We start from the raw sequence: 72,089 nt of genomic DNA, 5'->3' as shown, positions 1-72,089 counted from the left end.
GGTAATTTGTAACATTGCTAACTGTTTTTTCTGGTTGGGCTAACCAGATCTTGAATGGTCAGGAAACCTGGGTCAGCCTTGGGTTGCTCAGTCACACAACGCAGGTAATTTATCACAGAACCACAGAATGTTAGGGATTGGAAGGGGCCTCAAAAGATCATCTCGTCCAAAGCCCCTGCAGGAGCAGGTTTACCTAGATCATGCTTTAATTTTCCATATCGATAAAAATAGATATTGATCCTGATCTCCCTCGTAAATTGCTTTAAGGCGTCATGAGAAAAACTTTTACGTAAAATTCAGGAAAAAACAAGAGCTCTACCAGTTAGTTCTAGGTCAAATTCAAACTTACACAAAACCCCCAAAAATTGGTGGGAAAAGAGCTACTATCTTGTGAGAGAATTGCCAGGAGTCCTCAGCTTCACTATCTTCCAGATGTCAGCATGGGGACACCTGAGATAATGGCATAACTTCTGCAGACATTTGATTTAGGAAACCATAAACTAAATGTTATTTGAATTTCTTTACAAGTGGAAGAAGTTGGACTTAAAATTGAGCTTCTTACTAGATCTATAATTTCTAATTTCACAGACTATTTCTCAAGACTATTGAGACCACTTAAAGAAGCACAGTCACAGAAAAAAACTCATTTTTTTTCACATCTAGATGGGGAGCCCTCGATCATCTGGGTGCCATTAGGCAGAAGACAGACTGTAATGATAAACAGTCCATGTTAAAATTTTATGTTGTGAAGAAGGAGTATCACACACTATTTCTTTGGCAAGTCACAACAAGACAGCAGGTTTCAAATGAAGAATTATGGTATCTGGTTGAAAAGAAATTAGCTGAACTTTTCAAAGCTTATATCTTTCAAGATGGAACCATAACTATAAAACAAAAAAGGCAAAGCTAGACTTAGTAAAATGAATTACTTTTAACTTCTGTAAAACTCAACAAGTTTTATTTTATAGCTGACAGCAACTACAGATTTCCAGGCACACGTCATAGAGAGCGCTGTTGGAGAGGTCACAAACCATATGAAAAGTCATAGCTGATTCCTATACATTTTGGTTACACTATTTAGGGACATGGAGATGTAATGGATATATTAGTATGTCAGGAGGTTATTTTTCCATCAAGCTTATCTGTCCAGTGAAATTCCAACTGGGAGAATTTATTCTCTTGCCCCAAATTCCAACTGTCTGCCCAGCTTTCAACTAGGTACCATTATCCACAACTGGGAGCTGTTCCAGCATGCAGAGAAGCCAAACCACAGCCTGTCTGGGCTAAGGTTTGTAGGATGGAGTGCCGATGAGATGTGGGCAAGCAGGGCCATAGTCACTGTGATGGTCACTGCACTGGCCAATGGTCCTGGCCAGAGGACTGTTCTCCACTTGGGGTCTGCAGGGCTCCTTTCTCACAGCCTCCTTCTTATCGCAGAGAGGGCACAGACAAAGATCTTCACTTGTACTTCTGTACTTACACTCCCTTTTGCATAGCGTACATTGATGCCAGGCCGTTATCCAGCTGATGACTTTTTTTGACAGCTTAAACAAAAACATAAGCTGTAGCAATTTATCTGGGAGAGGAAATCACAAGTTTGATAGTGTGAAAAGAAGCATTTATGAGGGCTGAAGAGAAGATGGAGAGGGAGTTGAGGGTGGTTCTTGTATAGCTGATACTTGCGACCTACTGAAAATACACTGGTTTTGAGAATGTACTAAGTCAAGTCTAAACTGGAGTGGCTACAAAGTAAATCTTCCCTTTCATAACTCTTCAAGCATTCATCACTCTTATGAAGTCCCAGCAAAATCATCTATGACAAGAGGAAATACGACAGATTTCTTCTGCAGTTTACCAAATTTCAGGTCATGCTGTGAAATGATGCCTTTGCATTTTAAACCTATGTCAGACTTGGGCAGATTTCTCATGGCTGAGTTACGGTTCTTGAGACACGACAGTGTTGCAGAACTGTTCTTCTCTATGACAGAATATGAGAGAGTTTGAAGTTCTTATTTTGAATGTTCTAACCCTAATTTTTGTATTACTTTTCATCTCACTATTAAACAGATTGTAACAGTTAAGCATTCCTTTCACCTATTTCTTCATTCCCTTAGTAAGTTTTATTCAGCCTTGATCTAAAATCAGAATAATAATAATACATGGATAATAATAGGGTTCACATAGCAATGAAGTTCAACTAATTACATCCATTTTTCAGTCCCTGTATTTTCAGCAGCCACTTAAGTTATGTTTCAATGCTATCTATTAGAGAAAGTGTTTCCCATTATTGAAGGACATTATTATATTCAATTTCAGCAAAATTCAACTGTGAATTTCTGAAGTAAAGGACACCAGAAATATGTTCCTTTCAAAAAAAAACCCCAAGCAAGTCATCAAACTTGAACATTGGAAAACAAGCAAGTCAACCAATCCATAATCATGAATTAAATGATACTAGAAGAATGAGAAAGAAAATGTAATATCTAGCCCACTTATCAAAACTTTCCTTAGAGGCAATGGAGAGAGATATGCACCTCCTGTGGGCAATTCATGCCATCCCTAAGATAAGAGTCTAAGCTAAATGGCGTGACCTGCTTTCAGATGTCATTTTATTGAATTTAGAGAGCAGAAGTGTGTATCTTAGACCTAATGCCTGACTTTTAGATGGTGACAGTTGGGTGTCCAACCTTATCAACCATCATTGCAGTTCATTACATTTGTGGGAAACACTTCAAAACAGGGTCAGCCACTGACTACTTATGGCAGTGATGCTGAAGACATGCAGATATTGGCAAAGAGTTTCCCATGCCCACTATATGCAACTGTTTGATCCCATCATGGATGTCAATCTATCTGTATCGATTAGCTCTTCTACTTTTTGGTGTCTTATTTTCAGTTCCTACAGAGAGCTTATTAGAGCAAAATGTCTCTTGTCCTGCTGCACTGGGAAATCAGTCTTACCAAGCTGACTGAAAATCATAGAATCATAGAATCATAGAATGGTTTGGGTCGGAAGGGACCTTAACGATCACCTAGTTCCAACCCCCCTGCCATGGGAAGGGACACCTTTCCTCTAGACCAGGTTTCTCAAAGCCTCATCCAATCTGGCCTTAAACACTGTCAGGGAGGTGACATCCACGACTTCTCTGGGCAACCTGACAATATAAGAAAATGACAATATAAAGACCTAAGGAGGTATTGAATGTTTTCTAATAAAATTTTTGGAATCATGCAGTCAATGATTGTTTGGAACAAGAAGAGAAGGATGCCTTTGTGATAGCAGAAGCAGCTTTGTTGTCTAGCACTGAAATGCAGCTTGGAGCAGTGAAATTGCTCAGCACAGGTTCAGATGCTAAAATTTCCACTGCTTCCTTTATCAGCATTCAGAGTTGCATACTTGTTTACCACCAAGTAGTTATGATGGTATAGTACATAGCATTAAACAGGAATCTCATTAGCTGGAGGAGCATATATAACCACATTATTCTCAGAAATGAGCTACCTTCTGAATATTGTTTTCTATACCCTTAAGCAAGCTAATGATGAGCAGGTCAGCACCAGGATAAACAAGCCTCATGCAAATTCTGGTACCCTGCTTTTATTTCTGTGCATGCTTTCATGCTTCTCTTTGGGCTTACGACGACATCAACGCAGCAAAGGGAAAAGGTGCTGTCTGACAGTTGTACCCTGCAGCTGCTTGTTCCTGTCCCTTTGACGGCACTTATTGTGCCTGCAGTGCAGTCTGTGGCCGTGCGAGCACTTGTCAGTCATTTCTGTGCAAAGTCTGGTGGCCTGAGCTGTCCTCTAAGGTGTTTGACTTTGCTAAAGGAGTGATCATATATCTTTTCTACTGCCTACTGTCCTGCTGGAATAAAACATATGGCAGAGAGGAGCGACAACATCTTAAATCATCATTATCTGTTGCTCCGTGAAGGTATGTCTAAGCCCTCGGGTTAACTCAGACAGATATTCAGAATTCATTGACAAGAATCCCAACCATTTTAAAGATGTCTTAAATATGAGGACTTAGAAATAATAAATGCATCAATTTCTGATTGTTCCCTAGCTATTTAAGCACTTATGGATTTTCCAGGTTTTCTTTGCTACTAGGAAAGCTAGATGATAAAATGAAGATTGTGGTTATTTGCGTTATTTCAGAAGCAGGAGTTACCAGAAAACACTCAAAATACTAAGACGTAATATTATGCTGCAACAAAGAGAGAGGGTCTGTATATTTACCTATATGTTTAGGTTAATAAATAGTGATTGATGTCACGTCAGTTTCTTATATTGTGACCTGAAATGCATTTCCTTACAAGATAGTATTTTAAAATTAGATTCCTGAAATATATAATTTTCTCACATCTTTTACATGCCAATCAGGAAAACTAAGCAGGGATGTATGTATTTTTCCTGAACTTCATTAAGTTCCAGGGTGATCTGCAAATATTTAGCTGATGCTTGCCTGGTCCTTTATTGAAGATGCTTCTGAAATGTTTTGGTGAAATTTCTCTTTTCTTCAAGGAGATCTAAAATCTTGAGATTGTGGAAGAACATTTCTAGGTAAGCCCTTCTTCCTCTAAATGTGATTCAAGCAGTTTGTATCGTGTTGTGTATTTGTTCAAAGTGCGAGAGTGTAATTGCCCTAGGGTTCAGCTTTCACCTTCTTTCTCTCTTCTGGAAGCAGAGTGTCCAACCAGAGTGCTCTCCACCAAGTTAGCTATCTTCACTGCCATCATCAAAACGTTTTCTAACAACACAAGAAGTTTCTGATATGCCTCATCTGTCAGAAACAAGATGAGTGACAACCATAACAGTAGTCTCTAGAGGAACAGCTCCAAAAGCCATCACTGTATCTGTTTTTAACGCTAGCATACATACTCATTAAGGGATGATCCATGATATTTAAGTTACTATTTTTCCTATGTTCATAATCAAAGCCCCTTTCTTATAAACACAGATTCCTTTCTTACTCCGTTAACTCAAAACACTTCTGTATTGGCAGTACTAGCACATGAGAGAAGATTGTCTTTGGGTTATACAAGGGCATCTTGATAGTGTAAGTCTTGGGAGTGGTGTAAAAAACCAAACTTTAGGCACGGAGCTTTTAAATTCAGGGCTAACCCAAATTATTTCAACATGATTATTTTTCTGAGTGACATAAGGACTAGTGAAACTGAGAACAAATGAGGGGTTTTTTGCTTCATTCTGAAGCACCTTGAATTCATACAGTCCTTCAGGTTTATCAGTATTCAAGCAGAGGAACAAATGGCATTTAATAAGCTAATGCAGATGTTATTTTAATACTAATATTAATATAATAAAACAAAATGTAAAGAGTTAATCTGCACCATTCATCCATTTGATGAAAACAGTAAGCTAAAATGCCCTTCCTGATGGTAACTGAAAGCCAATATTGTTAACACAAGGCTGATGTCTGATGTTCACATGCAGCAATTAAGTTCAGTTAATTACAACTACTTTGAAAGGATTTTTCAGTTTTAGTCTATATTTTTTGATCTCTTCAGGTCATGCATCATCATTTTCTGTTATGGCACTCTAATTTTTCCACTATTTTCTTTTCACCCTTGGCTCATTTGTATGACAAGCTGGAAATGTGCATTCCCCAGTGAATGACAGAACTTGTGTTAACCAGTGAATGGAAATTGACTGCAGGTCACCCTTGCAGAATGGTACAGATAAATACTCCTGCTTTTTTTGAGGAGTAAAGCACCTTCTAGTGTGGAAACAAATGGCAGGAGCAGCCCTTATTCGATTAAAGTAAAGCCACAGGCTGTAGGGCTTCTAAATGCAAATGTTTATTTTGGATCCTAGAAGATCAGTGTGATTGAGGAAGGAGCAATTTAATCAGATCACCCACTTTTTTTTCTTTTGAGCAATCTATGTTTTCTCTTTCTGAAGAGCAAACCCGAGGCTGTACAAAAGTGGTACAGTTCTCATCTCAGAAAGTGGATCAAAGAGAGCTCTCCTTGCAGATTCACAGTTATCCACAGCTGCAGGGGGGAAACAAAACCTAGAGAATCGGTAATGTCAAAAATAAAGTGCATCAATATAGCATTTGCTGAACAATGATAAGGTGCTGGGAAGACCCACCTACAGAGTAAATGAGCCATGGGGAGAGAAAAGGAAATAATGTAAGATAAAAAAGGGAGAATAAAGCAAAAAGAAGAGCTCAAAATTATATGGAAGTGTGGTAAAGTTCATGTGGAGTTTGATGAGAGTATATTGGTTTTCCCAGAGACACAAGTGGAAGACAGTAGTCTTAAAGATGAAAGGACAATTGCTTTAAAACAAATAAAATCAAAAAGACTGAGATGATCAAGAGAAACAAAGACTACAGAGGCAAAAAAACAAGACAGTGTCAAGAAAGAATAGACTTTCTACTGAAATTCTAGTGTTCATATGCAAGAGCCTGTGTTTTCAAAGCTGGAAAGAAAGCTTCTTCTGAATACTACCAAAAAGCGGCATCCTTATGCCTGATGGCTCAAGAGTTCTCAATTTCAAATTTTTATTTTAGGAGCAAAACTGAATGGAAAACATTGAGAAAATGCCCTTTTATTTTATTGCTTTTCAGAATTGTCAGGTCTTGTGAGATATCTGTTCCTCTGTAAAAGGAAATCAAAATGACCTAAAAAGCATGCAGAATACTTTATCAATATGATATCAATTATAATAACAATAATTATTCTTAATAATACTGATACAGGAGTGCTTGATTCTGCAATCTCTGTAGGACATCATTTGTAGAAACTGAAGGATAATAAAGATGATCTGTAGCAGATGTAACATTGCTGTACATTAATTAATAAATCACTTGCTGCAGTGCAGTGTAAGGATCACATTGCTATATGCATGATGAGATGTGTCAGACCTTTGATATTTTGCCATTGTGCCCTGTTCTTATACAGAACTGATTCTTCTGTGGAATTTAATGTTGCATGACAGCTAATAAAACACAATTATATGGTTTCCTCTATGGGTATCAAATGTGTTACTGTAATTAAAATGTGACCTCTGTGGAAGAGTTTATGCAGAGTGGATTTTAATGTCAGGTCGAATGGTAATACTCAAGTCAGAAAGAATTTTAAATAAAATATAAAAATGTATTTTATTTATTCCATGACTATTCTCTCCACCAAAATCTGTGGAGTTTGGTAATCCTCAGTGATCTTTCTTCATTCACTTAATTAACCAGATAGATAGTTAGAATAGGTTGTTATCAAACCTTCCCACCAATTCCCAGGGCCAATACAGAATTGTGTCATTAAATTAGTTTGGGCACGTATCTTTTGATATTTTACAATGTTAACAGAAATATCTTTCCTTTCCAAAAAGAGAACCTTGCACAAAATTACATCACCTCTTTACAGGCAGACCACATCAAGCATTACATTCCTTCAGGTAGTAACAGCAAGATATGAACTCACTTTATTTCTTTAACTGTACCAGATGAAAGCACCCTAGAGTAAACAGGGAAAATCTTTCCTTTTGACGGAGAAAGGAATGGAATTATTTTGTTTTAATGAAGAAATGTCATTTAATTGCTGTATCTGTGCTTTTTCCCGCTATAATGTTAGATATGCTGTCTTGAATGTAATGAATTCAAACTGAAATAAAGTGTTTTGATTTGAAATGCTGTTAAATGAACTTGCCACCTAACCAAGCTTTAAAAACCAAATAAAATAACTCATAAGTTTAATAATACCTGACATGGAAGGAGTCGGCATTGCTAATTAAAATTCTACTGCCAAAAGCCTTTGGTTGGTTAATTTTAAGTGATTTTAAGTAGATAAAACGCAATGTAAAAAAATGTGATGTCCAGATGAAGCTAATGTGATTAAAAACTTCAGGTTTAGTACTTTTACTGAAAGGAAGGAGGCACTTAAGTACTGCTGAAGCATTTCAAGCAGGTTGGTTCCAGTTTACAAACCCAAGCTGGAATGCCAAGGGAGAGGTAGTTAAATATGTGTATGTGATTTGTGTACATTTCTAAATGTTCATGAATCCATTTGAATTGTAAGTTTCTTACTAAGATCCAATAAGTAAACAAAATCCCTCAGCTGATGCATACATTCATTACTTGCAGTGCTATAATAGAGTTAAAAGTGTGGAAAGAAGCCTGTTATGAAGGATTTATGACTTTTTTCTGTCTTCCCTGAATTCAATCCAGTCTGTAGTGTCAGTTTTCCTTAAAGACGGACAGGACTGTAATGGAGCATTAATGAATGAAGGCACCAGCAGACATGGGCAATGTAAATGAAGAGATGAGAAGGAAAATTCAAATTTGCAAGGCAGATCAATACAGCACTGCGTGAATCTTGTACACTGTTGTTCCTTCTCCTGGAAATTAAGGTCACCGTCTAACAAGCTGCAATAGTAATTGTTCTGGAGAACTGCAGAGTGAAGCCGCTTGGTTCCAGCCATATTTTCTAACTCTGAATGAAGTGCTTTCTTCTCCCAGGAGCAGTGAACATCAGAACAGATTAAAAGTTTATTTTGATGTGTCTCTGCTTCTACAAGCAACCTGGAAAACTATGTATGCTTTTTTTTTCTTTGAGAACTTGAGCTGAGATAGCAGCACCAGGGAGCCAGTGTACCAGATCCCAGATCGATATGCTAAAACTGCTGCCCTAATGCAACCTGGGGCCCCACTTCTCCTTTGTGTTTCAAAACTTACCCGTAATATTTTATACTCTTTCCAAAATGATTAACTCCTTCGGATGGTCACACCTCCCTCTCTTAGCTTCCTCTGTCTTTCTATGGAAATCTGGAGGCTTTTCAGTTAGGCAATTCTATTTTTTCACAGAAAATGTTAAGGAAAAGGGTATTTTTAATTCTCCCCAAAATTGCCATTGGTGATATTGTGAAGTAGATGAGTTTTGGGTGAAACTATTTAGTTGTCAGTTGTTTATCATTCCAGGGTTGTTTAAGTGTTGTGTTACATTTTTGCAACAGAAGGTGTTGTGTGCAGGTGGAGGGAGGAGGCAGATATGTTGTGCTGAAGTCCTGTGGAGATTATGTGCAGAAGGTAAAAAGCAAGATGTAATTACCAGTGCTGGAGGGAAAACAACTTTCCTCTTTTATAAAATGAAGTAATCAGTGCTTTGAAGTCTTTTTACCTTACATTTTCATAGAATCACAGAATGGTTGATTTTGGAAGGGACCTCTGGAGGGCGTCTGGTCAAATGCCTTGCTCAAGCAGGGCCACCTAGAGCTCGTTGCCTAGGATCATCTCCAGATGGCTTTTGAATATCTCCAAGGACAGAGACACCGCAATCACTCTGGGCAACCTGTGCCAGTGCTCGGTCACCCTCACAGTAAAAAAGTGTTTCTGATGTTCAGAGGGAACCTCCTGTGTTTCAGTTTGTGCTCATTGCTTCTGATGTCACTGGGCACTACTGAAAAAAGACTGGCTCTGCCTTCTTTACATCCTTCCTTCAGGTATTTGTAAACATTGATAAGATCCCCCTGAGCCTTCTCTTCTCCAGGTTGAACGGTCCATGGTCTCTCAGCCTTTCCTCATAGAAGAGAAGCTTCAGTCCTTTAATCATCTTTGTGGCCTTTTGTTGGACTCTCTCTCCAGTAGCTCCATGTCTCTCATGTACTGATGAGCCAGAACTGGACCCAGCACTCCAGGTTCGGCCTTGCAAGTGCTGAGTAAAGGGGAAGGATCATCTCCCTCAACTCGCTGGCACCACTCCTCCTAATGAAGCCCAGGACACCATTAACTGCCTTTGCAGGAAGGGCACATTGCTGTCTTATGTTCAGTTTGGTCCACCAGGACTCCCAGGTCCTTTTCTGCAAAGCTGCTTTCCAGCTGGGTGGAAATCCAAATACTTCCTTAGCAAAAATACTTGGCTGGCTTATGTTCTTCCAGGGGAAAATGCCAACAGCCCCACTAATGCCTGCTCTCAATGAGAGTGCCCTCCTGGAAACAAAGCCATGCAGTTGTCTGCCACAGCACGGCAGAGCACCATGGAGAGCCCTTTCAGGTCACTGTCCAATACCTTTCCACCAAAACAACATCAATAACAAAAACTTTCCCTGCTGATTAATTGTTGCAGCCTTTTTCTACTGAGTGAGGGTTTCTCCTCACCTTTTCTTTGATCAGTAGCAGCCCCGAGATCAGGCTGAACACAGGTTTGCTTTTGCTTCTGGCTCGTGACTGCTTGTAAGTAATCTTACTTAGTACAGCCTCTGTGCTCTTTCACTTACCCACATACTTTCATTTTTACTATACCTCATGGTTATACTCTGTATAACTCATCAAAATGAATGCTATTGTGCTTTAGATTCTTTCGAAGATGACAGAAATATCAACCCCCTTTAAAGGTTACTGGTACCACAGACATCTATTTGTAAAATGTTAAGTATATTTAAGTCTTCATCATCATGACAACCTGTTTGTGTTAGTCAGAAAAGGAAAGGAAATAAAAGCTTTTGTTGCAGTTGTTACTCAACTGACACCCAGCACTCAGAGCCTCCTCCTGACGGTATCTCCTCTTACCAGTCCTTCGGAGTATGGGATTTCTTCATTGTGCTTTCAATGTCTAAACCAGTGTGTGTTGGCACCTAAGAAACAGTACCGAGGCCCACATATTTAAATATGTTTAACTGCTTGACCTAGGTTTCCAGGATCTGTTTCTAAATTCTTGCACAGCACCTTTAATCCCTGTACTACAAAGCTCTCTTCAAACAGAGTCAAGCACTGCTGCTCACCGTGGTGCTCCATTCTTGGGCAGTTCTGCCTCCCTGATCACTGACTATTGAACTACAGTAATCACAGGGTTTACACACATCAAAGTAAAATCCTTACATGAGAATGAGAAAGCCATTCAGTGAGAACAAGAAAAAAAAAGGAAACCTGAAGGATTTAAGAAAGAACGCATAACACCATGCAGGTCCAAAGGAAAAATACTGGAAAATATGCCTCATCTTCTAAGAAGAGCTACAGTTTTTGCCACCTTATTTTAATTGTATTTTGGAAGAACTCTTTGAAAAATAGCTTGTAGCTGCTTGTGTAAGTTATTCAAGCATGCAGAGAATTTGTAGGTCCTTTTGTTCAAGCATTAGGCTCATGTGCAAAATGCTCCCCCCAAACACATCTCTCTTGGAGGCAAAACTCACGTGTCTTGCCTCACCCCCAAACAAATGCTTTTGCATGAGTCATAGACTGTGGAACTATTAACCTTAATTGAAATGCACATCTAAACTGACACTTAACCCTAATTTTTTTAAGCAGCACATGAGGTTGTGGGCGATACTGTCTTATTTGGATAACACCTTGCAGCCTGAAGGCTTTAAAAGTGTTTTATTTACATAATGTCTCATATATTTTGTAAGAATTATGCTCTCCCCATCACTGCTATGATCTTCTTTGGCATAGAAAATATCCAGCAGCTGTTTATCAGCCTACAGAAATGCTGTGTAATAAGAAATAAAAAGAGATTGTGCATCTCACTGAAACCATGGAGTGAATCAAGAAGGAACATCATCAGGGAAAAAAAAAGAAAAAAAACAGTCACTGGGCTTCACCCTTCATTTATACAGTCCTGAGGGTCACCAGTAGACACGAAATCAGACAGGGAAAAAAAGCAGTCACTAAGTTTCCACCTGTGGTTTGTACAGTCCTGCTGGCCACCAGCAGGCACAGTGCACAGGAACCACCCTGGGCAATCTCTGTGGGGAACAGTATTTTACATAACCTGAAAAAAACAAATGTGTAAGCCAAGATTTTGAGAAGTGACACATTCTTTGGCTGCTGAGTAGAAGGTATTTTTAAAGGTGGTAGAGCCTGTGAGTTTTTCTTCAAAAGCAGATACCTATGATGGAACACTAATTTCACCACTTGCGGCAGCCAGTGACAACCACACGAGAGTGCAGAGAATAAACTGCAGGAGATAAATTGCACAAAGCTTTAGAAGTTACACACCTGCTGAAGCAGTTTTCATTTTTTATTATTTAAAATGGTCTGATTGGTATTCTTGTTTGGGTTTGATTAGGATAACCACACAGGAGGAACATCAAAACTTTATTAGTTGGGGCTACCAGGTAGGCAAAGCTTATTATAGTTTAAATGTGTTTGATTACCTCAAATGTATGGTGGGACACATATTTATAAAGCAATAGAGAAAATACTGCTGGTATCTTACACATGGGAGAATATTTAGGTGTAGAGAAATGCAATACAATTTGACTTGTGAAAATTATAGCTCTTGCTAATTATAAGAGACAGAATTTACAAAATATAGTATTAAACATGGTAGGAATTACAGGAACTTTACTAAAAAATAATAGATTTTTCAAGATGCATTGTAAGTAAACACCTTGAAAGCCAATTCAGCCAATTCATGTGAACTTGCTTTGAAATACAGAAGAGTGAAAGTTAACTGAGCAGCAGTTGGGATGACAGGCTTTGTGAATTTATTTCTTCAGGAAGAATGGAGCATTTGGAAACAAGTACATTGCCATTTATCATTACAAACTGTAATTGAAATTGGGGCAACTCAACACTTTGCTCTGAAACTGTGAAAGCTGTGTCATCAGCTATTGGGATAACACAACAGAGGGCCTTAATGTTCACTGGCAAGAAAGCTTTGGAGTATTTAACACCTTCCCTCATCAAAACTCTAGGTTATTAAATATAGCAGTAGAATATGTATATAGGGGGAGAAAGAGCCTCAACCATAGATTTTACAACTTTTTAAGTAGTGCATCCCTTGCAAAGGTCTTCCAGGTGCTCTTGTTGTTGCTAATACACATCAGTAATTTTATTTAGGGATTGTGTATCATTCCAGCATCAGTCAAGCATGTTCAACTGACTGCAAGAGAATGATAGAATATTTAAATTCTAGGCTGCCAAATGAATTTAACAGTTACATATAAAGACTAGTGATTAAGGAAACACAGAGCTACAATTTGTAAATTATTCAGGTTCTCCAGACTGAGGCACAAAAACACTGAGGCACTGAGACATTCAGCACAAAAACCTCAGGTCTGAAGGAGAAGAGTGGCTGCTCTCATCTATATTTCATCTATATTTCTTCCCTCATTGACAGGACTTGCAGGAGGGCAGGATGGCTTGCTGTGAGTCTATAGTCTGCAGATCACAGGCTATTTAGCTGACTTCCCTTCCGTTATTTTTTTCTATTAAATACTTCTTCTTTGCCTATCAGACTTTTGTAAATTACAGCATTCAAGTACAACTATGAAGACTGATACAGAAAGAGAGCCATGCATTAATTTCAGCACATGGTCTTGAAGGTTAAGGATGAGATATGTGAAGAAGAGGTGTTTAGTCATGTCACTAAGATCCTCTCTACAGACAAGGGAAAGAGTTCATACTTTGTGAGGGTGATGCCTTCCATCTAAAGACAAGGGTGTAAAGTTAGTATGTTGAATTGCCCTTCAAGGTGCCTGACTCTCCTCCATCAGCTGTAGAGAAGATCAGATGACAAGCTTCCATTATGTGTCTGAGCTTTTGATGGCTAAAATAATATAATTCCCTAGCTGAAATGAGACAATTCCCACATGTGGAGTCCACAACTGCTCTTTATGTGTTCTATCCTGCTGACAAGGAGAGCCTGGTCAACTGGCTGTGATGAGGGAGTGTCCTCTTCTCAACCAATATCGAAAAAAGGTGTGACCTATGTGGTTTCTTCATCTCAAGAAACAGGAAGCTCCAGGGGGTAGGCTGTACCATCCTGAAACACTTCAGAAAGACGGGGTGGATTGTCCTCTGAAGACTTTTTTTTTTTTTTTTTGAATGGTTTGGGTTGGAAGGGACCTTAAAGATCATCTAGTTCCAACCCCCCTGCCACAGGCAGGGACACCTTTCCTCTAGACCAGGTTGCTCAAAGCCTCATCCAACCTGGCCTTAAACACTGCCAGGGAGGGGGCAGCCACAACTTCTCTGGGCAACCTCTTCCAGTGTTCTGCCACCCTCACAGTAAAGAATTTCTTCCTAATACCTAATCTAAATCTACCCTCTTTCAGTTTAAAACCATTCCCCCTCGTCCTGTCACTACTTGTCCTGTAAAAAGTCCCTCTCCCGCTTTCCTGTAGGCCCCCTTCAGATACTGGAAGGCTGCTATGAGGTCTCCCCGGAGCCTTCTCTTCTCCAGGCTGAAGAGCCCCAACTCTCTCAGCCTGTCTTCATAGGAGAGGTGCTCCAGCCCTCTGATCATCTTCGTGGCCCTCCTCTGGACTCATTCCAACAACTCCATGTCCTTCTTATGTTGGGGGCTCCAGAGCTGGACGCAGTACTCCAGGTGGGGTCTCACAAGAGTGGGGTAGAGGGGCAATATCATCTGCCTCGACCTGCTGGCCACGCTTCTTTTGATGCAGCCCAGGATGCGGTTGGCCTTCTGGGCTGCAAGCACGCACTGCCGGCTCATGTTGAGCTTCTCGTCATGGTTAAAGTTAAGTGAGCTGAATCTCACCTATATGATAGCTCAGATTGAAATGGGGCACTGTATTGGGTGTAAACATCATGGTGTTGGCACCAGGGGGGCTGCAGGAGTGGCATCTGTGAGAAGAGACCAGGGGCTACCCCATGCTGGACACAGCTGTTCCAGATGGCTCCAATGGACCAGCTGGCAGGACATGGGTGATCCTATCAGCCAAGCTGGTGGTGCTTCTGGGAAAACACATTTAAGAAAGGACAGAATGCCAGAGAGAGAGGAGGAGGGAACAAAAATAGTGAGAAAAAGCAGAGGGAACACCAAAGGCCATAGAAGCAGGAGGAGGTGCTCCAGGTACCAGAGCAGATATCCACTGCAGCCCACAGAGGATCTATAGTGGAGCACAGGAAAAGTGTGAGAAGGAGGGTGCAGCAGAGAGAAACTGCTGTGTACTGACCAAAATACCCCAGCCCTGTGCTGCTTGCAGCAGGGGAGAGGAGGGTGGAGTGAAAGTCTGAAAAAATGGGGAAGGAAAGAGGTTTTTTTAATGTTTGTCTTTTTGTTTCCCATTACCTAAATTAGTAATTATGTTTTTATTTTTTTGGGGGAACAAATTAAGTTAATTTTCCCCAAGCTGAGACTGTTTAGCTGATGACAGTAATTGGTAAGTGATCTCCCTGTCTTTATCTTAACCAATGAACTTTCTTGCTCCTGTTCTTCCTATTTTCTTCCCCATCTCACTAAGAGGATGGAATGAGTGAGCGGTTGGGTGGGTGTTTGGGTGTTAGCCAAGGCTAACCCACCATAGGCACATTTACGCTTTATTATTATAAATTAAGTTCATGTGCCTTTTATAGGGAAAAAAGAGACCCTGAGTGTACACAGTTGCTTTGGAAAGTACAGCAAAATTCTATGTGTGATATCTAATACATGGGAGATAGAGTTAGTGAGAAAAATTCAGATAATGACTTAATATTTCCTTTTCCCAGATAATTCAGGAGGTAAGATTAGAATATTCTGTCAGAAGATGAAATGGCTTTAACAATATCAAAATATTTCCAGATATATGTGTGGAATATGTGCAAACCTATGCTAATGTATGCACAAACACAAGTGACTGTCAGATTTGCATTGTAAGCTGAATAATTGAACTGTGAACGTGTTTTCCACTCAAAATTATAATTTTCTGAATATTTCACTTGCTCTGAAGTAGGAGAAGAGCAACAACCATTCCAAAAACTGTATTAAATTAGCTAGATTGTTCAGTTTTGATTTGGGGAGACAAAACATTTCATTTCAAATTTCACCTATTCATGAAAGTATGATTGTATTATTTTTTACTTTAAAACAACTTTTCAATATTGTTTTTCAAAAGTGTTAAAACTGGGCTTTTCTATATCACAGCATTTTTTTCCTAAATGAAAACCTGTCAAAACTGACACATACTAAAAACATTTCATTGTGGGTGTGAATACTACTTACCCAGCAAAAGAATTCTGACTAAAATATTCTGACTGGCAGACCATTTATCTCAGGCCATCCTTTTCTTTAACTCCTCTTTGCCATCAATGATGGAGCAGGTTTTCTGTTCAGAAACAGATGTAATAGCCTTCTGGGTTCGTGTCGCAGAAGTTACCTTCTCTGTAGTCACTATGGTTATATGGCAAAAGCAGCGTTCATCCTTCGTGCTCGCTATTCAGCTGTCCCTCTTCCACTTTCTACCAGGACTACATTCACCATATCGGCATGGTTGCATTGCTTGTGAGCTCCCTCATCCTTTTCTTACTGGGAATGAGCAAAACCCCTCGCTCTGCCTTTTTCTTAAGTGTTAACCCTGGTACGTGGTTCTGAAAACAGCAACATCTTGCAGACAGTGTTCACTGATAGCCAGCTGGTGCAAAGGATGTATTTAGTGTGTGGGACTGCACCTTAATACTGGGGTCTTGCAAATGGTATCTGAGGACATAATTTTCAAAGCCTGGGATTCATCAGGATAGGTATAGTTGTAGGTGGATACTCCTGGGAGCAGAATGCAGTTCTGTAGGCATTAGGGTAGAGTAAAATGGACAAACCCACCCTATAGGATATTCAAGATGATTGAGTAAGACCCAGCTCAATAACTTGCTTCAAAGGTAAACCAAACCAAAGTCAGGCCGCTTTTAAAACAAGCTTTTTGGTGGGTCTTTACATCTCTGCCATGGCTTTTCACTCCTTGTTTTGGGCCAGGACCAACAGAGCTATTCTGAAGTGCCTCAGCAAGCATATGGTGCGTGTGCTATTTCCATCATTAACTACCCAGGCAACAGGGAATGGAGCGCCTGCTTGAAAACATTGTGGGAACGGGATTTCTGTTACTTGGAGTGCAGGAGTTTATGACTCATACTGTGGATATACCTCCTTGCCAGTTAATATCTGGACAGAGCCAGAAATTGAATATTATAAGGCTGAAGTATCATTTTGACACACATTACCCACCAATTCTCTTCACAACTGGTTATATTTTCACTTGTTAGAGATACCTATTCACAAAAACAAGCATTCGTACTAGGGTCTTCCAACTGTGGTTAAAGTGGTGCTGTCATTACAGAGCTGACACATTGCGTACACCCTGCCAACTTGTTGACAAAAAGAGGGAAACACATAATTTAATACAGCTGTTTTACTGCAAAAAGTATCAACAACACTTCAGCCTTTTTATTTCAGTCCTGTCAATCAAAAATATCCACTCCACCAGATAAATTAACATGCCCTGGAAGAATGCGTAAGAATGCCTGTTTTTGACAGGCATTCAGAACATAGTGTGACTTTTTGGTTTATTTTTTATTCTCTGTTCCTTTGGCCTATTCACACATCTATTTGTTCAGAAGCCCTCCTCATTGGCTCCAATGATGAATTCAGAGAAAGTTTTGGGCACGCCCCTACATCTTTGCAATCTTTGCACGTAAATGAGTAATTCCATCTGCACAGCAGTTCACTATAAACATATGAAATCAATTTTATTTTGATTGTGAACATATCAGATAGGTACAGTCGTTGAATTGTCTCTTAGAAATTTGTCCCTTCTCTTGAAAGTAAGATTATGTTTTGTTAAAGATGAGATTTATTGATGCTTCTTGGGTTATAACCTGTACCAACTTGCATATTGTTTTGATTAACTTCTTGTGCTTGCTCAGCATTGGCATTTCTGAATGTTTGATTTCAAACTTTTGTTTTATTAAATAATTAACTTTTTTTTTAGTAAAACTTGATAAGATGTAGTCTTCACAGCAAATTCTGACACCCCCCCCCCCCTTTTTTTCCTACTTTCCTTTTCCTTTCTTTTTAACAATCCCGGTCTATTTGTAGTTACTTCACCCCCTAGATTATGTAAAACAAGCCCATTTGAAGTTGTGAATGAACCTGTCCTTAGACAGATATTAGACTTCTGTGTCCTGATCAGGAAACTGATGTGGAAATGCACATTACCTGGACCATCGGCAGTTTAGTTTTTTTACAGGACTTTTATTTCTTACATATAATTAATTTTTAATCTTTCCCTCATATATTTTTAAAATTGGAGAAAAATTCTGTCTGAAGACTACCTGATGATGTTGAGCCTGTGTGATTTCTGTAGCACTAATTTCTGAATTAGTAATACCCTAATGCAATATAGAAAACACTCACTAGGCTATCTGTCAACAGGTAAATAACATATTTATGAGACTTGTAATCCAATTTCTAATTTACAATGATGTTTCCAAAAAGGAACTGGAAAAGGGAGGCAGATATATTTTGACCTTGCTTACAATGAGTGTTTGTAACTGTAGGGAATCTGAGATCTTGGTAAGCAGGAACTTTTATGATCTATTCGGTGAGAATTCATAGGCTGAGGTCTCTCTGCTAATAAATCTTGATATTCGTCTTGCCTAATTCTCTGTGAAGTTAATGCAGAAAATTCTTAAGCCAAGAAAGATGGCTTGACTCACTCTTAGTTTTTAAAAAGTGATACAGGATGAAGTAATTCAGAAGGAGAAAGAAGCCATTCTGTGCTATGCTTTTTTTTTCATGGATTCTGTGATAAAGGAATGAAGTAGCATGATGGGCCCAGGAAAAGTGTGTATTTTTGGCAAGGGCCAATGAATTTTACATTCTGCTTCAGACAGATCTGTCCTGATGTGAAATTTGCTGTTTGAGCAATGTATTTCAACATCAACAACAGTGCTAAAAATATAGCCCCTGTTGTGCACAGAAGGCTCGGTAGGGCCAAATTTAATTGGCCAAGTGTGGCCGGGGAGGAGTCCAAAAGACTCTCTGGACCCCACGGCTCTGCCCCGAACAAGGAGCCAGAAATCTGTTATGCACAGGATATATCTGAAAAAGACAAGTAGGAGACAAAGATGCAACTGGCACTGGAAACCATGGCAACAGGTGGATGCACATCAAAAAAGCAGGAAATCCAGGAGCAGGGATTAAGGCTCAAATATATTAATCTCTTCTCTATGAACTCCCTGTGGTCTGGGGAACTGTCTTTTTGCAACCTGCAAGATTTCACGCTGAAGAACATTTTAGGAATGTGTTCATTTATTTTAAATATTTCAGATGATACATAATCATGAGCCAGGTATCTACATGGTATAACTGCATTGAGGTGAAGATGCACAGACAGAACAAGTGCGCCCCAAATGTGCTTTACAAAATTCCAGCCTAGTAAATCATAAGAATGACAGGTCTGTCCCTGACAAGAGAGTTCAGAATCCTCTAGCATCTGGTAGCACTCTCTCAATTCGTCGGTCCGTGCCAGGTTGAGGTGCAACACGTGGTCACCCGGTTTGTGCACAGACTGGCTTCTCTGCACCATAAATTACTTCAGGAGCAGTTGCCACTGGGTGGAAGCTTAAGTGCCTGCCTGAGGCTTTTCAAGTGTAAGGAAATTGATTCTTAATCATGCACTTAATTCCACTCATCACTATCATTATTGTAGCAAGGCAAAATTATCATGTTTTAATTTATGGAGCTGTGAATAACATTTGTCACTGTCTTGCTACTTTTTACTCTCAGAAATATGACACAAGAATCTTATTTGGTGGTAATGTTTTGATACCATATTGCACATCAGAATTATTCACAAAGTATCTATGCTTTTTATTAACATCAATGACCTCTCTTGGAATTTTATAAAGATAATGAGACGTGTTTCTCAAAACATCTGAACACCAAAGTGCTAGATCTCTGGTTTATCTGCTTTTGAAAGATTTAACAAGATGCTGCCACCACAATAGTTCAAAGAGATGCAAATAAAGTCAATATATGCACTTGCACACAGGTTTTATTTTTTTCCCCCTAAATTACAGCCAAAACCTAGCATTTTTAATAAATTGTTTGATTCCTTAAAATATTTTAAAATTATAGACTGATAATTGTAAAATCCAAACATTTTGGGCAATAATACACTTGAAATACAAAATAAAGAACAATTTGCTGGCTTTCTTTTTCTAGTAGTATTCAAGCTGATAGATCACCTAAAGGCTTCACTCAGTTTAGGAGGGTCAGAAAGTAATCTTTTTACTCAAAGGAACTTAAGTGCATTTTGGCTTTTAAACTTTCCTCTGGATATTTTGTTTCTGTTCTATGTAGGCTCCTAAATATCTCAGCTACTCCGTCAACAAACCTGTGTTCATCCTAAAAAGATAATTTATACCCAGTTACTTACCCACCATTATTCTAGCAGCATTGCTGTCCTCCAGAGTATCTGAACATATTCAGAATTGAGCAACTTAAAATTCATTGCAATATGGATGTTTTCAGAAAATTTCCAATTAAGAGACAAGTATGTATGTTTTTTTAAACTCTTTTTTTATTTTTCTTTTTCTCACTGAGGAAATCTGGCTGGGGTTTTTTGAACAAGTTATCATTCTTGCTCAGTGTATGTGTTTGTTCCTGGAGATCTTTGTACTGCTGCTGTCTGTGTCCCTCCAACCCAGCTTTTGCTCTTTATAATAGATAAGCTGTCTTGTCTTTGTGCTGATGGCAGCGAAACATGTCTATCAAGGAAAATGCTTTCCTTTACCATTTAATTATCTTTGAATTTATGTCATGATCATCAATTCTTCCATTGACTGCTTCCTCCAAGACTGACTGAGAAAATGAAATGTTCCAGTTCACAGTCTATTCTCTAAAAATAACAACATGAAAAAGCGGGAAAGGCTTGTCCTAAACCCTGTTAAGGAGTCCTGCTCAGTCTACAGTTTAATAGAAATTCTGTCATGGGACATCTGGAAGCTGAGTTAAATGATACTTCTACAACAACGAAATGCCAGTATTTTCTCTGGTAAGTTTTTATGAGATAGCAGGTAAAATGTTGGGTCCTTTTGAAATCATTGGGAGTTTAACAATAGAGGCCAGCGTGCCCAGGTTTTCGTTCAAGGGAAAACCCAATACTGAGAGGTATGCCTTGTGTCTTCAGGACTCTGAACTGATCCATGCTGTGGATCACTCATTGTCACTTTACTCATTTCAGTGATTTGAAAGTAATTTACTACCTAACAAAAAAATTGCTAATAATTTTCATAAAAAAAGGGGGAATGAATACATTTATTTCTTAAAATAAATTAATTCTCTCAACTGTAGAAGACAAAGGCTGCCTCCTGTCTACCTACAAAATAGTCACTTTGGCTCACACAACATGAATTCTGAACCTAGACCACGAGTCTGATCTCCTGATTCACCTAAGCCAGGAGAGTCGGCATCATCCTGGCCCCATGGAGTCCCAGTGTCTGAGATGTATGGGTGCCAGCAGGTAGTGCATGGCTGTGGGGACATACCTCCCAGGGTTACCCCGGGGACACAGTGTGGGGAGGCCCCACAGCCCTCCCAGCATTGCTAGGAGCCAAATGCATCAGCTGCCTTTCCCTCCACTCTGCTCTAATCCCCTGGGGCCGGGTACTCAGCAGCCACCAGCTGCTGCAGGGTGGTTGGGAGACAGAGGGGTGATAGCTGGCTGCGCTTTCTGAGAGGGGTTTCTGCCATCAGTGTTCAGCAGGATTGTTGGTAAAACACATGCAATGTCTGACTAATTCATAAAACCTACTATAACTGATCAGGTGACCAATCCAATGCCAAAAGAGAAATAACATTCAAAATTTGGAGAAAAAGCTTAAAATAGAAAGTATGAACACATGTCTGCGTATAGCCAGACAGATGGCATCTCTTTAAGCAGGGCTTATCCATATGGCAAGCTAGTAGATTGAATGTGAATGCTGTATAGGATCCCAGTGGGGCAAAACTCGGATTTTTTGACTCGGAGAGTGTATGCTATATATCTCACTTATGCTTCAGATAACAACATAAGCAGTTTTATGCCATCAACTTCTGGTACTAGGTTCAAATAATCAGAGAGAAGGAGAGAGATGAAGAAACATGAACTTATCAGGGAGTCAGGAAACTCTGTGAGTGAGAGTTTGATTACAAAGAAAAGAAGAATGGGAAAAAAGAGACATCCAATCAGCAGATAAGCAGCTTTCATAAACAGCCAAATTTAATAGCAAATTTAAGAGAAAATTGCAATTACTGCAGCTGCCCAAATACCCAGCAATAACTCATTCCCTGAAGAGGTCTGTTTCTTTTTCTCTGTCCTGTTTTAGCACTGATGGACAACAGAGTCCTGCAGTATCAAAAAGTTCGTGTCATTCTGCGGGAAGGCTGCTGAGGACACGATGTTTCTCTAATACGATAGAAAGACCATCCAGGTACAGAAGATTTCTGAATCAAAATAAGCACATCCCTTGCCTTTTCATCCCTCAAGGGAGCTTAAGCATTCAGCTCATACGCTGGTTACTGCTCCTGAGCTGCAAGCTCTTCTCAACAGAGATATTCCAGGCATAAAGGAAAGGTTGTAGCTGAGAATGTATTACCTGCTGTGGCACAGGGATTACACTTCTTGAGCAGGAGGAAGCCCGCCCGTCAGTCTTAGGGTACTGGAGAACTGGGAAGAAGACAATTTTATCTATGAAGAAAACTCAAAAGATAGTTACACCATTAATTTCAAACCAGAAAGTCTCCATACCTTTTGAAACGAAGCATAGTGGGGCTATGATGTTTGAAAACAGAAGAAGTGAATGTATCAATGTGAAATATCTTAATTTTAATGGAAGTTTAATTGCCAGAGGCTGCTGACAAATTCAATCATTCTCATTTATTTGTTGACACGTGAAGTGTCAACAATGTTTCATATTTTTTAAATACAACAAAAGAAAAGAAAATGTAGTAATAAAAAAAGCCCAGTTCAAATATTTCTTAGCTAAATAAACATGCATATCTGCACATTTGGTGGAACAGACAACTAAACATAAATAGTCTATATATTAACACTTCTGTGGATATGCACATTTTCGATTCAATTTACTAATTGAATAATTAATTTAATAATCTCTTATTGATCTCTTATACAGACAATGTCATCTTTGGAACCAGGAAAAGATGAAAGGTTGAGTATGTGGTTAAAGAACTCTCAGGAAAAAAACGTACCTGTGCTCACCTGCAAAAACAAAGGAAAGGCTGATGATTTGATAAACCGGTATGCTTTTACTGCTACATGCCATAACTGATTGACCCAGTTAAAGTAAGACTGGAATACCTAACAAGTTGAGAACCAACTGACCTTTATTTTCAGGCTTAAATTTGTACTTTCAAATGAAACGTGATGTCTGAACACATTTCTTGTTATTTGCAACCATGCTGTGCTGCAATAAGACGTGAATACACGGATAGCCGTACCTATATGCTGTCTTGCAGAATTCAGTGGCACCCTGAGGGCAATAAGATGTCTATGCAAATTATGGTGCAACACAATAATCAAGGCCTGGCTTCAAAACATTATTAAATTGTTTCTGAGTCCCTTGATTCTGAGTCCTATACAAGACTAGCATGCATGCAGTGGATGAGATTTCAGTCGTTTACCATTTAGTACCAAATCCCACAAAGTCTGATGAATATCAGGTTCCATTTATCCCAATTTTTATAATTATTCACTAATATTGCAGAGGTTTTTTGGGATAATTTTGTGTCCTGCAGCAAGAATGTGTGCTATCGCTAACTGTAACTACCAATAATTATTACTCGTAGTCGTCAGTGTATTGTTAAATTTTCCCCTAATCTTTCTTGTTCACCAGACACAGAAAGCATCTTTGACCTTTCAGTCTGGAAGATGAGGCTCAGGAAACCATTCAGCTATTCAGCAGAAGGAAGGTCGAGGACTGACAGTTCTTTCCTTGCCTCATTTATTATCTATAGAAAGAGGATGTAAACTTGCGAATGTATATCAGGCTGGTGAGTCATGCTGATTAGCAGATATTTAGCCAGGCTTAACCTTAATGCTTGTCACATGTCATGCAACAAACTCCACTGTGCATTATAAAGGATTTGAAATCATGGAAGTAATTATTCCAAAATTATTCTGATAGATTAAAAAAATAAAAAATGAGGCAATTTGGCTCTAAAAACAACATTCTCTAATGAGAATGTTTCTGGGTCTGTGTCCTGGTTTGGCCTAAACCAGGCCGATTTTCCTTTCAGTGATTTTTGCTTTCAGCTAAGTCTCCTCTAAGTAACTGCACTTTCTGAAACTAACTGCATGTTTGCAGACAGTGTCTGCCTCCAAGACTGATAACGCCCGAAGTTTGTAGTTATCAGTGAGGCACCGGTAGGGATGTTGTGCAGTAAGGCTCTTGCTGTACTTATTCTTAGAGAAACCAAGGTCACTGCTGAATTCCTCACTGCTTACAAGTGAAGAGCCGAAGGGGGGTTGCAGCTGCAGCGGGGAGCAGACAGGGCAGGTGACCCAAAATTGACCAACGAGGGTATTCCATCCCACACACGTCATTCTCGGTATAAAGCGGGGGGGATCACGAGGGTCTCGCTCCTTTCTGCTATGGCCGGTGTCCAAGGAGGACTCCGTCTGTTTTCCTGCTGCCCCCGATCCCGATCCGTGCATCCCTGAATCCAGCTCTCGACCGTTGCTAGGCCCAGCCTGGGCCTTCCCGGAGCCTGCCCTGCAGTGCCGGTGGTGACGTGGCTGACTTCAGGGGAGCTCAATCTTGGTTTTGTATATATATATTTGTATATACTTGATTATTTCTATTATTATTATTATACTCTTTTTCATTATTATAGTTTATTAAAACTGTTTTAACTTTCCAACCCGGATGTCTCTCTCCCTTTTCCCTTTCACTTTCCCTTTGGGGGGAGGGGGGGGGATAACAGAGGGCATCTGCCACAGGTTTAATAACTGGCCCAGCTTTAAACCGTGACAGTCTGCAAATCCATAGTCATGTTTTATTTATAGCCCGGCTTATGATTCATCATTAGAGTTTCTTTCAGATTTTGGAAGAAAAATTGTTCTTCCATGCACGAGTGTTTTTAGATAACCACAGCTGCTCCTCACTAGCTTCTGTTTCAATAGCAGAAAGCCTAACACTAGTGTTCTTATGCATCTTCGCTCCTATCTGCTCACATTCAAACTCTCTTCACCACACACAATCACTCCCATTGTAAGGGCTTCAGGCAGCAGCCACCCCAGCCATAATTTGGCTTGTCAGCAAACCATCCCCTTTTCATTCCAAGGAGGAACAGCTGATGGGATGAAACTTTGCTGCTGGCTAGAAATCTTTGACAGGATGGTGCTGCCCGAGCCCTGCTCTCATCTTCTCCTGCAAAAACACTGCCTAAGCCAAAACACCTCTGAAACATTTTAAGGCAACTGTCAGAAACTCTGCTGGGTAGGCAGCAAAGGCAGGCAGGATACTATCTAGCCCTTCTGCTGCTCTGGCATCAAAGGCTAAAATCTGAGTTTTCCTGTGTATTGCTTGCTGGGTGATAAAAGGAGTATTGGTCTAAAGTGATTTGTCATTGAGAAAATGATTTTTGGAGGTTCAGTGGTTGCAGTTAGTATTGCTGTTCTCTCTTGTTTTAAGAGCCTTCTCTGCAAAAAGGCAGTTTTACAGGTTGTTTAAGAAGCAGAGCTTGAGCTCAACTTTACTAGTAACCTTGTCCCCAAATAAATTTTGGTTGTCTCTGCACACACACATATATGTTTATATACCTAGTAAGATTTTTTTCCACTAAGATAAATGCTGTTGAACTCTCTGGGCTGCAGGGCTACTCTTTAGCAACAGATGCTTCTGCACTTTCAGATATCATACCAGGTTTTTAATATCCTCACGCTTGCTCTTTCAGGACGTGATCAAACTTGAATGGAGAGAGACCAGGGGCTGTGCCTGAGTTAATGACCAGCTCAGTGAATCTGGCATCGCTTACTGAGTACCTCTACAGACAACATTGAAGAAATGAGACTACAGTTTCACACGTGTGCCTGGCATAGCGATACAAAATGGGGCTGTTTTGTTGTCTCACCTTTGTTCAGCTTTTTGTTGGAGATGGGTATGAATAAAACTTTGGTCGATGCCGGGGGGCATGCAGAAGCAGATGAGTGGCAGAGCAGCGCTTGGTGCACTTGCAACACGTCGTGAGTCAAAAACAACTGAAGCTTTGTGACTGTGATCAGCACGTCTGGGGAACTCATAGGCTGAGTTTGTAATCTTGGCCTAAGGTTGAGGAAATGAGTTCTCTTGTCACTTATCCTACTGGCAGCTTGGAGAAGGCAGAAAATACTGTAGGGAGTAGCTAAGTGGGTGACTTTTGACTGTGTAAATAGAAAAGGAAAAATTGAGGCCTTTGAGCAGTCCTGTAGCTCCAGTATAAGAAATCTGCAGGTCTGGTATAAATTTCGTTCCTGTAGGCAGCCAGAAGTCTTGTCCTGTAATATTTCCTCTTCAACAGTATTGTGATCATATGGACCTACAGTGCAAACTGTCTCATACTACGTGAGTACTTTGTCTAGTTCCCATAAATAATAGCATATACACCCCTCAAAGTAGAGCACCTGAATTCTGATTTTTCATTAAAAACTACATGATCATACATATTCACTAAATATATATTTGGACAAAAACCAACAGTCACCAAAATTAAAAAATTTCTTTCTATGAGAAAAGGAATCACAGAAGAAATACTCATACTGGGCTGTTTTCTACTGTTGGCAATCCCGTATTCAATGTTTTTGGGAAACAGCTGCATGCCCCTTCCTAATTGTTCTGTATGTTCTCAGTGCAAAATATGAGCATGATATCTGTAGTCCTTCCAGTTTGATTTCAGCATAAACAGTTTTTGTATAACTTTAATACTGTGCCAAATTTGTATGGAGATCACCTCTTAAATAAGCTAAGTAGAGAGGTCAGAGCTCACGCTATTTGTTAAACAAATTAGTGTCAGAAATCCTGAACAATTCCAAGGCAGAAAACACAAGAAAGGCAGTGGGGGAGAGAGGCAGTTAGAAAAACACAATGAAAAGTATTTTTCAAGTCAAAAATCATAGAGTTGCTAATAAAAAGCTCAGCTTCCCCAAAAAACTCCATGTGGAGGAATTAACTTTAGTTTAAGTTGAAATGTAAACTCCTCTCTAACTGCCCCACCACAGAAACTATATTAACTGTTTCTTTAAAATGTGACCTTGGAAATGAGAACCTGGTAATTGGAGTGACTGGGGACCTATCCATGCGTATTTGGATACATAGCTGAAATGTGTCTTGGCCTGATTCATTCCATCCATGCTTTTCTTCCTTTCCATCTCACAAGAAAGCCTTTGGGGTATCCTGCTTCTTTGAACAGGCAACCAAGACACACAGACCACCTCCCTCCCTCAGTTCCCAGCTCATCTCTGGCCATGTGCAGGTCTCCCTTTCTGGCTACGTGCACCACTTTCACTAGTGCTACTGCGTGACCGAGCATATATCCAGGGCTTCATGAAAGGCTCTGATCAGCATTCAGTTTACAAAGATACCCAGGGGTTTACAGCCCAGAGTAGTCTCTGCCTGCAAATTTATAACTTTTAAAGAAAGTCAGGCAGGGAGGCTAGATTTCGTGCTCATGGCATAAGGAAACCCTACAGTAATCTTAGACTTAGACGAATTCAAGAGGGATGATGAAAAGGGGATCAGTCTTATATGAAAAAATGGAAATCTGTTTGAGAGAGAGGAAGAAGGTGAAGGATCTAGAGGGAAAGAACTGCTGATTGATCAGACATCATGGGAGAAAAATAAGAAAATAGAAAAACAGAAAAAAGAAGCAACAGTCTTGTTGCAGGGGGAACGGCAAAACTGAAAGAGGAAGAAAGACCAAAGGAAAAAGGTGTAAGGCTTCTGATTGCTCTTTTGGTGGTCGACATTCTTTTATTAAAGCCATCAGTACAGTATGTTTGCATACCAAGCAGCTCTGGTGGCTTAAAACCTTACTGCCTGGGGTCTGCTTGTTGCCATCTTCTGTTGGAGGTTACCCAGCCCAGCTTCTCCCAGCAGAGCAGAGCAGACAAGGGCAGAGCAGAGCAGAGCAGAGAGAATAACAATGGGCACTCCTCTCCCCTTTGGCTGTCAGGCAGCCTGGGCTTGACTGCTGGTGATGATAAGCTTAAGTTGAGCTGCCTAACTTCTCACTGAAGCAGATAGGGTCCATATACACAGTAACTAAAGCAAAAGTAGTTTGTGCACATGATCAATAAAACAGATGGGGTCTATGCACAGTCACTAAGGCCGTGGGTCCAGCAGTAATGGTCCATGTACACAGTACCATCATCTGGCACAATGGGAACCTCCAGAAGAGAACCTAGAGGCAGTAAAATGTTTTTGCACTGTCACAGCTCCCTCCCAAAAGCCACATCAGCTCAGAGGTTTTTGAGGGAGCCATGTGTCTGTTTGGTCAGGTGAGATGTTCCAGCCAAATAAATAAGATGTTTATTCAATGGGACCACTTTTTAGGGAGTCATCATACTTTGTATTCATTTATTAGGAAAAAAATCACGAAAAATGATAGATTTTTATCCTGTGTTTGTGAAGCACAGAAGAATCAAATGAAAATTGTGCAGCACAGCTAATTCATTTAATAAAGGGTATCCCACTTTCAGGGTCTTTATATGAAATCTCTGTGAAGCTACAAGGGTGAAGAAGTAGGCCTCAACAATTCAGATGAATTATTGTATTAAAATGTTATCCAAAGAGCAATATAATTAAGTTATCAGAGGAAAATATAAAAGGATAATTAAACAATTCACATACATCACAGTATGATTTGTATCATATCTTCTGGGAAAAAATCATAGAGATACATTTCCTTTTTGAAAGTTAATGGATATGCTTCCATTGCCTGGAGTCCCGGTCAAACTTTTGTTCTCCAGAAAATAAAATAAAATAAAATTTTCTGAAATTAAACCTGGTGAAATAAAATCTTTACATGCTGCGTGTTTTTTTCTTAATATAACCAGCTGTACATGGTTAAAGTTAAGTTTAATGCACTGGTTTTGATGTTACAGCTATTTTAAGAAATCATCAAAGAAATATTTGAATGCAGTCTTTTGAGAATAAAAATATAATCTCATCATTTAGTCATAATATTCTTATTTTCCTCAAAATTTTGCTGAAAGTGGTGGAAAAAGAATTGATATAGAATATCAGGGCCAAAATTTTCAAATTTGAGCATCTAAAATTAGGTCCCTAAATCCATATTTAAATAGCTAAATATAAGTAGCCTGATTTTCAGAGCTGCTGAGCAATCCCAGCTGCTACTGAAATCAGTGGGAGCTTTGGATAAATACCAGGTTGCCTATTTAGGCTCATTATCATGTAAAGACTAAATAGGGATCGGGACATTTTAGCCAATGTTGTTAATGAAAGTTACTGCAGTAGGACTGAGATCTGTAGCAGTGCAGAGCAAACTCTCAGTGACTTTCAGAGGCCAGAGTTCACCCAGGCCACCACTCATGTAGGCACAAACCCTTCCTGAGCTGTCTTGGCCGTTACCTTAAACCGTACAAAAGTGGCCCACTGCCACTTTTGAATGATCTCTAGCAACTGGGTTGCAATTGCTCTCCTAGAAAAATCCTTACACCAATCACTATTTTCTAAAGCCTTTTCCTGATGTATAGGCTTGACCTAATCTTTTCCAGCTCCCCCTCATTTCTGTTCTTCCAAATGCAGGGTGCACGTTTCACTTCTCCCTATCTCATTCCTGACGCCTACCCTCAAATGGCACCATCCATCTGTGCGTGGGCATGTGCACCTCACCGCAACCTGCTGCTGGGGGCCTGGGAGGCACAGCGTGGCCGTGGACACTGCCCATCTCTTGCATGTTGGCAGCCCTGGGAATATCTGGTGTGTGACTCTATACACGTTCTGGGTGCAGTACCCTCCCTCCCCGGGAGCCCCCAGGTACCCCACAGCTCTGTGTCAGGGTAGCTGTGACTCCAGCATTTCTTCTGTGCAAGGTGGTATGAGATGATAGCACAGCCCCTGCGCTGTCTGCAGACCTTGCAAACAAAAGAGGCTTTCTTGTACGGGTGCTGCACTGGGAGCCGCACTTTCGGTTTGTGTTTTTTGAAGTAGTGCTCTGTTACGTTGTTTGTTCTCCATAATCTCCTCAAGCCTCTTTCTCTACGATAAGAGTTGCCTAATGTTTATCTTTACTGCACATGGCTACAGCAGCCTCAAAAGCTTTTCTGAGCTCTCTGCAGAGCCCAGAAGGAGCAGGCGCCCCGTTGCTGGCCTTGCTCTCTCCCTCTCCTGCAAGCCCCGCAGCGACTAGTTACCGCTGATTATGAAATGAAACAAAAGAGAAGCAGCTTCCATTGAACATGCAATTGATACAAAGATCAAAGCAGAAGCAAATAAAACACAGCTTGAAAGAGAACAGTTCAAGGAATCAAGCAGAAGCTTTTTTCCCCTACCTTGTAGTGCAGACGCAGAATGAAGCCTCAAGTCACTAAAGTCAATATCCAACCTGACAGGAGCCAGGTTTTCACCTCCAGTGTTTTAATTCCTGGTTTATGTCAAAACTGCTACATTCCTCACATGCTTTTTTTTCTCTCATTGCACATTATTTTCACAGCCAAGGGAACTCTGCTTTTTAACACAGTTCCCCATCTTTCCTGGGAGTAAGATAGATCTTCTGTGTGTAAGTCTTGCTTTCATCAGGCTTGTGACCTCCAAGAGTTATATTTCTGTTTAGCTTCTGGAACCTCATTTAGCTGTCATGGTCTCATTTGGGGCCATGACTCTGGATCTGGCAAAACCTAATTTATGCTTTAAGTTGTTATGTTCTTTTTGACGGTTTATAATTTCACCAGACTTTAGCAGTTTGTGTTCAGATCTTCCATGTAAAGTGTCAGCTGTTTTTTTTTTTTTAAATTATTATTATTTGTCCTTTTTGATAAAAGGTCAGGGAAGCATATTTCAGGAGGGAAGAAAGGCCAAAAAATATTTGTTTTTTTAATGTTAAGAAAAAATATTAAGGTTTAGATTAGATTTTAAGAAATAAATTCTTTGCTGTGATGGTGGTGGGGCACTGGAACTGGTTGTCCAGAGATGTTGTGGATGCCCCCTCCCTGGAAGTGTTCAAAGCCAGGCTGGATGGGGCTTTGAGCAACCTGGTCTAGTGGAAAGGTGTCCCTGCCCATGGTCCCTTTCAACCCAAACCTTTCTATGATCCTATGAAATTGTCGTCCATTTAACTGAGAAGTTTGAATGCTTCTGTGCCTGGGAGCAGGCAATTCTTGGGGCAAGTGGGCTGAGGAGAAGAGAGACCTCTCTTTTTTTTTTTGTATTGGTGTAATTATCTGTGTTTAAAGGAAGTGAAGTTTGTACCTAAAATCAGTGGACAAATTGCTGCCCTTAAAGACATCAAATAAGAAAAGAGAACTGAATGTTTTAAAAAACATTAACAAGCATCACAATGTGAATATTGATAGGCAAAGAAGAGGACATTAGGTTTTCTGAAGTGCCTGAGTGAATTATAAGCCTGAGCAACACTGCATTTGAATGATGATTTGGGAAGCCTGTCTAGTGTGAGGCAGCACTGGGCAGTCACCCCTGAGCAAACATCAGGAGGGGTGTCTTGGGCAGGCGGCTGCACTGCTGCACTGAGCCCTGGTGCAGTGCCATGCTCAGGGGATGATACTGTCTCCAGGGCCTGAGGTTATTCCCCTGAATGGAGCTGCCCTGTTAGGAATGCATTTATCAAATCAACTTCATCTTGGTAAGGGTGGCATCACTCCATGCCACAGTGAATTGCTCAGGACAGACACGCCCATATGTTCCTGAGTTTGGAATGAGATATTTAGACTAAATGCAGACAGCAGGTTATGGGATTATCAAAATCATTCAGCCATCTGCTAACATCCTAATATGACCAAGAGCTCTTCATAGTTGGCCCTAAGGTGTTTTGAAGAGATTTTCCTACAGAAAAAACACACTGAATGGAATAACATGGATTGGTGACAGTAAAGGAGGGGCAATCTTTGGAAGTGTTTCATGAGACACTTAAAGAGAAGAAAGGTCTGGAAAGAAGAGAACAGGGAGTAGATACAAGAGGAACAGATAGAAAGGCTATAGCAATAGTAAACAATTAAAGCTTGCATAAATTTTGGAGAGAAAAACTCGAGCCTGAGAAAACTGACTGGGATGGTGACGGCAAGTGATGTCTCACTTTACATGGAGACTGCTTTTGGAGCATGTAATTCCAAAGGCATAAAGAAGCCCGTGGGCTTCCTACTTTCAGTGGGTGGCAATACATGTCTTCAGCTCAACTCTGATCACAGAATACAATCTAAAAGCGATTCCTGCTTGAATCATACCTAAGCACAATCATTTTGTCGTGGTGTCCTATAATTGCAGAGAGCTGCCTGTATCAATTTCTGAATGAGAAATAAACCTTATGTGTGATGAGAGAGGCTGTCTTCTGAAATTTCTGCATGTAAATATCAGGTAGACCTTGCAGGCCTGTGTGGGTGCATTTCCTTCATGGAAATGAACAGCAATGGCTTTGCTACTGTCCTGAAATCTGAGGCAGGCTGAAGCCTCTCCCTTAAAATGTGGGAAAGGGTACATACAGTAAGTTACCTGTGCAGCTGCATCTCCTTATTTCTGAAATCCTACTCAATCGCAGTTGGACCTGTGTATGGACAATGAATAAGATTGCATTACTTGTTGTTCCCACCAATAAAATGTCCACAGCAAAGTTAATCCAGCTTGCTTGTGTTTCACCATAGTCAGAGAATTTCTCCACCCCTAGAGGTTCTTCAAAGCAGAGGAGGATTACTCAGAAAATAATGCAGAATTGCATGTGACAATTTAGCCTGGAAGACAATATGTCCATGCCCAGGAAGCTGAGGTCCTGCAGAGCGCTGATAAGACTTGAAGTAGGTTTCTGTGTTTCAGGAGGTTTGTTTTGCTGGGGAAGAAGCACCAGGAGCAGGGAGCAAGGAGAATCGGGTAACAGTCTCTGTCCCCAGCAGAAAGCCCATTGCTTGGGCAGTGCTGTCACCCCAGCAGTGACATGCTTTCCCTGCTGCTTCTCAATACCCCAGAGTGTGGCTGACTCAGTGGAGCCTGCAGCACATCCTCCTTTAAGGCTATAGCCTTGACCTGGGACCATAGGGCATTTGACAGGAATCAGTGATTTTGGATGTGATAACTCCAGAAAGGCATCTATTTTTTCCACTCTTCCTCCTCAGAAGTGATTACACAGTGCTGCCTGAAAATCCATCTCTCCTGCTTTAAGAGAAAATTTACCCTTTTCCCAAATAAATAGTACTTATTTTGAAAATTTTTGTTTTGTAATTTGGCTATGAATACCCTCAATCTATTTTTCTGTAAGGCTTTTCAAAGTAATTTCATTTAATGGACTTTCAGGCATAGTTCTTAGCTATGAAGGGAAAAAAACTCTGAATCTTTCTTCTGCTCCTCCTTTACCACAATCCAGTCTGATGTGCAGGCCATAATGACCTATACTGTCTGTATGATCCCTTCTCCTTTTCTGACTGCAGCTGCCCCTTCCCCTTCATGGAACTAAAAATTAATGCTGAAATCACATTAAAATGTGTAACAATTGGAAAAGCAGAATTGTAAGAAGTGCTGCAAGTGTTGGCAGTCAAGCAATAATTTTTGTATTTCAGGTAATTTCATTCTTTCCAAATGGCAGGAAAACTTTGCAGTTCATTGTGTCAGTAATGTCTTTGGGCATGTGTTCTTGAATAATGGATTTGATTTCCAGATATTCAGAAGTGAATTGCTTTCCACTGTTATTTCTAATTATGATGATAGAGATTATATTTTGATACTGTAAGTTATAAGAAAATATCTTGTCTGACAAGAGTCAATCGCTATTGTTTTCATTGGTAATACTCCCATCATTGCTGCTAGACTGTATTGCCTCCCCCTCATACTTCTTCACCATCTCTTACAAAAGCAAGTCCAACTAGAGTTTCTGCCCTCTCCATTCTTTTGCTGCCCCACTTTAATTTTCCCTTCCCTGTCACAGACTGTCTCCAGTTCTGAGGTCTGAGGACTATTATCTGCCTCTCAGAAAGATTCCTTTCCTCCTTTATTTCTGTTCTCATTATCTCAGCCTCACCTTCAACTCTGCTGGCTCCTGTCCCACTGCCTGCAAGCATGTTCTTGCATATTCTACGTCAAAATAAGGCTTCTTTATTCAACTTGCCCATTTACAATCCTGTCTCCTTCCTCACCTCTTCTTTCAGTACTCTAGGGCCCAGACCCAAAGAGCTGTTTATGCTCTTGACTTGTACTTGAATACGGAAAAGTATTCTGGATGCAGTCGTGTCTCAGTTTTCTTTCCTTAGTTCTCATGATGCCCCTTTAAATTTCTCTTGTACCTTCCGTACTCTTCTGTGACAGCTGAATTCCTCTTTGGAAAACAACCTTTATGTGTTTTGGTTCTTTATGGAAGGGATGTCATAACAGCTGAACAGGTTGTACTTGTGCCCTACCATCGCTCCCCTCATGGTGGCTACTTCCAAGAAGGAGCTGAGAGGAAACTTCTTACTAAGTCCATATTGGCCCAGTCAGCACAAATTAGTTCACAAAAAAAAAAGGAGAAGTTAAGAGTAATTCCCACATTCATTACTCTCTCGCTCCATCAACAGGAAAATTTCCCATATTTTAACAAGATATATTATGGCCTCCTCAACCCTGCTGTTACTCTCTTGTCAGATAGACTCCTAAGATGACTAACTAATAGGACAATAACATACATGACTTCTTCACAATAAGTGCATCTTAAGGTTGCTAATAAGCCTAGATGTGTGGAGGCAGTGCTCAGCCAGCAGAGGAGACAGGAGCAGCTTGACACAGAGAACAGAGGCAGATGGAAGGAATTCTACCAGCAAGCACGGAGAGAAAGACATTCCTACATTGGAGGTTTTGTGTTGCACAGGTAGAACCATTAAACCACTTGAAGTCTGCGACACCAGTTGCAGAGGATCTATAAAGAGGACCTGGATGATATAATGTGTCATACCACAGCATCTTTTAGCTTTGTAGCTACCTACCAAGACTCACAACATAGCACGTAGAAACCCAGCTGTAAGGGTCCATGAACTGGGATTCACAAAATCCAACTGCTGGAGACAGCAAATGGGAAGTACTCAGGGGACGTCAGAGCATTTGAAAGTTTTCCCTGCTCTTTAGCCTTTCAAGTCACAAGCTCTTGAAGAAAATCATCTCCCCTCCTCCAGGACTAGTGGTGCTGAACTGTTTGTTAGAGTTAAAAAAAGGCGAATTAAATTCTTCTATTTTAAAAAAATTGACAAAGATTTAGTTTTCCTTCCTAAAACTGGATGGGAGAATCATTAAGACACCAGGACTACCAAGTAACTAGTGTTTTCCCTAACAACTACCTGGTGAACACATGTGATTCTGGCTTGTCAGAAGCTGGCAGAGGTGCTATAAAGATCTGAGTTCTGTGCTTAGATGTCTGAGGTTAGTCAGCCAAGATCCCTTGTTTGGATTCAGCTCATGGGTGTTATCCTCTTAGTTGTGCTTGACAGTATTTTATGTTTCTCAGCTTTGCATATGAATGGTAAATGGCCTGTAACAAATTTTGGAAGGACACCTAAAATGGAGCAAAACTATAGAATGACTAATTATTGCAGTACATGCAGTAGGGGCCTGATTTTCTCACTTGGGTTTCAGGAGCTAGAACAGGCCCAATATTGCCTTCCAGTACTCGCTCTTCGCAATGCTGTACACAGAGGCTAACAGTGAGTCTGTACCTTTAGTGTCCGACCTCTAAATTGACCTCATTAATATAAGCTTAGTTTGAGTGTTTATCTTTGACTTCATAGCTGGTTGGAAATGACGTCCTCTACAAGCACATTGCTCATGGGAAAATCAGAAACACTCATTGCTTTAATACTTATCTGCCTACAGTGGCTGCTTGTCACATTTTGGAGCCTCTCTGTGTTTTTAGGGAATGGAAAGCTATGCTAGCTTGCTTCAGTAGAGCACAGAAATATCTTCCTTTCATAGAAATGAAACATAGTAACAGATAGTGTTCTAAGTGATGTCAACAGCTATATTTTAATAATTTAGAATGCATAATATGATTTGTTTAGCTAGATCACTTACTGCCTGTATATCATCTCATATCAACCACAGAACAACATAGTTTATTAATACAATAGAGGAGCACAAAACATAATTCACTCCTTAAAAATGCCATTATAATATCACTAGGTTCAGCTGATTGTTTGCTATTAAATGCATTATCATTAACTAAAATCCAATGGTATATGGAGTAGGAGTGAATGAAGGGAGATCACATATTGATGGGATGTAAGACATGATGATCATGACAGAGGGCATGCTGGAATATTTTTTGAACTTAGGGCCAATGACAATACTGAAGTTTCCATTCACAAAGTTCAGCAAAATTCAATTGAACTTTGTAGAGCTGCACTTGTATTTAGTAGAAGATTATCAAAGATAAACCTCCTTGGCTATTTCTGTTTTGATAGTTCTTAGGCTCACTTGCTCCAGACAATAAAGAACTGGCAAGAAAACAGAATAAAATTAAGTGTTATAATAAAGATTCTAATAACCCTCTGCAGAAAAAATGGGAACAGATGTAACAGATGGAAACTAAGCACTAAAAGAAGCATTAATTCACCTCCATTGGTACAGCTATGAATGCTGAGTGTTAATAACTTCTTTTTCTTATTACAAGCCATTAGTTTCATTAATTTTTGGAGAAAAAAAAAGCACACTATTGGAAATATTTTATATTCCTTTCCCTGTGAAGCTCTATCCTTCAGTTATCACAAGGGCTAGTAATAGCCCTCTCAGAAAGAGACAGAAACTTAGTTCAGAAAGCTGAACCAGCAACCTCTCAGTGATGTAGCAATAAAAGCTGCCCACTTTGCATGTCAAAGAAGTTTAATTTGGGAAGTAAAAACAAGAGAAGGAAAAATGAGAAGCAGATCAGAGATGAAAGAACGGAAAATCAAACATTCATATTTTCCTTTCTTGCCTTCTCTCCTGGAGTGTCACAAGAGCCCACAAGATGTTGTGGTCTGATGCCACACTTCACCCCATTAAGGCTGGGATTGCAGCTGCCCTGGAAGCATTCCTCTTGCTCCAGGGTGAGCAGAGATGAGCTTGCTGCCAGTGAGAGGCCTTTGCTGTGATTGTGCATGTGTTTGAATTAGAGGCTCAGTCTTTCCTTTGGCTTGGCTGCTGGGTAGGACCCATGTGCAAATACTTGGTAGCTCTATACGCCTCTCCAGAGCTGGTCTGCAGTGCTGAAGAAGCTGGCAGCTTCAAGGGTGCGCTGGGACCCGCACTGTGGTGAGGACAGCAAGGCAGGGCTCAGCTGGGCGCTTGTGAAAAACTGGGTCTCCGTGCCATGTATGTGGCAATGCTCATACTCTGGGTTGATCTGAAGAAGGGACACTGTTCTCACATATATTTAGTCACCCAATTTTAATGAAGTCTGGAGAGCAAAATAGTCTAAGAAAAAGTGTTTGCTTTGCTTAACCTGGCACACAATGACCATACTTATCTGGATGGATAGAGAATGTTACCAAGATCAAACATCATTTTTTCTCCTTCTAAATACTAACTGATATATAATGCTCAATGTGTTTGTATGCATTTATTACTTGAATATTAACAGTATATCTATGCATACAAATATACAAAACAGATATATGCATATATCTTTACATTGCTTCAGAGACACAAAGGTACATAAGGTAGGAAAAAGCAGATGCCTGTTTAAATAATTTTCTTATATTCTTTTTTTTAATATTTTCTTCTAAAATCATATTATAAACAACAATAAAAAGCTGAATATAGTACAAAAGTGACGGACAATTCAGGTCATGGACAGAAAACAGAATTTTGTCATTCCATAGTGATATTAAATAAAAAATTCAAAGTCTGGATTTCCTTTGCTTTCTCTTGTGATGAAAGCTGATAAACAGTGAGATTTACAAGAAACTCCAGATTCATTTGAGCCAGTAATGTGAAAACTCTTTGTGCAATAATAAATTTGGAAAGTCATTTATTCTTGAGATTGAAGTCTTAGGATGCAATGGCAGCAGCGCTGAAGGTTCTCACTACATGTTTTCCCTGAAAATGGAAAATAAATAACTCCATGACTAAGCCTTTTTGATCTCTATTGAAAACCCTAAAATCAGACTTGAGATACAAACCAGTTACTCTACAGTAACAAGCTCCCACTAACACTTATTGTACCGTCACCCCTTTTATGTGGCACCCTGGATAAATGTGAGGTAACTTTTGTCTTTCCCTGAGGAGAAATTCCTTTACGATTGCAGCACTAGTGCCAGTGCTCAGAAGTACTGCTTGAATTGTTAAGGTGCTGAAATATCTGGGGATGTGGGATCTGTGCCTTAGAGCTCCATCCATTAAGCAGAATAGAGCTGGCTGTACTTTGAGTTGCAGCATTTGTATTTTAAGCACTTGGCCCTGCAGCAGCACCCATGGTCCCCGCTGAGCCGGGATGCCTGCCCCATGCAGCACGCCCAAAGCCGTAGGAGCCCGGGGGAGACAGCACAGGAGTGCAGAGCTGCATTAACCAGAAATGAGGAATGTGCAGAGAGAAGTGGATCTTAGTACAATATATGGGCTCTTATTCTGGCCCTTCCATCCCTTAAGATTCATAAGACATCACAAAATCAGGTTCCTAGGGCTTTTCATCCAAACTGGTGATGTCTCTTTACAAGCTAACAGGTCAGGCATGACAGCGGCATGTGAGAGACTGGATTTCCATTAGATTTTTTTTTTGTGCATTAGGATTCAATCTCATGTTTACTGTCTCACAAAAGCATTCTATAACAGCAGCATTACAGGCCTCTCTCAGGCTTCCCCCCTGCTTAATTGCTTCATGTACGGTGGATTACTATATATCATATGTGTGGATGCAAGGGAGATGAAAAACGGGGAAAAGCAGTTCTTATCCTTGTTTTTGGGCACTCATTTGGAAGTGATGAGACCTGGGCTTCAGTGCCTGCTCCTATTAATGTTTATGAGCTTTATATTTAGTGATGACTGAATAAATACATTTTTTTCCGTGCTTCAAAGACAAAATCATTCACCATTGAGGTGCTTCTGGGCATGCTTAGACCTTTGGGTGCCTAAGGATTTCTTTTTTGGAAAAGTGAGATATCTAGAGTTCCCAAGTACCTTTTTGGTGAGAAATAAATTTATAACATGCAATGTTTTGAGCTTTTGGAGATGAGCTTTGACCTGCTCATCCAAAAATAGAACTTGGATTTCTTGCAGCTGACAATCCTCACTCATTAGTGTGTATAAATTCTCCTGTGGGAGAAAACCAAACAGATAAAATACAGACAAAATAACCTTTTGAGCAGAAAGGACTCCCCTTATGATATACTATTGTTCATTGCATTTTCTGGGTACTGGATCAAACAAAAATGGCCATTTATCAGAGGAAGTCATCAAAACGCTTAGTTGTGTTCAGCCCTTAGTAAATGCTGACTTTGATTTGGGACATGTGCTATTTTTGGTGCTTTGTTATGTTATTTGATATCCAGAGTTGGTAAAGCACTTGAAAAAGGTGAAGTTTCCACAGAAGTACTCAGTCCCGTAGCATGCAAGGTCACATGGCTCTGACAAACAGGAAACTGCAGGTAAAGAGGAGTTGGCATGCGTCCTGGAAAGATCCTGTTAGTGGATCAGAAGAACAGACTAAATCCCTAAGCAGTTGTTTCCTACGGTTCAGAAACTAGGGATAAATTGAGACTTGAGCTTTTGGTAATTTTTTTTTTTCTGTGGAATAGATGAGACAGCAATAAATACTGAGATAGAGATGCTATCCTTTGTATCCAGTGAAGATGCACAGAGATGGAAGAATGAGAAAGAAATAGCAGAAAAGCAGACTTGTATCAAAGTATTCTTATGTTTTGATTTTCCCTCCATCCTCAAGTCTTCAGACCTGATACTTCTGGCCAGCTCAGGGACCAGAGCAGTTGTACATAACACAAGGCATCATGCCGAGAACAAATTGTGTATAGACAGGGGCAGGACCTGCGACATTTGTGTTACTTCCAGCTTGCTGCTGTGGAAACTTGCTAATTCATCAACTGATGGCTGTGACTGCTGGGGAATACAGCAGCCTGGAGCACCCTGGAGAGCCTCTGAAAGTGGTGGTTTCTGCTCCAGCTGGTGCTGCTGCAGCCTGCCCTCCTCTAAAGCATCCAATACAAGTTGGCAGGAACCTGCAAAATCTCCAAAGGATAACCCGAACCCATTATTTTCATGTTTTCTTACACAATGTCATAAACGAACCTCTTACAAAGCATTTGTGAAGGTGTGCTCTGCCTGAAACATAGGAGTCCAAGACTGTGCAAGAGAACTTCTCCAGTGCCTGGTTCTGAGTGAGCTTTTCATATCAACAGACTAAACACCATTATAGGGAGAAACAATCCATAATTTCAGTAAAGGGTGGATTAAGAAGACCTTTTGGGCATGTTAAAGACTTTTTCAAACAGAGTGCCTTGGACATTGCAACTCACCTAGTTTCTCAGCTGGAAAGGCTCTTAGTTTGCTTGTGGATGCTATTGCCCATTGTGGAAAAATGGAAAACACACAGTGCCTGGAGCATAATTGTCTGAGGAGCCAAATTTCATAACTGTTCTGTACAACAGCAGACTTCAAGCCCTTCTGCAATGGTGGGAGGGATACACTGTACAGTGAAGGCGTTCAAATCAGTACATTTGCGCTGATAATAATGCTTTATCCATTACTTGCTCCATTTAATTTTAATCACCTGAGTTTTTTTGACCCAGGATGATGTAGGAGGAGGAATGAAGGAATCCAATTACTACAGTTCTAGTCGGCAAAAATTAGAAATAAAAAAGAAATAGAAAGCTGACTAAGTTTTTATTTTTAAATAATACCGTGATGACCTGCTTAATCTGGAAAAGCAGTTAAGAGTGAGTCTCACTCTGTTCCTGTTAAAAAAGAAACTGCTCAGAATGAGTAAACAGGACCTTGTATCAGTTTTGGTGAATTGCTTATTTTAATCAGTCATTTATTTTTTGTGCTAATGCTCTAAAATGAATATGGAATAATATCCTTGTCAGATGCTTGCTTTCTCTGCAGCAAAACTGATAGTGGTTTAAATTCTTCTCATGTTTCAAGCAAAAGACACTGACTGAATACATCAGGAAATGAGTTAAGGTGTATTCTACTCCTTGTAAATGCAGAACTACTCAAAATTGCATTGTGATGCCAACAAAACATGTTTTTCTAAAGAAAGTTGAAGATCCAAAAATGGTGCCAACTTCAAAACTTAAGAGATAATAGTTAGAGCCAAAACCACTGTTAAAAAGAAATTCATAACTAATCAAGCTCCAAGTCCTGTGCGTCCTAATGCCTTATGCAAAAGAAACCCATACATAAAGTATGTAAAGGCAATGCTATCAATATATATGATGAGCACTGACTGGGTTGGCAGTCCGTTAGTGCAGGTCTCACATGGCTGTTTACCAGACTCAGGACCTAAGGGTTCCTTTTAGCTGCTCCGCAACTGTGTCAGGACCCAGCACGTGCTGCTGCGCTATGTAATTGGAGTTTCATTTAGGGTGGGCCTGCAGCCCTTGCTGTCCTAAGTCTCTGAACAACGGGAAAGATCCTCTTGTTTTTCACACTGCTATAAGGGTATGCAAATACTCAGTTTCTGAGCCAGAGACAACTTCAAGTTTGCTGTCCTCTTTTCGTCGGTAGTTATTTGATACCTTTAGTTTTGGTTCTGCATCTGCTGAAGATGTAAATCCCACTTGGTTGCTGACCTGGAGGTGCTCCTTATCGCCTACCTGGACTTCTTGAAGGAGGTCTCACTTTGCAGACCCAAGGACACAAGGTATTTGATTACACAAATTACGAAGTCCAAATTGTAACCACGTAATAAAGCAAAATAGAGTTAGACAGTCATTAGCAATCTGGAGTTTCCTGAAATCGACATTTCTTTTTCCTACTGCCAGACTGGATAAGGGGATACGTTTTCCTGATACCAGTGATGAGGACCTCCCTAGACAATGAAGCACAATCCATCAGAGAAGCGCTTTCAGCAAAGTCAAGAAACTATTACGATTTTTTTGGCCAGTTGAAGAAATCAGGTATTTCTTGATCACCAGCCAAATTTGGGCACCAAATGAGATTAGTATTTTCTTCTTTATACTGTTAAAAACAAGGCTGGATAAAAGTGATTTCTTCAGTTGTCAAAATACCAATTTGCTCTTTGTTTTCAAGGTCTGCTTCTTTTACAGTCCATGGAGCATGACCACTAAGCCACAGAGCTGAAGTAACACTAAAAATAGTTCTCTAGCTTGCTTTGCTCCAGTAGTATATCAAGGGAACAGAGTATCAGCATATTGAGACCAGGCTCATTCCTGTTACCTGTTTTGTATCCTGTTAGAAGACATCAAGGCTGCCTTCGTGTAAGATGATACCCCATACATTATAACTCACGTTTGCCAAGTGGTGACACAGCTTGCTTGTGCCCTGCACTCGCACACAGTAATGATTGTCCTATTAGCCCTCTAGACATATGCGTCTGCTAGCCAAGCTGGCAACTGGCGTTGTTTTTTAAATTCCCTTCTCAAATTATTCAAGCTTGTCTGTAGTATCTGTATCAGCATTATCCATGGATAGCTCACATCTGGGCTTTGTGGAATCAGGCTGCATAACCCTCTTCATGTTGACACAGAGGCAGCAACAATTCACAGTCTGTCTTAATGAAACATTTTCCACAGTGCTATAGACTGATAGAAAACTAAATAATATTTGCTTAGGAAAGAAAGTTTTCTTTTCGCAAGAAGAGAGCTTGTCTTCTGCTGACAGGAAGATGTATATCTAAATCAAGGTATGCCCTTTTTCCTGCCGGCAGCAAGCTGGAACGGCATGCTTCTTGCATCTCTGTAAGGGACAAAGATACCATCAGTCCATTTGGGCCCCTGGCTGCCCTTGCATAAGCTCTGGCAGCACGTGTTATGCAAGTGTTAGGTAAAGGTAATATTTCCTACAGAAATAAGAAAAACAGCAGCATGTAGCTATAAGCACACATGCTTTAATACAGTGCATGTTTCCTTAATGGCCTTAATTATATTCTAAATTATTTGTAGGGCTTTTGTTGCTGTTTGTGTTAATGTTCTCATAACAAACTAAATTTTACTCAGATTTGTTCACATTGATTTTAATTTCTTCTTTAGTGCTATCATCCTTTTGCCTAAGGGCAAAATACTGCTGAATGTACTTGTGTAACTCTCCTGAGGGAAGGACTAAGTTAGTGTTTTATTCACACTATTAGAACATGTTACTCTGAAATGGGATGGTTTTGGTTGGAGCAGAGGATGGGCACTGAAGTGTGGCACGGTGGTTTTCCCATCAGTACGTCACTCTCTGCAGTCCCCTTTGACTTGTGCCTGGCTTGAAGGGTGTGCAGTCTGGTTGGTATAATCCCGTGGGGTACACAAGTCCTTGGGAGTCATGGGACACCCATCAACAGCCCTTTGAAGTGATATCCTCTGCGTAATTGTGACACTGGTTTGAGCTGGTGGGAGGAGGAGATCACAAATAAGGCAGAAGAAAAATGAAGTGGCAAAGGAAAGATGAAAGATGGAGAAATAATGTATTTTATGTTCACATGCACACATCTAAAAATTTGCCTTTCAGGAATTTGGCAGACTGCTTGCTCTCTTCATTACTTTTTCTTTTCAATTAATTTAAAAGTTTGAACACTTCATTACAAGATTCAGTGGCCAGACAACTTTCCAGTAGCTTGATAATGACTATTTCCCTGGCTAATGAATCTCTCTGTTGTGCTCACTGGGGCTTATTCCACTGATTCACATATTGTCTTATAGGGAGTCAGTAACCTCAGGTTATCATTTAATAAAAGATGCTCTATTTTACTCTCCTCCACTGTTATGTTTTTGATGTAGTTATGAAGCCTTTCCTGATCAATCTGTTCATGATCATTTCATGATGCTGATAAAAAAAAATGATGGACTGTTGCATTCACACCAACACAGACGACCGTGGCAGCAGGATTCGGTGTGGCTCCTCCCAGCCCTCCCATGGCTCATTGGTCTTTTCTCGCTGCCTTCCTCTGCCTCCCCTCCCATTTACTCTTATCCTTTCTCTGAAGAAAAGGTGAGTGGGGAGAAGAGCCCTTTCTGAGGCAAGAAGAAATAAGTGGCACTGAAAAAATGGGAAGAAAGGGAAAGAAAATAATATGCCATGGCAACAGCCACATTACTGTAAATCTGCTGCTTTCTGAGCACGACAAGGTCTCTCCCAGTCCGCCCTTCATCTGCCTTGCCTGCACATTTCAGGCAGTTGCCCAGAATCTGTGCCTGCTGCCGCCGGCTCCTGCCACAGAGGCAGCACTGAGGGCCGGGGAGCACCCATTTCATGCACTCGAAGAAAAGAACTCTGCTTGAACCTGCCTCAGGGTCACAGAGACCAGGGCAGGAAAATAGACAGTTTACAAGTCACAGTTTTCACGTAGGTGAGGTTTTGTCAGCTCCGGTGGACGTCTGAGTTGTATTTTGCTCATTTATGACAAAAGTCCTTCAAGTGTATCTCAAAGGTGTGACTTCGAATGAGCTGGACCCTGCTCAACTTTTTTTTTTGTTAAAATAGTTGTTCTTGGTGAAATGTTCATAGGCTGGTCTGTATCCCCTCTTAACTTATGATGGAAGTACATCACACAAGGCACTTGGGAGAAGACAGTTTACCACAAACCATCATACATAAGCCCTGAATTTCTCCTCCCACCACAGGCAACCATGTAGTAGATGTTCAGACCAAAAGCCTCACAGAACACCTCTTCCTAACATCCCTGCTCAGCAGCGGCCACAAAACACTCCCAGTAGCGTGTGAGCAACTCAGACCTAAGGCATAAGGTTAAAAGCCACAGCTATTTTGTGTTACAGGAAAAAGAAAAAAATAGATGGAAGATCATGTGACTTTTGTGGGGTTAAATCAAGCAAGCCTTAGAAATAGGCCAAGCCCTTGTCTTTAGAGAAAGGCAAAAATAGTTGTTGACAATCCCGAATGGGGGAAAATTATCGCTGACCCTAATCTGACAATGGTAATAATCAAGACACACTGGGAAAATACTTCTGAGGCCTTAATACTGAGGAGAAGTTATGTACTTCATTTTCTCTATACTGTCTCTGTGACCAATATTCAGTACTTCAGAAAAGGGTGAAAATCTACACAAAACCAAGGTATTCAGCAAGTAAAGATCTAGTCTGGCTCCTTCCACCAAAAATACTAAACCTTCATTAAATAATTCATTAACACAACTTAAATATGTTGTACACATATACAGTAAGGAACTAGTATCAAAAAGAGAGTTGTTGCCTCAGCTAATGTGCAAGTAGGACCGGAGACCCACGTGAAACTGTCCAAATTCCTACAGCTGTTGAGCATCCTGTCTCAGAAATACTCTCTCCCTGTTTTCCAGTAGGGTTTTAAGTGATCTCATTGTGGTGCACTAAAACATTTGGGTGAAGGTCTTTCTGAGGTCTATCATTTGAACTCTGCTTTCACAGGAGATGATCCTTAGGGGGAGGTTTACACTGACCAGTGCAGTAATATAATGGACTTCCCTTATGATGGCAGGTTGGGTGTCTGTATCCCATGAGTGCTCCAAGTCACACTGTACTGCAAGACCTCTAGCTGGTATTACAACTGCATCCACCTCCACATAGGCCCCCAGAGTAACTTCAAATGCCTTAGGATTGGAGTCAGGATCAGTTTAGCTCCTCTGGCAAAGGGTCCTGCAAGCTAACTAGCTACTTTGCCTGGTTTGGGACCCTAGCTGCTGCATAGGCATTTCAGCTCATTTGGAAACATCTCAAATTAACCTTATGGTGAAGAGATGTTTCCTTTTATAATATACACCTATCCTTCAGAAATGGGAGGATGCACATTTTCCAGTTGGTAGCACACTTTCTTTTAATCCAGAACTGACATCTGGATACAATTCACTTTTGAAGAAAGCTTCAGATTTGACTCTGAACTGCTCAGCTTCTCATGCCTGCTTGACTTATAGCTTCTGATTTTCATTAGTCCCACAGCTGCAGCAAAATCTTCAGTTGTATATGCACATATATCATTCAAAGAGCAAAGAACTAAGAGAAGCTGCTCTTCATAGGTCAAGACTACAGAACATGTTATTTAATGGCAAGTGCCTACAAGAGGCTCAAAGGCGATGTCACATCCAGGAGTGCCAAAAAGTACATCTGCATTTAAAACAAACTTATGTAAAAAATCTCTGTATCACTATGATTTGTGGTTTTTTTTCTGTGTTGTAACTTGCATGAAAATCAGTGTAGGAGGTAGACTTTTCAAGGATGGAGGGTTTTAAACTGGTTGGACACTTTTCATGACACATCATGTAGAGAAAAAAAAAAGACTATGACCCAATTAGAAAAATTTACTTTAGTGAAAAATCACTGTATCCTTTTTGACTGGTTAATCAGGTTGTGTTAAAGCGCGTGACTCATGCCTGCAGGCAATTTTGATAATTAGTCAGAAACTGAAGTGAGCAATGCAGGAAGTGAAAGCACCAGATGAGGGCATAACAGCGATGAATCCTCAGTTTAGTCCTAACACATAGAATTTACCTGTGAACTTGTATGGATTGAAATTCTGCATGTCATGTAGCAGAAGGAAAGCCTCACCTTTTATCACCACCTACTTCTTGCAGTTCAGAAAACTAAATAATACTTAATTTCATGTAGAAATCATATGTTCCTATGAGAACAGGTGGGCTGTAGTCCTTGCAGTTGGTGCACCAGGGACACCGCTCAGGAGGGATGGGGTTAGCCAGGGGAGCAGTACAGATGTTAAGTCCTGCTCCTAACGGGGTTTTATGCTGCCATGCTGTAATGTCTCCCCACTGAGTACAGTACCACTGTTTTTGTATGGCACACTGCTTACACTGCTGCTGGCTGTTTATGGCTAGTGATGAGAAGGATGGGAATGAATGAAGGGCTCAGCAATAATCCTAAAATGGAGGACAGAGTGATTTTGCAGCAGAATCTATCTGAATAGCAGCACAGACAAACTCACCATCGATCCCTTCTTCTCTTTACCTGGGCTATTTCCACCTCAGGGACTGGAAACACTAAATTCATCTCAGTGAAGTTCTGCAGGTCCAGCTCTTTTGAACACATTATTTTTATACTGTCCTGCTTCAAGGCTTGCCTTATTTACGATTCATTCCCCCTGAGCTGCATTCTCCCCTGTGTTTTTTATTCTTTTTGGTTCTCTTTGCTTTCCCTTTCACTTCTTTCCTTTCCTTGCTTTGACCTTCTGCTTTTTTTCACTCATCTCAACCCTTCCTCTCAGGCACTGTCCCATTTTCTTCCTTCCTTTGCTTGTCAGTCATAATCTCCTCACTTCCAACCAAGTCATTGTGCTTCACCACAATCTTGTTGCATGTAGTCACCCAGTCCTCCAGTTGCAATTAGAAGTTCCTGTACTGGTCTGTAGGAAATAAAGCAGCTGTGCTCACCAGCACTAGGTGGAGGTGGAAGATTATTAACCAATACAGAGAGCAAAATATTTTGTTTTATGGGTATGGATGGTACATAAACTACATCTAGTGTAACAAAATTGGGATAAGACGTGGACCCATGCTGACCTCTAACTGTCTGTACTTTTTTAATAGCTATCAAGCTCCCTGAAATGGTTTTGGACAGTGCCAAAGAGCACTTAGCTAGCCAGTGCCTGGCACAGCCTGCGGGATGGTTTCTCACAAGCAGCGGGGCTGCAGATATCCTGCCTGGGGGAAGACCGTGGGCTTGGGGGAGAGCTGTGGAGTAAGTCATCCCTTCAGGAGCTGATATCCTGCTAGGCAGTGCTGTGATAGTCACAATCCTGTGGATCTGATTTATTTCACTGCAAGAAAACAAAGAGTGTACGTAAGCCTTCCCAAAACCAAAAGCTGCAGGGACCTCTTCAACAGCATTTACACATCTTTCAGCAGAGGTTCAGGATAAAAACCTGTTCCACAAAGACTTTGCATTGGGAAAAAAACTGATCACACTGAGCAATCATCTGTGAAAAGGAGAACAACTCACCCATGAAGAACTACTTTTCCTTTACCACTTGCTCTGGAGCTGAAACTGTACAAAAAGCATTCAGAACACATTACAAATTGTGCACAATGCCCAGAAATGTCCCTGTGTCCTTTTACGGTGTACCATCTTCTACTTAAGAGCAGGTGTTAGCCTGGAGAAGGGGAACCACTCGTTCAGTATTTTACAGTACAATCCTCTACACATTTGAGTGGTCTTGTAGGCATGGTACATATTATGTATTTTAAAGCTGAGAACAGGGAGAAAAAGAAAAGAATTGTAACATTTGGTGTTTGTTTTTTTTTCTTGTCATTGATTCTTACAGGACAATAGCTAGGAATTTTAGCTACTAAACTTATCTTTGGAAAATACTTTGTGTCGCTCTTGAATAGGAGCAATGAAGAGATTAATTTGAGAACAAGATCTGGTTTTCCTAGAGAAGTATTATGGTAACTTGAAGATATTGCTTTGGCATCTTGATTGTTCTCACAGGAAATGACATGGCATGCAGGATCCTGGTTCTTTTCATGCATTAAACAACTGCCTGTTTTACTGAGATGTGTGTTTATCTACCTGGCTCACATGTATACGGTTGTTTGAAGGTGTATTTTTTTATGATATTGATGGTAACTGGCTGATCAATGGTGGGGTAGTAGAGATGGTCTGATGGAGGAGTGGTGGTTACCACATCTGTGGTGAAAATCTTTGGGATAATATTGTGGATGATGGAGATGTTTGTTCTGTGGTAGGTGTCCACTGCAGGCTTAGTAGTGCACGCTATTTGTAATATAGCCTCCTGTGTCTGGCTCAGGAAGAGGTTGTGTGTTAAAGACCACCTTGGAGACGATGTAAAGGTGACAAATCCACCAGCACAGAAACATATGAGCTTTCACAGGACAGAAATACCTGACCAAACGGGGGAAACAATTTCCATAAAAAGATCATTGTCCTCTGACTCCTGATACTCAAGAGGTACAAAACAGTTTCAAAAGATGTTCCTGGGAAATAGAATTAATAACTCTGTTGGATCCTAGGAGTCATGGGATTAATAAAGGTACAAATTTTATGGCACATAATAGTTTCCCAACCTCAGTTAAACTCTTGGTGCTCCATATTTTTTTGTTGTTCTTTTAAAGATAGCTGTAATGGTGATGAAGGAGAGTTCCTTTCAGTGACTGAATATTGCTTATATTTTTATTTGCTAACAGCTGTTCCTTTATATTCCTTTCTTAAGATTAGAGCAACCTGTACTGAAGCTTCTGACAGAATGAATTGGTTAAATGATAAACTATATATATATATATTTATAATAAATTTAGCTCTTGTCTAAAGAAAGCATCATAATAAAATAGAAAAAGTAGGAAGGCATTTCATTCATTACTCAACGTTTAAGTCTCCTATAAATGGCTCTACATTTGATTTCAGCAGACAAAATTGTTTTAACCTGATTCAGCTATTTCTCTGACCTTTAGAAAATAACGAATATTACCGAAGTTCACAAAAGGCTAGACATGACTTTTCGTATAAGGCACATTAAGTAATGCAAGATTCAGTACAGCATGTTTATTTTCATATACTTCAGTGCATTGTATTAGGAATTAGTCTAATATCATGTCATTAAATGTTTGTCTTCCCAATTAATTAAAAATAATGAAATATATTGAAAAGATTTAAAGATGCCCCTCTCAGATGCAGTCATGAGAAAAATATTTTCCCTCAGTATACAGTTTAGAATGGATTTCAGAAACTTTTTAAATATTGATTTTTCACGCTTTCAAATTAATTTTATCTGTAGATGCAACGAGTTTAATAAATTGGTGTTCAAAACATGAGAAGTAATGAAATATACAAAACCTGATACAAGTATCATTTTAACAAATAAATTGATTCTTGATAATTGAGTTACACTTTCAAGAGCAATAGCAGTGTACTTTTGAGAACAGAGGGAAAAAATATTCTGTTAAAGGAAAATGGTTTTCTGAAAAGATCTGAAAAGATGAGACAAAACCTGTTCCCTTATTTTTCTGGAGGTTATTTCTTATGCCAGTGGAAGAAAGGTGGTCATTCTCTTTAACTAAACTTGTTTACTTAATATTACCTGTAGAGTAGCTTTAATTCACACAGGGCTGCTTAGTAAATGAAGCAAATCGATTCTTCTATGGCTTTTTGTTTCTATAAATAGAAAGAGATACTAAAGTAATTTATTTGCCTTTCACAGCTAATTTCACATTTATCTGATATCATGTGTCAGATTTAGCATATAATTTCAATCTAATTCGTACAGAAAGACTTTTGAGATCAACCAAGGGGCTTTGGGCTCAGATAACCAGATATAAAATTAGAGAACATCCTTTGCTTTGTAGTTCTGATGTCAGTGTGTAAGTATCAGGGCAGAACTTATGCTGGTCATGTCACTGTCTTCCTGACCTTTTGAAGTATGCATTTCCAGATTTAGTTTTTGTATGCATGTGTTTTACAGTAGAAAATAATTAAGAATGCAACTTGAATAAAGTTGGCACGTTTTACTTTTACCATGAGGACTGAAAGCTTTTGTGCTTTCTGTAGGACAGTAGTAGAGCCTGGTCTTCATATATATGCCAGAGGCTAAGTGTCATGTCACAGTGGCATAAGCTCTCTATAGAGCTCGGCAGTACTGTGGTGAATGGGCTCTGATCCAGAGCAAAATGATGGATCGACAGCTTCCAGGACTGTTTCGGCAGAGGGGTTCACCAGGACAGAGAGATGCCTTGATTAACCCCCTGCTCTGTGGGTATTGAGGGTGAGAAGAATTGATGACAGACCAGCATCAGGGGATGTGTAAACTCACGTAGGAGCCTGCACGATGTGATGCATGCTTTCGATGTGATGCTCTGGAGGGCTGGTGCAGATCAGGCTTGTTAAGATGGAGAGCCAAGGTCATATTGTCTTTTTTTGTTCATGTGTGTTCAGGGGTGAATTTGATTCTTGGTCCTGCTTGCACCAACAGTGCTAATAGAAGCGACGTTACAAAATAGGCTCTGGCACTGGTGTCCCTGCTGCGACATGAAGACAAATGACGGTATCATGAAACCTCCTGGTAACAGATTATGTGTTCAGTCATGTTTCCTTCTGATCTCTATTCTGTCAGAGAAACAAAAGACTTAAACTGTAGCAGAGGCCTGAAGGGGTATCATCACTTTAAAAAACAGGACTGCTTCCAAAATCTTAACAAAAATGACACCAAATAATCCAGAAATAATTCACTGCTTTTATAAAGGTAAGCAAATGTTATAATTGTCTTCTATCAAAGAAAAAAAAACACAAAGAAAAAAATTTGCTTGAATAACTTAATTTGATTCCTGTGGAGTTTTTTTTTTAATTATTCTTCCTTCCATGTCATCCTATCAGTTTTTCTTAGCACAAAAACCCAACAAAAATACCTCAACCAAAAAAAAGGAACAGAACGTCCTAAAGGAAAATGTTGTGGAGCTAAAGGTAAGCAATTTAAAATAAATAAAACATATCTAGTTCTACACTGTTTCATGGTTGATTGGTAAATCATAAATCTGTTTAAAAGCCTAAGACAAAAATGGCTAAGAAGTTAATGGGTAGCTCACAATAACACCCATGAAGCAAACTGAAGGAAAAATTGCTTGATATTTTCTCTCCCTTAGCTTTTTCCTGAGAAAGAGAAACAATTTACTTGATGGTCGGTACTTACAGTTATTGCAAGGCTAAGGATCATCTATGTTTCAAAGGAAGCAGAGAATATTGTATTTCATTCAGCAGTGGAACATATTTGCCAGAACTCAGCTCACAGAGGAATAGGCTACAGGGCAATGTGGCAGCCAGGAAACAAGCCTGTCAGTGATTTGCAGAAAGTTATTCTCTGATCTTATTGATGTACAAATTATAGTTTGAGACATAACTACCCAACTATTTTTTCCAAATTACCTGCATTATTTCAATAGCTTTAGCAACTGTCAAAGTGTTTCATAAGTCCTGTTCATCTGGACCCATTTGAGTGACAAATTACTGAATTCTGTTAACGCCATGAAAATTTATGACTACTTTCAATACTTGAGCAGATATCGATCCAATAAAAGTATTATTATAGCTTTGAGTCATGCTGCAGAACGAAATTACCTTTGTAATGATCTTGCTCTATAACCAATGGTTCCAGCATGTATTGCACTAAAAGTATGTAGAAATGGTGGGCAAGTGGTAAGTCTCTCCTAAAGGAGTGATTTTTATGCAGTCCAGCAAGAAACCATCCATCCAATGGATTTCTAATGATATTTAGATCTGCAGAAAGCTGGCAGTAGAGACTCTTGCAGCTTCTTAACCCCTCAATTTCTAATGAAGGGGAAGACTTGTGCAACTGTCGATGGTGGTTAAGTTTTCTTCGCTGAAGACCTGGAAAAGCTGCTGTGACTTCAGGAGATTCAGTGGAGTTTCTGAAATCCACAAAGAGACACAAACAATGAACTATCAGTCCTGTTCCAACTGGATTTTTTTTTAATGTATACTCTTAGAGGTACTGATGAGCACATCACAAACCTCACTTCAGAAATGCACCTGTATGGCTCCCTGTTTTTTTTCTCCCTTTTGTCTTGTTTTGAACATAAAGGCTTTTAAAGAAAAAATATGTGGAAAGTTGGACTGAAAAAAACCAGCTAGCTTTAAGGGGTTTTATTTAGGGCAGGTCAGTTTTAGACTGTTTTCCTCTTAATAGTCCTGTGGTGAGGTACTATCACATTGAAATACTTTTGCAAAGCTGCACGCTATCCTAAATCTGAGAACTACCGTTAGACCTCAGAAAACAAAATTACAAGGAGGTAGCATCATTGTGCTTGCGAGGTTCATCCCTAAGGACCTTATTTCAATAGACTTTTCTGATAATAAGCCTGAGCTGCTATTTTCCTTTGACGTGGGCTAAAGAACTTGGAGCAAGAGAAATACTTTGGGACAATAGTAAAAGCAAACAGATGTGAGACAAATGCTCCCAAACTCAGGAGAATATAAACTTTCCTTTCTCCTCTATTGGAGGCCAGGAGAGAAACTTTGCAGGAGTTATGTTATTTTGTAAGCACAGATGGCAGAAATGGTATTACTGGGTACTGTAGCAGAGGAAGGGCTGGCATGAAGGTTATATTCACAACCTTTTAAGCCAATCTGAATATTAATTTTCCATTACATTACACTACTATATGCTAAGACTATTTAATATAGATATTCCAAGTGGTGGATTTCTTAGGCAGAGAAATATTACTGACAGCCTTTGTTCTCTGAGTTTGCAGATTCATTTCTGTAACATTTTCCCCTGTGGCCTTCTTACTATAAATCCACGGAATCCTTAAGAATGCTGGACTTGCTCTAGGAAGATCTTTGAGTGACTCACTCATTTCATCCATGTGCTACATCTCTGTGAACTCACCATTTGTACAATTGCAATTAAGCTCTTTTCTTGTCTAGCTTAAACATAGCTGAGGCACAGCAATATTAGCAAAAAGGCCCTATGGGCTCCCTGTTATTAACTTCAGCTTTTGTACCAATACCATGATTAACTTTGCATCTGCCATTAATAACATAGATAAAAAATCCATGCATTCTTAAAAAACATTCTAATTTGACAGGCTCATGAGAATTTAATTCCTTATTACTGCTTTTGTTTCAGAAGTGTTTGCTGTCAGATCTGTGGATTTAGCGTGGGAAAATACCCCTGGCTGTCAATTGTCTGTCATTTGTGCCTGCGTCAACTAAAACACAAAGCCAGCTAATTTTCCTTAGGATACAACTAAAGGAGAAACACTGTCAAATTCCATCTGTCTGCAGTTCAGCTGGAAAGAGCAGAAACACCTGCCTGGAGGGATGGAGCTGTGCAGCTCTCTGAATCTGCAAGATCAGAGTACTCTTACTTGGATGCTTAAAACCTGTCAGGTGTAATTTGAAGAGACCTTTTCAAGCCTTCAGAACATGACATCACATGAAACTACTGAAAATTCAGGTGACCTATATGTAAAAATATTATGCCCAGAAAAGCCACAAAATGAAATAACTTCATGTCTAAACATGTATACTGTCTGGATACAATTTTCCGGAGCAGGACACTTCATTTTGAAGGAAGCTGAACCTCATTTTGTAGGTGAGGTTGTAGCTCATGACGTTTGCCATTCCTTTCTGACTTTCCCTGTTTCTGTGGCAAATTGAACCTCTGTATCTTGCATTTAAAATTTAATATATAGTTTTTACCATTAGATGAAGCAAAAGCAATGTATTCCTACTCGATCAAATCTTCATCTCACTGCCAGCATTCGTCTCTGTATTTTTAGAGCAATTTACCAAACATGGGTGTAGTATTTAGAGAGGTAACATCTGAGATTTGTTTTGAGGTGTGGACCAGCAGTAAGGGAAGGGGCAGAGCTGTAGTTGTGTGCACAGAAACCTCCTGTGGGTCTCCCAGTGGTGGAGGAGTCCCCAGCAAGTCGCTCTCCTCTGTGTCCCTCCGACAGCTGAGGGCAAGGGTCTGTCAAGAGCAGGGACAGGACATGGCCCAAATCCAAGGCTGTGTTCCCATATGATTTGTTAACAGAGTTGGATGGCTATTTCTCATCCCAGCAATTATATAAAGCCTCAACACCATTTTTTTCCTGAACTCTGTTCATTGCTGAACTCTGCTGCGTTAGATATTTCAATAAGGTGAGAATGGCTTACGGTGAGCAGAACTGAAGCTTCCTTCAGCTGGGGAAATGTGTGAGCGTCCATGGCTGGCTTGACCCAAGGACTGCTCCACAGGTTTGAACTTGACATGCACATTGAGAGGCAAAGTGACAGAAAGTGAAGGTACAGTGAAAGGAAATAACCACAGAACACTTCAAAAATATGAACAAAATTAGGATATGCTGTGGCTGGTTTGCAGACAGGTCAAATAATAAATACAGTGACGCAGGCTGAGACTGCTCTCCTTCAAACAGAAGGGTTTGAACAGAACAAACAGGAGTCTTCTCTCTCCTCCAAAGCAAGATACTCAGAAGCAACTGAGAAATTGTTATCCAGGATGATGATGAACTAAATAATGTCTCCCCACACATATCTGATAAGCAACTGACATAAACTGAAAAGCTGAATGAAACTATTCTGCATATTATTATAGAGCTACAAAAACCGTAACTCTTTCCCACAGCATTAATAGAAAGCAGACAACCCTGTTTTCTTGCTATTTGCACCTTGTAAAGTACTGGTCATACATTTCTCTAACCATATTCCACCAGCAGGGCTGGACTAATAGCCTGAGACATGGGCAAACTGTGCATTTGTCTTCTAAACTACTGAAGACTTTTGAAAAATTGCATGTTTGTATCTCTCTTCTAATTCATTCTGAACACAGACAGACCCATTGAATTTTTCTTTGTGCAAAAAATATATTGTCTCACTGGAAATAAGTCAGGCTTTTCTCTTCCATGGTGAACCTCTTTAGCCTTTCTTCTTTTATGCACCAAATACTCTGATATTTGGCCCTGGAATATCCTTTCCCATCCTGAATGTGCCAAAAAATATGGCTTCCTGACAGGTTGGTTAGGAGGATGCACTGGGGAAGCCCCTGGAGCAGTGGATTTCACTCTCATGCCACAGAAGTGTCATGAGCTCCCATCATACAGAAATCACCTGCTCTTGCACCTCTAATGTCAGGCTCAGATATTCCCATGCATCTGAACTTTCTTCCAGTGAGATGCACCCCATGGCTAGAAGAGCCACCTCCATCATCTCCAGCTTTTCTCACAGCCCAAGGGGAAAGACCGTGCTACCTGTGGGGCAAACAGGTCAGCCCTGCATCCGGCTGATGTCCCAGGGCGTGGGGGAGGTCAAGAGCCTGAATAAAGAGACACACAAGACTTGGCACCAGGGGAGATGCAGGGACAATTTCTTCACCCTCCTCAGGTGGAGGTGGTATATGTGGTAGCACAGTTATGGGCCAAAGGGGTCCCTTCGTTTTGATAGGGCCACGCATGATTGCTGCTCCTCTGTCTGGAAGAGAGCTCATGGTCAGGCACCAAGGTCAGCAAGCTAAAACACTCATTGCTCGTGAGGTTTATATTAATGTGAGGTGGATCTGCCACCACAGGTTATGTGGCACAGAAAGCAGACACACTCAGGAAACAGCTGTTCCACATCGGGATGCACACTTCATCCCTTGCTGTGAGGCACAGCTGATCTTTTCCCTTCCCTCGTGGAAGACAGTTGGAAGTAAGTGCAGCTCTTTAATACAGAAGTCAGGACTGCCGTTTTTACGGAGTGCTGGCAGGGTGAGCACCTTCCTGCAGAAAGGCCACTTACATCGCTCTGGTTGTCTACATGTCAGTGTTCAACAGCTAAGATAGCAAACTCCCATCTGCAGGGGGTGGGCATTGCAACAGATAGAGAAGCAAAGCAGCAGCTTTTGTTCCAGGGAGGAAGAGGGCCACTATGGTATGAACATTTTGCAGGATGCCAAAGCTGGGCTTTTGGAAATAAGCTACTTAAAAGCTTCTGGAAGGAGAGGGAAAATATAATGTAGTTTTATTTATCTGGAGACTTGAGTAAAGTCTCTGAGGAAACATGTTATTATAATCTGAAATTATGAGCATATTGTAAATTACATTATAAATCATTCATTTAAGTCAATATGGTTTTTTTACAGCTATGTGCAGATACATAGGAAGGCATTTTGAACTGCACTAAAACAAGTAAAGAAGAAAGAGCAAGAAAGTTAAATGAGTGTAATTCTACCACTGACATGGTCAATATTTTATTATGGCTTCATAAATCTAACTGTCCCAAACTGTCCTTGGTAAAAAGATGAAACAAATTACTGTAGTCAAGTTCCCTGTAGGCATTAATGTGTAACATTACTGTGGTCTCCATTCTCTGCGCAGTACTGAATCATTCAACTGGAAATGCAACATTACTTTTTTATTTTGCAGCTGACAGGGATTATTGGTTGCCCAGTCAGAATCTGGCAAAATAAAAGGCTTAGAGAAACATCATGTCTTAGTGCTGTTTGTGAAATAAAATTCTGCAACCACCATTAAGAAACACTGGACTGAACCTGTTATGCTAGAAATTTTCAGCCCTAACTTACTGATGTAAAGAACTTGTTTGCTTTTTCAATTGCATTAATAGAAGCAAGCCTCATTTTGTATTTTTTACTCAATTTTCTCTCTTCCCATGCTAAGAATTTATGCCCTTAACAGAACAGTCGAGAGCCATAGCTTGGAAATTCCTTGGTAATATTGTTGACATTGTCCTTCTGGCTCGTAGTTCATTTTTCAGGAGATCTTAGTTTGTAAAACCAATTAAGTATGTGACCAATTTATTGAGATTGAAGATGAGTGAACTTTTGGGAATTCATTTTTTACAGGAGCAGAAAGTACCTGATGGAACATGATGACAAGTCCTAGCTGGGACAAATGTCAAACTCTGGAGGGGATTGCAGTTTAATAAAAGCATATTATAGATTTGCTCAAGAGCATTTGTAAAAATACAGAGGTAGATCTTGGGTTTACAGTGAGATTCAGAGTTTGCTGCCTGACTGCAGCTCTGGAACATCAGGGAGAGAAACTACCCTCTTTCCCAAAAGTAGTGAGATCTCGTCAAGGCAATGGAATGCATAATGACATAGATCAATTTAGAGGGTGCATCAGCCTTGAATAGTGCCATGAGAAATTGGCCAAATACTGAGAGAAAAAAACATATTCATCATCTATTTAAAAAAAAACCTGTGAGTGACACTAATCTAAATGTCCTCTTTTACTTGTTTCTGTAACTCAGTGGTCATGATAGTGTGTTCAGGACATATGCCTGTACTCAGGGATTTATATCACCTAAATCACTGCTGTAGACTTGGGTTAGTTGCTACCTTTTATTGATAGTCACCACAATGAGGCTGAAAATTGAGTCTTTGGATGGTGATCCAGCTCTGCAGTCCTAGTCCTAGTGTCACTTTCGCTGATAACTCCAGAGAAGGTTGAACCTAATGGTGGAGTGGGATGCAGAACAGTGTGCTGCTGTGGCAGTGGTTGTAGCTGTAAGAGGATGTAAGTACCAGAGCAAAATCCTTAGGTCTGTTAATGAAATTTCCTGAATTTTCTGAAAATATTTTCTTTCTTAAAATTTTCTTGAAGCAGAGGTAAATAGGAAGAAAATATTTTCATGAGTCACTTTAAATATAACCAGGCTGTTTTTCTCTAATGACGCAGCAACATTAAGATCAGTCTACCCTGGCAACATTTTATCTTTTAATTAAAAGGGACATTAGTTGTGAGTGCTTCCTTACCGAATACGTTGTAACCAAAATTCTTCTATTGACAGTAAATTTAACATGGTAAATATCACTGTAGCTAAGGCCTTCTGCTATGAGACTCAGACTGTGACAGAAGTCAGCATAACTCATATTGATGCTATCTTGCCATTTTACGCAACAGCTTTCTAAAGAGAATGAAAGTCTTTCATTTAACTGCAAAGAAAAAACTTTCCATCTTGGTAAGAACTGAGAAGAAAAAGTGTCTCAATTCATTAAGCTCTGCTGAATATTAAAGCTATCTTTCACTTTATTTTTCCATGATAGTTTATTTGTTCTCAGATTGTCGTGTTCTCCTTCCACTTTCAGCAGTTATTTGCTAAATTCTTGCAACAATAAATGAGAGCTGAGGATTATAATGGATTATACTATTTACATTGTATATTTTACATACACACAGACACACGTGCATACATAGAAAATGTTCCATAGACCCACTGTACTTGGCAGAAGGAAAGCTCTTACTTCCAGACCTTGGCTGAAAGAGCTCGCTCACCCCTGGCAGGCCATCTGTGTAAGCAGAGGAACTCTGAGCTCACAGTAGGACAGAAAAAATTACGATGCCTGTTATTTTTCTAATTTAAATGTATGATGATTGGAGGTGACTGAATCAAAACTAGGTAAAAGGAGAACGCAAATAATCAAAATCCCTAGCGGTGTTCCCCAGGGCTCAGTTCTGGGGCCGGTGCTGTTCAATATCTTTATAGATGATCTAGATGTAGGGATTGAGTGCACCCTCAGCAAATTTGCAGATGACACCAAGCTGGGTGGGAGTGTCGATCTGCTGGAGGGTAGGAAGGCCCTTCAGAGGGATTTGGACAGGTTAGATAGATGGGCCGAGACCAACGGCATGAGGTTCAACAAGAACAAGTGCCGGGTCTTACACTTCGGCCACAACAACCCCATGCAGCGCTACAGGCTGGGGGAAGAGTGGTTAGAAAGCGGCCCGGTGGAAAGAGACCTGGGGGTGCTGATCGACAGCAGGCTAAACATGAGCCAGCAGTGTGCCCAGGTGGCCAAGAAGGCCAATGGCATCCTGGCCTCTATTAGGAATAGTGTAGCCAGCCGGTCTAGGGAAGTGATCGTCCCTCTCTACTCGGCACTGGTGAGGCCGCATCTTGAGTACTGTGTTCATTTCTGGGCCCCGCACTTCAAGAAAGATGTTGAGGTGTTGGAGTGAGTCCAGAGGAGGGCGACCAAGCTGGTGAAGGGTCTGGAGGGTCTGACATACGAGGAACGGCTGAGGGAGCTGGGGTTGTTTAGCCTGGAGAAGAGGAGGCTCCGAGGTGACCTTATTGCAGTCTACACCTACCTGAAGGGAGGTTGTAGTGAAGTGGGAGTTGGCCTCTTCTCCCGGGCAACTAGCGATAGGAGAAGAGGACACAGCCTCAAGCTTTGCCGGGGGAGGTTCAGGTTGGACATTAGGAAGAATTTCTTTACAGAAAGGATAATTAGACATTGGAATGGGCTGCCCAGGGAGGTGGTGGAGTCACCATCTCTGGATGTGTTTAAGAAAAGACAGGGCATGGCACTTATTGCCATGGTCTAGTTGCCAGGGTGGTGTCAGGGCAGCGGTTGGACTCGATGATCCCTGAGGTCTCTTCCAACCTGATTGATTCTGTGATTCTGTGATTCTGTGATTCTGTGAAAACTTAAATACTAAGTAGTATCAAAACACTTTTGTAATCAAGTGCTCTTGCTGCATGGATTCTGTAAAACGTAGCATGGCCATGTCTTCTTCTCTATGTATTCCTGGTGTATTTAAATACCCTCTGGTGGGTTCCAGACCCACCGCTTTGCAGTTATTATAATGAGGAATGATATTCCACTGGTGAAAATAGCCTTGTCTCAGACTGCACTGCAATAGGGAAGGACGTGTCAAGGGCAAGGCATCAGCAATCTGTTTGCTCAGGTCTTCTTTGGAGTGAATCTCTGTGATGTACTCAGTGATTTCGGTCATATTACTGAATCTCAGTTGTCCTCTCACCAAACAGCTAAGAACAGATTTGGCTATAAAAAGATAGGATTTTGGCATTCATTAGTTTGCTCCAATATGGAAAGCTACACACACAAAGAAAAACAAACAAAAGACAAAAAACCCTAGGGGAAAAAAGCTGTTACTATTGCTTGGAAAACTCACTAACAGGGATTGTCCAGATTGACCTGGAAACCAGTGGTTCCAGCTTTCTTTGGGAGAGTTGTGTGCTAACCATCCTTTGATTTGAGATGGTGTGCCAGCCCCCCTGATGGCAGAGGCTGAGCTCTCCTGAGCTAAAGCCAAGGGGATTTGTGAACAACAGGCATTTGTGTCAGTCCCCCACAGAGACCTGGGCTCTGTTCTAGTGCTCTGCAATAGAGCTCAATGGGGACTTTCCTATAGGCATGTCATCGCAGAGCCTGAAAACTCCTCAAGCCCTCAGAAACTTTTCAAAGCCAGGCTGCAAGTTTGTGCCCAACATAGAAATGAGAACTGGGTCTCGGAGCTTTGAATTCACAGGACTTTTAGCAGCAAATTTAACTTTACATGAACCAAGTGCACTGCTCTGCTCTTTTGACATGTTCTTTTGAAGATATCTGATAGGGCAGGGGAACGTAAATCATTCATGGAGAACTAAAAATATTGGTGATACATTGCGAAGTTTTCCCCTTGGTCTCAAATGTTTATCAGCTATGCAGTTCTCTTTGCTGCGCCTGAAGATTTTAAATTTAAAGCAAGTGAAATCCAGTCAACATTTCCTTCAGGACATACCTGCTCTTCCCAAATGAAAAGGTAACATCTGAAGCAGGAATAATCTGCTTTACTAAATTAATATGCAGCAATGAGATCTAGGTTTGGGCTTTGACTTCAGCTTAATTATCTGGTAGCTTTTCAGAGATCATCTGTTCCACCAGCACCTCCTATCCAGACATTATATAACTGCATTTCAAGGCCTGTGCTCTGCTTTCAGGTTAATATAATACCAGTATATCTGAAAGCAATTTTCTTCACTGGGTTGACTCCTGATTTACCTCAATATAACATCAAAAATAGAAAGTGGCTTCTATATACGTGATTCCGATGTCTTTTCTTTCTCGTGTTTTGGTGACATAACACTTACAGGAATACCAAGTAGATATCTGGGGAATGGCTGGGGAGCTGTGTTGCCTGAGATATATATACATATCTAGAGAGAAATCTTAAAAAAAAAAATTGCAAGTGCTTTTTTTTTCTGTATAACTCACAGGAACATATGTTTATTGTGTTTGAAACTACTCTTGTCCAGAAAACCGTTCATAAAATAATTCATATGGCATATTTGTCAATGAAAACACATGCAACAGTGTTGTACCACAAGGGTGGGTCAATTGACCAGGAGAGGAAATTCACGCCCACCATGCCTTTGCAAGGCATCTCTTCTGCCTTGACATCTGATGCAACAGCCTGAAGAAGAGGAATGGAAGGAGGGTTTCTTGGATTTTGATAACCTCCTTGGTTCCTGATGATACCACCACCAAGAAATTTGTGCAGTTATCCCTAGAGTTCCTTTGAGAAGGTGGTCTCTAAACAGCTTTGGCACTGCTGCAGTGAGTTGTTCATTGCTGTCCCCAGGTTGAGTGACAGCTGTCTGTGCGATGAATCTCTCTTGGTTTGGACAGGGAATAGCCTATGATCATGAATTCATCTCATATAGCTCTGGGTGCTGCCCACTCTTTTTTGTAATCTAGTTGCTCAAACATAAATCCTACAGTATTGAATCTTCATAGTCCTGCAGTTCTTGTAGCATCCCACCATTCAAAGCACCTTCATGCACCCATTTTCTCCTCTGTCAATTTATGCATCTCATTTAGCAGTTTCCTGCTAAAAATAATGTTTCCTGCATTTACTGTCATTGCCCTGTCAATGAGCAAGACTGGAAATGGATCCCTTACCCTCATATGCGCTTTGCATCCTGGACCAACCTCTCAGCCTTGCCGTTTGTTTGAGGCTACCATTGATGACTACAACCTAGCAGCTAAGCAGTATTTATCCATAAGTGAAGTATCTTCTGATAAACTATGTGGCACTGGGGAAGTACAGCTGAACTCTTCAGAGACCATGTGCAAACACTCACAGGGCTGTACCTGCCACACCATCTGGCAGGTGGACTCATGCACCAGTTTTTAAACATCTGGAAAAGCTGTCAACTGCACAAAAGTACTTTGGTGCTCTAAGGCACAGATTTCAGCCTGTTCTTCTCCAGGCCTCCCTGGCTGACCTTTTAATCCTTCCGTAAGTAGAGCGGGACCATCAAAGTTGAAGTGTTGCAATGGCTGCAGTACATTTCCTGGCCAAAATCTGACAGATAGACATGCTTAAAAATGATAGATCCGTTTATTGATACATTTATTGATCTAAATCTTTACTGATGAGGAGGCAGAGGTGGATAAGTTTATAAAAAGCAGTTCCTGTTACGACATTCCCCTTTGAATGCCATCTGAACTGGGCAAATGCTGAAGGGAGAAGGGGCAACACACATTCTGTGGTAGATGGGCAAGTGTGAAGTTGGTGCCTCTGGGAGCTGAAGGCATGATGCCTTTATGCTACCCTTGGGAAGATGTGTCTTCCCAGTGCATTTTCAATGAAAGTTGTCTAAAAAGATACTTGCTGACAGGGAAGAGTTACTTTGCCTGTATGATTGATGAAAATGACCCAGAAGTTATAATCCACCCTCTTATAAACACCAAACATGGCACAGCATTCAGTCTCTAGAAGACCTAGGGGATGGGGGGGAATAGAGGCAGGTCCCTGCTCGGGGTGGTAGGCGAATCCCATCCCGACCTTCCTCCCCTCCCCGTGTCTCCCTGCAGAATAGGTATGAGGTGCTGGAACCTGAGCGTCTTCCTGAGCATCAAGAAGACACGAATCTAGGTGAAAGACCTTCTAAGGGGCTACTTAAACAGAAGCAACCAACCAACTAGGAGGGTTGCAAACAGCTCCAAAAAGGAGAAAAGAAAAGTAATTGTTATAGGCGACTCCCTGCTAAGGGGAACAGAGGGTCCCATATGCAGGCCAGACCCAACTCACGGGGAAGTCTGCTGCCTCCCTGGGGCTCGAGTAAGGGATGTTGCCAGAAGGATTCCTGAACTGGTGAGGCCCTCTGACTACTACCCACTATTAGTATTCCAGGTGGGTAGGGATGAGATTGAAGAGAGAAGTCCCAGGGCTATCAAAAGGGACTTCAAGGCCCTGGGGCATTTGGTGAAGGGGGTAGGTACACAGGTTATATTCTCCTCAATTCCTTCGGTGTTAGGTGAAAATAGGGAAAGGACTATGAAAATACAAGAGATTAATAAGTGGCTAAGAGACTGGTGCCGTAGGTGGGATTTTGAGTTCTTGGACCACGGGGCGGCTTTCATGGCACTGGGCCTGCTTATGATGGATGGGGAACACCTGAGTCAGAAGGAGAAAAGAGTTATGGCCCAGAAGTTGGCAGGGCTGATCAAGAGGTCTTTAAACTAGGTTCGATGGGGGAAGGGGATAAGATCAGGGCAACCACAAATGAACTTAGGAGCGACAGGCCTGCATCGGGGGCAAGACCATTAGCCCAGATGAAGTGCATTTACACCGATGCACGCAGTATGGACAACAATCAGGAAGAGCTAGAAGCCACTGTACAGCAGGAAGGTTATGATGTGGTTGCCATCACAGAAACGTGGTGGGATGACTCTCATGTCTGGAGTGCTGCTATGGATGTCTATAAGCTCTTTAAGAGGGACAGGCGAAGCAGGAGAGGCGGTGGGGTAGCGTTGTATGTTAGGGAGTGCTTGGACTGTGTCGAAATTGAGGAAGATGGTGAGGATGACAAGGTTGAATGTTTATGGGTGAAGATCAGGGGGAAGGTCTGCAGGGCGGACTTTACGGTGGGAGTCTGTTATAGACCACCCAACCAGGAAGAGCAGGCAGACGAGGCGTTTTACAAGCAGCTGTCAGAAGCCATCCGGTCGCCGGCCCTTGTACTTGTGGGCGACTTCAGCTGGCCAGATGTCTGCTGGAAATACAACGTGGCAGAGAAGCAATCTAGGAGGTTCCTCGAATGTGTGGAGGACAACTTCCTCATGAAAGTGGTAAATGAGCCCACTAGAGGAGGGGGCCTGCTTGACCTGTTGTTTGTGAACAAAGAAGGACTAGTGGGAGATGTGAGGGTCGGTGGCCGTCTTGGGAATAGCGACCATGAAATGTTAGAGTTTTCGATAGTGGGGGAAGTAAGGAGGGGCAAGAGCAGAACTTCTGCCTTAGATTTCCGGCGGGCAGACTTTAGCCTGTTTAAGAGGTTGGTGGACAGAGTCCCTTGGGAGTCAGTCCTGAAGGGCAAAGGAGTCCAGGAAGGCTGGACGTGCTTTAAAAAGGAATTGCTAAATATTCAGGAACAGGCTGTCCTGCTGTGTAGGAAGACAAGCCGTCGGGGAAAAAGACCGGCCTGGTTAAACAGAGAACTTAGGCTAGAACTTAAGGAAAAAAAGAGAGCCTGTTTCCTCTGGAAGAAGGGTCGGGTAACTTGGGAGGTCTATAGGGACGTGGCCAGGTCATGTAGGGAGAAGATTAGAAAGGCCAAATCTCAGTTAGAGCTTGATTTGGCTGCTACAGTCAAAGATAACAAAAAAAGTTTCTACAAATACATCAACAGCAAAAGGAGGGTCAAGGAGAGCCTCCACCATTGCTGAATGAGGAGGTTAGTGTAGTGTCAGGGGATGAGGAAAAGGCAGAGGTGCTCAATGCCCTCTTTGCCTTGGTCTTTAATGTCAAGACCGGTTGTCCTCAGGAGACTCGGCCCCCAGAGCCTGAAGTTAGGGATGGGGGACTGTGTGAACCCCCCGTAATCCAGGAGGAGATGGTTAGTGACCTGCTGTGCCAATTGGACACCCACAAGGCTATGGGCCCGGATGGGATTCACCCCAGAGTAATGAAGGAACTGGCAAATGAACTTGCCAAACCACTCTCTATTATTTACCGGCAGTCCTGGTTAACTGGAGAAGTTCCAGCTGACTGGAAATTAGCAAACGTAACGCCCATCTACAAGAAGGGCCAGAAGGATGATCCAGGGAACTATAGGCCTGTCAGCCTGACCTCGGTGCCAGGCAAGGTGATGGAACAGATCATCCTGATTGCCACTACACGGCACATGCAGGACAATCGGGGCATCGGGGCCAGCCAACATGGATTCATGAAAGGCAGGTCCTGCTCGACCAACCTGATCTCCTTCTATGACCAAGTGACCCGCTTAGTAGATGAGGGCAGGGCTGTGGATGTAGTCTATCTAGACTTCGGTAAGGCATTCGACACTGTCTCCCACAGCATCCTCCTAGACAAACTGGCTGCCCAGGGCTTGGATGGGTGGACTCTTCAATGGGTTAAAAACTGGCTGGATGGCTGAGCCCAGAGAGTGGCGGTGAATGGGGCAAAGTCCAACTGGCGACCGGTCACTAGCAGTGTTCCCCAGGGCTCAGTTCTGGGGCCGGTGCTGTTCAATATCTTTATAGATGATCTAGATGTAGGGATTGAGTGCACCCTCAGTAAATTTGCAGATGACACCAAGCTGGGTGGGAGTGTCGATCTGCTGGAGGGTAGGAAGGCCCTTCAGAGGGATTTGGACAGGTTAGATAGATGGGCCGAGACCAACGGCATGAGGTTCAACAAGAACAAGTGCCGGGTCTTACACTTCGGCCACAACAACCCCATGCAGCGCTACAGGCTGGGGGAAGAGTGGTTAGAAAGCGGCCCGGTGGAAAGAGACCTGGGGGTGCTGATCGACAGCAGGCTAAACATGAGCCAGCAGTGTGCTCAGGTGGCCAAGAAGGCCAATGGCATCCTGGCCTCTATTAGGAATAGTGTAGCCAGCCGGTCTAGGGAAGTGATCGTCCCTCTCTACTCGGCACTGGTGAGGCCGCATCTTGAGTACTGTGTCCAGTTCCGGGCCCCACACTTCAAGAACGATGTTGAGGTGTTGGAGTGAGTTCAGAGGAGGGCGACCAAGCTGGTGAAGGGTCTGGAGGGTATGACCTATGAGGAATGGCTGAGGGAGCTGGGGTTGTTTAGCCTGGAGAAGAGGAGGCTCCGAGGTGACCTTATTGCAGTCTACAACTACCTGAAAGGAGGTTGTAGTGGAGTGGGAGTTGGCCTCTTCTCCCAGGCAGCTAGCGATAGGACAAGAGGACATAGCCTCAGGCTTCACCAGGGGAGGTTCAGGTTGGACATTAGGAAGAATTTCTTCTCAGAAAGGGTCATTAGACATTGGAATGGGCTGCCCAGGGAGGTGGTGGAGTCACCATCTCTGGATGTGTTTAAGAAAAGACTGGGCATGGCACTTATTGCCATGGTCTAGTTGACATGGTGTTGTCAGGGCAACGGTCGGACTCGATGATCCCTGAGGTCTCTTCCAACCTGATTGATTCTGTGATTCTGTGATTTTGTTTGAAGTCCTTTAGAAATGGGTTCATCACTGATGCCTTGGCAATGTTACTTCCTCGATAGACAGTGGAGTAGTTAGGCAATTTAGCCCACTGATGAGCTACTGACTTGCCCTCTACAAAGGCCTGTCCTTCCCCATGACTTGTACAGGAAACTTCTGACAATGAAAAAATTAACTTGAGCACCCAGATTAAATGACTAAAACAAGGTAGGATGTTTTCTAGTGTGTTCTCTTTTCAGAGAAGAAAAAAGGAAAGAAAAAGAGGAGATGCATAGCTAACACCCAAGAAAGAATTTAAAACTTTACATTTTACAGGAACGTCTATGAACTCCAGGCAGTGATAATCCCTGTGGATCTGGAGAACCCATAGTGCTCAGAGTATTGCTGTTGGTCCGTTCCCTCGAATAATACAAACTGGAATTTATCTTTACAGCAAAGAAAAACTGAACTGCTGCGCAGACTGCATAAAGTCTGCCTTTTAATTGCACTAAGGCCTGGAGGCTAGTGCAGGAGAAAGAAATGTATGTGCTAGAGTAACCCCAGGATTAGAAGCTCATTATTTGAGGAATGAGTACAGGAGTTACAGGAAATTGTTTCTGATTTCTGCTATGCTGTGTATTGTATCTATAAACAAACATCTCTGGGAAGAAAAAAATCCAAGCCAAATAGTTCCTCAGAGAGGTTTTGAATACTGCAACGATGTCATTGAAATGAACCTAGGGATAAGTCATGTCTCTCAGGAGACTGAGTTGTGCCACGGAAGGAGAAATTTTACCATCATGTATCTGGTGGTGACATGGGAACCAGCTCCCGCTGGCATTGCAGGAGCCCAACATTGCTCAGTTCAGACCTGTTGGCTTTGTCTGGTGTAGTAGTCCCTGAGCTTGGGTTGTTGAACCTGGCTTTGCCTGGAGCTCAGCAAATCAGTCTGCCTGAAGCTGGCCATGCCACACGCCGAGACAAATGGCAGTGCTCGGCTGGCCAGGCTGGTCCTAATTGGGTAAATCAATATCCTCGCTGCAAGTCGACATGTCACACTGCGCTGATGAAAGGCATGACTCTCCCTTTATCCAAACCCTGCCTGTGAGAGGGACTTGTGCCAACCTAGTATGGAAAGGAGTTGAGTTTGTGCTTGAAGGCAGACACAATGTTTGAATTTAGTGTAGACGTGACCTAATGACCCATTCTAGAAATATAAATTTTTTCAGATGTTGGTTAGAGCTTCACAGAACTAACCCTTTCCTTTCAGTGATCGCATACTTCTGCGTGTGTGTGGCATGCTGACAGGAAAAAAGGAGTGCAGAACATTATGACTGGAATAAAACATTATTAAGAAGCTCTTTAATATTTATCAACTTTGTACACTTGGATGCAAAACAAGAAACCAGCAGGAGTTTAAGCTCCCATTCTCCAAAAACGTCTTTTTGTCAGAGGACTATCTAGCAGCACAAAAATCTGAAAGTACAAAAATTCTTGATCCAATCCTCCACAATATTGAGCTGCCTTACTAATGTTATGGGTGACTTCACTGGGCCCTGCAGATTTTGGTGGGACTCTTTTAGATAATGAAGGTTCAACTGCATGAATTTCTTTGCAAACTTGGAACTGCTTTCTTGTTTTTATTGTCTTCATTTTACATAATCAATCTATTTGCTTCCACCTGCCCTTAGTATTTTCAGTAACATTCACTACTGGCATTGACTTGCATATTTTCATTTTCATTAAGCAATGAAAGCTGAAATTTTTTGCTATTGGCTTGTGGGAAACCAACTCAAATGAGAGTGTTTAAAATAAAAGTATTTACAGTGATATCATTTAAGAAGTTGTGGCTGAATACATATATCTATATTTCATTTTTGAAGTAATTATTATTTCTGTTCCCCCCCAATACTTAATAATTTAAAATGGTATGGGTCAGACAATACCTCTTATTTAAAAAATCCCACCACACATCAAAATCACTATTGTTAGCAAAAAGTCAGCAGATTTCACCAATTTATTTGCAGAATGCTATGAATTAGTGGGAAATTCTCCTCAGTCAGCTTTAGCTGTCTCAAATTCCATTACAGCACAGTATATAATGTTGACAGAGCTCCGAAGGAGCACTCTGGATAGAAAACAGCATCTATTTTCCACATGATGTAGCTCTTGCAAAACTGATGGGACAAGTGAACTAGGAAGCAAGTGGGAAGGATGTGAGCACTCTTGTCTTGACTGTTTAATGGAGGCTTTGGCCTTTGATCGATTTAGTGAAAAGGCTCCGTCCGTGCCCATTTCATTTTAACTTTTGACATAGGCATGCTCTTTCCCAAAGAATACCTAAGTCCACCAGGTGTTTCTCCAGCAAGATCAATCTATGATCCAGATTGGTTCCAAGAGAAACTTGGACCTTTCTCTTCCCGAGTGGTTGCTGCCTCAGCTCTGCCCTGTGGCATCCTTCACAACCTTTTCTACCTCCCGATGCTGGTCCAGCCCAGGTATGAATGGGCCCCTGAAACTTCTTACAAAAGCTTTATGTGTATCTCCACAGGGCAAGAAGAGAAAACAAAGATAAAAATGAAGGAGAAGGACAAAATAAAAGAGAACACAATGTATTTTCTTCCATCCTGTGTAAGAAATTTCTCTCCCCAAATGACAATTCTTCCTGCAGTCAAGTGTCGTGTTTAAATATATTCAGATAAAAAGAAGATGGAGAAGAATAATGAACAGCTTGACAACCTAACCAGACACAGCTTCGTTTTAGTAAAATGAATGGAAAATCACTCAACATATATAAGGAGTGAGAGAGGAAAGGGGTAGCAAAGGGGAATGAAGTCAGCAAATCAATGCCTCCAAAATATAAATTCTCTGCGATGGTTCTTGACTAAATCTCATTTTGCTGATCTGATTCTGGTGGACAACAAGTTCACCATGAGCCAACAATATGCCCTTGTGGCCAAGAAGGCCAATGGTATCCTGGGGTCCATTAGGAAGAGTGTGGCCAGGAGGTCAAAGGAAGTTATCCTTCCCCTCTTCACTGCCCTAGTGAGGCCACACCTGGAGTACTGTGTGCAGTTCTGCGCCCCCCAGTTCAAGAAAGACAAGGAACTCCTGGAGAGAGGCCAATGGAGGGCTACAAAGATGGTTAGAGGACTGGAGCATCTCTCCTACGAGGAGAGGCTGAGGGAGCTGGGTCTGTTTAGCCTGGAGAAGAGAAAACTGAGAGGAGATCTTATCAATGCTTACAAATACCTTAAGGGCAGGTGTCAAGAGGATGGGGCCAGACTCTTCTCAGTGGTACCCAGGGACAGGACAAGGGGCAATGGACACAAACTGAAACACAGGAAGTTCCATCTGAATATGAGGAAAAACTTCTTTACTTTGGGGGTGATAGAGCACTGGAACAGGCTGCCCAGGAAGACTGTGGAGTCTCCTTCTCTGGAGATATTCAAAACCTGCCTGGACACGATCCTGTGCAATGTGCTCTACGGGAACCTGCTTTGGCAGGAGGTTGGACTAGATGATCTCCAGAGGTCCCTTCCAATCCTAACCATTCTGTGATTCTGAGATTCAATCAACACAAGCAAAGCCCTCCCAAGCCTCCACACATGAAGTAAAATGCTAGTTTTCTTTCATAAAGGTGAGTGCTCTAATCCAGCTAATCAAGTTCTTTTGAAACTCTTAAACACATCAGCTGCTCACTGGTCTGATGCCAGGTTTGTTTATCCTGGGTCTAGCACATGGTGGGTATGATCTCACCTGACTTACTGACCTGCCATTTGAGAGCTCTCAGAGACATGCCAGCGAGCATTAGAGCCTGTGAGAGATGGTCAGTGAAACTCCAGTCCTAGCCACCTGTACATAATGGGAGTCAAATACTTACTGAAGTAAGTAATTATTTCTACCTTTTATTATGTTATTGAGTAATTTTTTTATTATTAAGTAATTATTTCTACTTTTCATTCCGAATGTCTGAATTAGCATTCATGCTCAGATTGGAAGAATGACTACTGTAAAAATATATTGTTCAAAAAGAAATTATCTTCTTGGAAGTCAAATTTTAAAAGAATTTGAGCCTGACTCAGAGCCCATCACTTTAGTTTATGGAAATTTGTCCTCATTTCTTTGCCATCTCGTTGATGGCCATTTCTTACCCATAGAGATTAGGCTTTCACCATATACTTTGTATACCACTGTCCTGTGGTTACTGTGTCATGTAAGAGTAGGTGTGCCATCTGGACTGAAAGTCTAAGCACAGTGGGCTTTAAATTCCTTTGTTACATGGTGAAGATGGGTATTCAGCAGCTTGAACTGTATTTCTAGTGTAATATTCATGTAATGTTCATAAGTAAAAACCACCATGATTTATTAAATTTATGAGTGCAGCAGAAGAAACAACACATTAAACTGGTCTTGTTATCATGGTTGTTTGCTTTATTTGCTGTTCAGCTCACAATAGCACTTTGTTGAGAATAATGCCCAGTCTTGGATGGACAGACAAGATATAGATGCTCCTGGCCTACAGGTTCACAAGCCAGCCAGAATAAAATGCAGTAGGAGGAATGTGAAGCTTTGCAACATGCACCTTTTTAGCTACAGGAGAGATTGAAATCCAGCTTTAAACCCATGCTGCTCAATTTACTTCCTGGGATTGAGTCATGGCTCATCATAACTTTAACACTCACAATCAACAAGACAGAAGTTTCATATTTGAGGGAACAGCATTTAGGCACCTCTACCCGTGAATCATTATCTGTGCTTTAACTACAGAATTCTTTCTGCTTCCCTATTTTATATTCCATCTATGTTATATTCCATCTATTCCATCCACTGAAGGATGAGCCAGTATTTCTTGTGATATTGAAAATCTCAAGGAATCTGTTTTTTTCTCAAAGAAGAAGTATTACAACAACAGTTTGTTGGAGCATTAGTTCTGGTTGTTGTACTGAAAGTTTCATGCTTGGAAAAGAGTTCTGTTCTTAAAGTTTGAATTGGTCAGTCACCTTTATCAAGGTCCCTTTATATCCAAAATCTCCTTGCTGTTCAAGCTGATAAAATGTGATCAGATAGAGGTGCTAGTCTCTGTACTTCATTTTATCTGGGGTATGATCCATGAAACTCTGCACTTTATTCCATTTGACTTATTTTAAAACTGATTGAATGAAAGAACTTCTTGAAATAGCTTATCAGGCCAATGTTGTGCAGAAATAAACAGCGTAGCTTGCATAAAATCTTTTCCTTTCAACTTTCTTACATTAATTTCTTTTCATATATAGAAGGATGAACAGAAGAAATGTGATGAAGTAAGCCATTGCTGTGTCATTTTTTAAATAAAAGGCCATGCAATCATGAGTAACATTACATTGCTTTGATGTTGTATGGCCTTGCACGTCCCCAAAGTCCTCCTTTGAGACATGAAGTCTGTCCAA

The sequence above is a fragment of the Nyctibius grandis genome, chromosome 5 (genome assembly GCF_013368605.1).
Source record: "Nyctibius grandis isolate bNycGra1 chromosome 5, bNycGra1.pri, whole genome shotgun sequence".
Lineage (NCBI taxonomy): Eukaryota > Metazoa > Chordata > Aves > Nyctibiiformes > Nyctibiidae > Nyctibius > Nyctibius grandis.
The sequence above is the reverse complement of the archived record's forward strand: the minus strand, read 5'-3'. Positions refer to the sequence as shown.